Genomic DNA, 72089 nt, shown 5'->3' with positions numbered 1-72089 from the left:
ATGTTTCCTGAGGCACATGAGCAGTCTTCAAGAATTTTATCAATGCATTGGCATGAGATTCAGAAGATAACAGCAAGGATAACATCGAGATCTTAGACGGGGTATGCCCCAACTGTTCTACCACATTGAAATCACTCTTGCGGATGATTTTCAGCACTTCTTCCATTTCCTGTTTGGCAATATCTTCGGGATTAACTTCGACCGGTGTCTCTGACTGAGAAGGATTGACTGGTTCCTTTCCTCGAGTTTCAAGGACAGGAGGTGAGATTTCTGGAGAGAAGATCCTTCCACTTCGAGTAATTTTACTAGTCCCAACGATGCCATTAGGATTAGTAGAATTGTCAATTTGCTTTACGCCATGGACGTAAACATCACCGCCATAATTCCACGGAATATCTTTGCTTGAGGAATACGGGATCGGGCCAGGTGCAGTAATGATTAGGGGAGCTACCCTGGGCTCAACAGTAATCTTCACAGGCGCCCTAGTAGCGGTAATCTTCACTGGAACTTTGGACCTAGCAATCACAGATATTTCTTCAATAGGGTTTTCCGCCTTAGGAATCTTTTCGAAGAGAACTGTACGATCATCCATCAGCCGTTGAATACCATTCTTCAATTCCCAACAATCATCTGGTTGGAATATACAGAGATTGCAATCTTCAGCACAACCTAGAAATAAACCAGCTTGCAATAAATTCCTCTTTATGATCGGGAGAGGAGATGTTAAGTCCGCCACATTGGAAACGTGATCGTCATCATCCACGGCATTAACCGTCTTGTCATGATTAGGCATAAGAGCAGTGATGACATTAGGGGTCTCCGGAGGCTCAAACTCAATTTCTCCAGCTTCGATCATATCCTGAATCTTATTCTTCAATGACCAGCAATCGTTTGTATCATGCCCGGGGCTATCGGAGTGATATGCACACCTGGCATTAGGGTTATAACGAGAAGAAGTAGTGTTGGGATTCGTAGGAGGATCTCTGAGGGTGATCAAATTTTCCTTTAGCATTCCCTGCAGTGCCTGTGCCAAGGTCATATTGATCCTGGTAAACTGCCTTCTTGGCCTGTCTTGTTTGGGCTGGAAGTTTTGAGATGGTGGTGCTGCAATCGTAACTGCTCCGATGTCATGGTCACGGTTTTTCTTGTTACGACCCTTTTGACCGTACACAGCATTTGATTCATTCCTCCCCTGATAGGACCTTTTGGTGCTTGCAGAGGCAGCCGCCTGTATCTTTCCACTTCGGATGCCGCTTTCAACACGTTCACCTGTCAATATAAGTTCAGTGAAACCTGATGAAGAACTTCCCAGTAGATGGCTGTAGAATGGGTCGGTCAGTGTGCCCATGAACATATCCACCAATTCTCTGTCAGTCATAGGGGGTTTGACTCTGCCAGCCAAATCTCTCCACTTTTGAGCATATTCTTTAAAGCTTTCTTTAGATCCCATAGTCATATTCTGCAGCTGTAGCCGGGTAGGCGCTAGTTCAGAGTTATACTGGTACTGTTTATAGAAAGTTGTTGCTAAATCAGTCCAGGTGCGGATGTCAGAGCTCTCGAGCTGATAATACCATTCCAACTGTGTGCCAGACAGGCTCTCTTGGAAGAAATGGATCCATAGCTTCCTGTCAGTGGTATGCGGCTGAATCTTTCTCACATAAGCTCTCAGATGCATCTGAGGACAGGACGCACCATCGTACTTAGTGAAAGTGGGGATTTTGAATTTGCGAGGAATGGTCACATCGGAGACCAGACCCAAACTTTCGAAATCCAGACCGGGCGCCTTCTGACCCTCCATAGCTAGCATACGTTCTTCCAGCAACTTGTACTTATCATCTCTTGGAGAGTACTGTTCATTTTCATAATCTTCATCGTCGTCCTCAGGGTTGAAGAGATCGACATTCTCCTCTTCTGAATCATTCTCTGTCTCCTCTTCTGGACCATTCGGGATCCCAAACTTGACTCCTGCGGCCTGTCCTTTACGCCTTCTTCCCGGGTTAATGAAACTCACAGCTTTCTTGTCTTTCTTCTTTTCGAGCAAAAGAGCCTTCAGTTCCTCCTGCCCCTTGGATAAGCTTAGCATCATCTCCTTGAATTGAGCATTCTGAGTCTGGAGATCTTTGACAGTTTGTTCGAGATCCATTTTTCTGTTTAGAAGGAAGACCGTGAGAACATTGAACTTGTAGAATACCTGTTATGCAGTGTTACGTTATGCTATGCAATGTATGAAATGTTTTCAAGGACTTTTGAAATTTAACTTTGCGTAAATCACCAACAAGAGAGAAATGTTTATTGCTAATTTCTTTGACCAATGTTCATTACAAAAGGAATAATAATAAAAATACAATGAAAGCTCAAGTCTCCCAGGGGCGGCTTCTTTTTGGGCGAAGATACGCATTGAGTCTTCGTTCCTCATTAAGCTGACTGGTAAGTTCTAACACTTTCTTCCTTTCTGCGACGAACTGAGTCTCGAAAGTATCCCTTTCTTCTCTCAACTGGATCCAGGATCTCTTTAGTTCCTCAAAATTGGTAGGCATATCTGGATAAGGAATGATCTGAGGAGCACCTCCTTCAGCTTCAGGTTCGACAATCTGAGGTCCGATTGCAAGATATGGCATGACAAGTTCACGAGCTCTGGCGCGTACCCATCTGAGATAAGGTTCCATAGGAATAGAATTTTTTTGTCCTAACGTACCTCTCTTCACCATGCCCCAAGCTCGTACAAATCTTTGACGGAGGCCTTGGGAATCGTTGTCATAGTCGAACACAATGCCTTCGATGATCATTTCATGTGGACCATCTCTTCGAGCACAACCAAACTGTCGCAGAGCTAAAGCAGGATTATAAGTAATACCTCCTCTTATTCCTAGGAGTGGTACATTAGGGAACTCGCCACAACGGTCAATGATGGTAACATTTTCCTTGAACTGAGGACACCAACAGATGTCTGGGTGGGAGAGCGACATTATCCTTTGAGACCATTTCAAATTCTGCTCGTTCTTCAAGACCGATTGAGGAAGGTGCGAAATAAACCACCTAGACAACAAAGATATGCAGCACATGAGAGTCCCTTGCTTCTTCATGGTACGAGTGTGGAGGGAATGCAAAATGTCTCCCAGCAAGGTAGGTACAGGGTTATGAGTGAGAAATATCTTAATAGCATTCATGTCTATGAATTGGTCTGGATTAGGGAATAACACCAAGCCATAGATTAGCAATGCCAGGATGTCTTCGAAAGCACGGACATTCATAACTTTTAAGAATTCTCGGGCCTTATTTGTCAGGAATTTGGCAAGTAAACCCTTAACTCCACTCCTTGTTACCCAATTAGCTTCAATGTCGGACTTCGTCATGTGTAAAGCTGCGGCAACTTCTTCAGACTTCGGAACCTTTTCTAAACCACTGAACGGTAGTTGATCAAGGATAGGTATCCCAAGCAGTCTGGAGAATTCTTCCAATGTGGGTACCAACTGATAATCTGGGAATGTGAAGCAATGATGTTTAGGGTCGAAGAACTGGAATAAAACTCTCATCATATCTTCTTTGAACCCAATGGTAACTAAATTGAGAAGAGAACCATGTCTCTTGATGAACTGCGCATGATCGGAAAGTTCTGACACTAAGTTCTTGAGTTGAGGAGAGATTGCTACAAGATTAATCCGGATGGTCTTCCTGGGAGCCATAGCTTTACAAAACAGAGCAAAGTTAAATCCCTAAGTCCTTGAAATGGTTATAATGTCATGATGTTATGATGTTATTATGTTATGATGTTATGTAAACAAACACAAGCAAGTCACACAATAATCACTCCTAAGTTTTAAGGCTTGCATGAGTTCCATAGGTAAGTACCCTTCCCACTGAAGTTTGGTTGGTTCAACCTGTCCTAGAATAGTAACCGGGTTCTAGAAGGATCTCAAATCATTGACCTTCCTTTAAGTCCACTTCAGTGCAACACCAAGTGGTTGACCGAAGCTTCCCTAAAGTCCAATCTCAAAGAGTGTAGTATCGAGTCTCAACCAACCCCAGTCGGAACCGAAGTCAGTTATCTCACTACTTTCTAATGGTCAGGATGAGTCAATTAGGGTTCTAAAGGTCTGGTTAATGCTTTAATGACACCACGCAGATGCCAAATTTTTCCTCAAGTAAACATGAGGAACATCAGGACATCCAAAGTGCCACATTAACCGTAGCCATCATTTTAACCATTCCAGTATACGCCGGATAGTCGCGATGATCTATTGCTACTTACCTAAGGTACACTAGATCCGGGTGTAGGATCTTTCACTCAAGAATACCCAAGCAATCCCTTAAAAGTAAATCAGACAATTTGGATAAGTAATCTTGTTTTTAAGGTAACCTCTCTTTAAGTACTTCCCCAGCAGAGTCGCCAGTTCTGTCATACGGTGAACTGACTTGGGGTATTTTGCTTTTTATCGCAATGTCGCGGATAGCAAGAGTCGCCACCGACTTTTCTTTTATCCAATAAGGAAAGGTGGAAAAGAACAGGAAAGACCTCAATAGATTTTGGGTTCGGGAGGTACATTATACAAAGGAAAGGTATTAGCACCCTTTGTATCCATGGTTATCCATGGGCTCTTAATTGCTGGATCACTTATATTTTTGTCTGAAAAGTGTTCGTGAATTGTTTAAAAAAATGTTTCGAAAAGAGAGTTTAACTTTGTAATGATTCTCGTATGAATGTATACAAAGTGTTTATCTCGTTTGATTTTGAAAACGGTTTAGGAAAATGTAACTTGGTAATGATTCTAGTATGAATGTATACCAAGTGGTGATTTTCTAGGATTTGCAAAGTGTGAGGGGTGGGAAATGTTTTAGGTTATGATCCAGCAATTGAGAGTTATACCTGCCTAAGGTCGTTATGAACGTTTCCTATCCTTATGAGGGTAAAACTGTCCTTACTATTGAGAAGTAAGTAATTTTACCCTTTGGATGTAAAAGGGTCATTGTAGGGTCATCGATAGGTCATTGAAGGCAACAGTTGTAAGGATACCTTAGCATTCGAAGGGACGATCATCATTTAACCGTAGGCTACACCGAAGGGTCATCGAGGGACAAAATCGTATTTTCGAAGGCAACATCCGAGGGACCATGATTTATTTTATGATGATTTAACCGAAGGGTCTTTGCTAAGTGTATCTCTACATTCGCGGGACACGACCGTTATACCGTAATACCGTAGGGAAGCAAAGAGAGGTCCAAGATCACATATTTAAAGGCCGTATTTTACAATCAATTAGGCAATTAGGATGAATCTCCACATTAAAATCAATACATTAAAATCAGCTAAGTAATTGAGGGTGGATCTCCGCATTAAAATTAATACATTAAAATTAATTAGGTAATTAGGAGGCATATTCATATTAATTAGTCCATTGGGATGCATCTCCACACTAAAGTTAATTAAGCAATTCTGAATACATCTCCATGAGGGTATCCCACAAATAAAGTGGAATACCTAGCCGGCCGTTTCTTCGGGAATATGCAAGCTTTATACAATTCAAACACACGGGTGAGAATACCGAGATAAAGTGCAATTGAAAATTGCACTACAAAATGAACACTACAGTCATAAGGCCAAATAATGCATGATTATAATAAGACAAACATAAGACCAAACACAAAAACAGCTACTGGTACGTTCGCCCCTGCCTCGCCTAGCGAAGGCTTAGCGAAGACTCGCTACGGGCTCGCTTAGCGATGTGCTAGCGAGCGTCTACGGGTTTTGAATTTGACAACAACACTATCTCCGGAACCTGGAACTTTATTGCATATAGTTGCATGAATAGCATGGACAAACATTCAGGATATTCAGGCATACTTAGACTCACATGTGAAATCAAATTACATGTCAAAACTTTAATCATAACTCATTATGCATATAAAGAATACCGATTGGAAGCATAAAACAGTGGTGATGCGCAAACCTGTTTGCAATTGCGATGTTGACAGGGACTGATCACTCTGGATACCGGATTGAGTTGGGCAGCGGTAGCTCCGGTGCGGATAAGCTGCCTTCAGGGTTTCCTCCTTCTGAATTCTCTGGATTAGCAGGGTTTCTATGCCAGGGTTTCTATACGTCCTTCTCTGTCCGTCTTGGTCTCCCCATTCCGTGGCTGAAGTACCAGTATTTATAGTGATCGTGGTGACCTAATGGGCTCAGAATGAAGCCCAGAATTTTCTGTTATCTGCCAGCTTCGCTAGGCGAGCGTGTAGCGAACGTTCGCTAGGCGAAGGATTTGCTCGCCTAGCGAGCAGGCCAGTTTGGGCCATTTTCTGGATTGGGCCACTCGTGAGCTGGGCCTTTGTTCCTTTAAGATCAGTGTCATAAAAATGAGTCAGAGTGCCCTGAAAAATGTCTTGAAATATTAATGGACAAATTTTGGGGTATGACACACAGGTTTGCCGGTTTGAACCACATTGCCTTCCTTTTTTTTTGCATTTCTTTTTATTTGTTGTTTTTATTGAAAAAGGTTTAAAAGCCAAATGTTGGATTTATGGGTATTTTAATATTATTTTTCATTTTTTTAGTAGGTATTTTTTGAATAATTTTTTTTTATTGTTTTATGCATTTTTAGTCCAAAAAAAGGTCAAAAACTCATGAAAAGTATAAAATGTTTTCCATTTTTGTCACATTTGTTTTCTATTGATTGTGATGTGTCACACTAGCTTCTGATTGGTCAACTTGCTGACCAAGAAAGAATCAAATATTATCTGATATGATTCAAGTAATCAGATATGGGTCAATGTTAATTTTATTTCTTAATTTGTTAACCTATTTTTCATTATAAGTAGTCCTAATTTCTAACACTCACACACCTTCTCACTCATAATTTCACCATTAAAAAAGTTTTACATTAATTCTTCCATCAAAAACATTTTCTCTCCAAAATCTTTTTTTAAGCCTTATTCATGTACATAAAATTTCACTCTTTCTTACACCACAAAAATCTCATCCAAAAATTCACACACAGTTGTACATATAATTACACCAAAAATATTCATCATTTCAATTTTCTCAACCATTTTCATTATTTAGTATTTTTAGTATTATTATTCTATTATCATTGTTTCTTTATATTATTCTTAATTACTAATTATTATTGTTTATTTTATTATTACTATCAATATTACTACTATTATCTTATTATATTCATCTCCACCTTTTTTTTTTTTATCACTCAATTACTTAATTATTTTTATTACTGTTGGTATTATTGTCTCATCATTTTCATTATTATTATTCTCATCATTTATTATTCTTATTTTTTACTAGGGGTGTACACGGGTTGAGTTCAGTAGCGGAGTCAGATAAAAAAATTTGGGATGACCGCTAACGTAAAATAAAGATTATAAATAAAATGTAAATAGTATTTTAAATAAAACATTAAAGTTAAAATAAATACAAAGTTAATTACTAAAAATTTAAATTACATGATTTAAAACTACCTTAAAGTAATGCTTTACGCATTCCGAGTGACTTGAAATCGTCAATAATTGACTCTGAACTAATGTTTGCACTAATCTCCCTTTCAATATATAATGCCATGCTATCTCCAAGAAACCCATCATCCATCTTGTTTCTCAACTTAGTCTTAATAATTTTCATTGCTGAAAAAGACCTCTCAGTTGTGGCCGTAGAAACGGGAAAAGTCATGATAAGACGAAGTAGTCTATCAATCAAGAAGTAAGTTTCAGCCTGTCCAGATGCAACCAAACATGAACATAGTTCTTGAATAGTTGATAAATTATTCAAGTTTGATGCTTGATGAGCAACAAATAGAAAATGTTGGAGTTGAAATTGCAAATTATTCTTCTCTTGATCACTAAAATCCATAGGATAATATTTTTCAACTAAAGAACAAATAGTATCAATGCTAAAAGCTTTATATCCATCCTTAGGAGATAAAGAACAAGAAAGAGTTAACAAATCCATTACCTGCTCACTGAATCTGCTATTCAACTCTTATAATTGGTTGTCAATGGTAGTGAAAAAGATTTCAACTTTAAAGTAATGTTGAATTGTGACTTGATTCTCTTCAAGACGGGAGCGTCCAAATCTTGTTGTTGAATGAACATCATTAAGATCAGGAATCTCAATACCATGTTTTTCACAAAAAAGATACCACTTTAGTAAACAATATATCCCAACCATTTTCTCTCAAACCTTGAATAAGATGTTTTGTTGAACGAACCAAGTTTATAGCATTAACTACATCTTGATTTTTTTGTAAGGCTTGACAAAGCATATCTGTTATTCCCATGATTTCTTTCATCAAGTGCAAAATAAATATAAAATCAAATGCCTTCAAGTAATTGTAACAACTATCTGCATCCCCACGTGTAGCATAACTCCCTCTATCTTTTGCAAAAAAAATTAAAACTAAACAAGTTGCTTCATACATGTTTATCAAGCTAGAAATTGAATCGTAATGTGATCCCCAACGAGTATCTCCAGCTCCTTTCAATGTACCAACTTGATATGCACCTTTACCAGTTACAATCTCATCAATCTCTAACAAATAAGCAATTTCTTCTAATTGGGCAGCTTGTAACTCATCATGACGCTTTGTAGAAGAACAAACAACATTCACAACAAAGATCAGCTTCTCAAAAAATTTATGAACATGTTTGACTTCTCTTGATGATGTAACTAATGCAAGTTGCAATCGATGAGCAAAACAATGAATATAGTATGCATAAGGACAATCCTTCATAAAGAGAGCTTGTAAATCATTTCATTCTCCTCTCATATTGCTAGCACCATCATACCCTTGGCCACGAATGTTAGAAACATCAAGGTTATGTCGAGAAAGTATATCACATATTGCTTCCTTAAGAGTTAAAGATGTGGTGTCTTTAACATGTGTCACATCAAAAAATCTCTCTTGTATTAAACCAACTTTATCAACAAATCTTAATACAAGAGCCATTTGTTCCTTTTTTTACTCATCACGAGCTTCATCAACAATGATACAAAATTTGGAATCACCAATTTCCTCACGAATACTCTTTTTCACCCTACTAGAAAGAATTTGCAAGAGCTCTTTTTGAATTTGATGTGAAGTATACTTGCAATTTTGTGGAGCATTTTCCAACACAACTTTTGCAACTTCATCATTGTAGGATGCTAAAAGTTTCAATAACTCAAGAAAGTTACCTTGATTTCTTGATTTGCTACTTTCGTCGTGACCCCTAAAAGCACAAGCTTGTAGTGTTAACCAACGAACAGTGTCAATTGAAGTCTTGAGTCGTAACCGATTATTCATTCTTTGACTTGAACTTTGCATTTGAATAACATTTCTAATATGACCATCTTGATTCAACAAGTCTTGACAAGCTTTCATTGCATTGTTGTGTGGTGAGCAAGGATCCTTCCCTATGTGTTTAAGAAAGGAACAATGTTTTCCATTCCTAACTTTCTTCCAATTTCTAAAACCCATAGAAATAAAGACAAGTGATCCGGGACGCCCACTTGGTTTTTTGCTAAAAAGGTAACATGGTAAGCAATATGCGGCATCTTCAGATGGTGAATATTCTAACCATGAAGGAAATATGCTAAACCAAGCATGTTGAAACCTTCTCGGATGATCCTCGTTACCGGACAAAGGATAGTTTTCTAAATGAATTTGATATGGACCCCATTTTAGATAAGCTCTTCGTATTGCATCCACTTGATTTTGTGGATATTGCCAAATCGGAGGACGCTTTCCAGGATCGCGTTCCAAAGAATTTTCAAAACCATGATGCTCTTCAATTGTTGGATTCTCAAGAACTGTTTTAGATTCGGATGTCGGGATTATAATTTCTTTATCTCTCTCTTCTCTTTCAATTTCACATGCTTTCCTTTTGAAAAAAGAATCAATTTTCCTATTATTCATCTTTACTCTTCCTATAATATCATATCAGATCCAAAAATTAATTTAGAGAACATAAAAATTAAAAGAGAAAAAATTAATAAACTTAATTAATCAACTTTAATCCATTTTCAAATACCGGTAACTTCACTATTAGAAATTAGCAACAACAATGATTAAATAAACCTTATTACAGTGTATAACTATATTTGTAAATTACAGTGTTATGAATTGGCTTAATAAACCTCATATAGATTATTTTAACACATCAAGAAAGAAGAACCCTAAAAATCTCAAAAACACAAATCAAGCAATCACTTTAATTTGTTACTTTTTATAAAAGAAGAATGAATAAAGTTTTTTACCTGTTAGATGCCGATCACTTTAATCTGCTCCGATTCCGGTGCCGGTAGCAAACCCATATGAGAAAGAAAAGAAAGGTAGGAATTTTTTACCTTATCTGTATTTTAACCTAACTTTGAATGAAAAAGAAAAAATAAAAATTAATTTTAACTTAAAATAAGGATGTTTTAGTAATTTAATATATATGAATTAAAAAAAATAAAAAGTTGAGGGGTGGCCGTGGCCTTCCCACGTCCCCCTCAGTTCCGCCACTGGTTGGGTTGGATCGGATTTGACTTAATCCATTACCCAACCCGTTCAAATTTCAATGGGTTGGATCCGTCGTCTAACCCGCAATTTCATTGTCAAAACCGACCCAAACCGACAAGTTCATTAATGGGTTGGGTTGGATTGATTTTGCGGGTTGTGTTTCAAATTAAAAAAAAAGTTTTTTATGATTCTTTTTATCGATTTTAAAAAAATGCAACACAACTCAATATAATCATACTCATTTATAACACTCAAGTTTAATAGAAACACATCATATAATATCTAATAAAATGCATCTGCACGACATAACACTTTATAATAGTATACAATTCAACAAGGCACGTTATTTTCATAAAATATATAAGTTGGAAATTATACAAAATAAAATAAGAGACAACATTTAATATTAGAATTACGTAAACTCATTGGTCTATTAGTATTATTGGTGGAAAAAAATTGGAAAAATTATGGTTATTAGTGAGGATTAATTTTATATTTTTATTTAAAATAATAATAAAAATAATAATAAATTACTAAAGTCACTTCAATGGGTTGGATCAACGGGTCTGCGGGTTGCAAAACTCAAATCTGATACCCAAACAAAAACTATACGGGTTGTTATGGGTTGAGTTGGGTATACCCGTAAATGAATGACTTCGGGTAATTTATGGGTTGGTTTGGATCAGCGGGTTCATGGATCGATTCACATCCATGAACACCCCAATTTTTTAGGCTATTGTATTTTTAAAATCATGAATCAACTTTCAGAATAGTCAAATATGTGCAAAGATCAAACAAAACTCTTGACCAAAAAACCTACACCCCTAACCATCTTCCTTCCACGTTTTTCTTACCTCAACCTCACTTTCTTCATACATCAAACCATCACAATATCAAACTATATCACCATATCTTTTTTTCACAAATTCAAAAATCTCATTAAACTCTCTACATACCATACATAAACAACCTTCCACAAAAACATAAACAAATTTCTAAAATCAACAACTCAAACCTTCAAATTTAAATTCAAACTCCAACTTATCTCCACCATTTTATTATCAATTTTCCTCCATCTTCAACCTTGAAATCACTAAAACCCTAAAACCTTCTTCAACTTCAACCAAACTCTCCTCCGTATTTTTATCGTCCCCCTCCCCCATGTATTGACTTGTTCTATTTTATTTGTTTTCTTTATTATTTTAATTTTTTTGTTTTTAAATTATAAATTAAATTAGGGTGTAATTTTTAGGGTTTTGGTTGGTATGACTTTGGGCCTCTTGAGCCCTCTTTCTCTTGACACCCCCTACTTATTTTATTGCACCCCTTTTCTATTTTATTTTTTTTAATTTACTTAATTTGATTAGTGTAAATTTAGTTATTTATTTTATTTAATTTAGCTAATTTATCAGAGTTTATTTAGTGAATTCATGTAATTTTGGTTATTTCTCTTCAATTCATTTTCAAAAAATACATAAAACCCAACAAAAAAAATCAAAAATAACAAAAGACAAAAAAAATAAAAACTTTGTTTTCATAATTAAAATCTTCATTCATCAAACTATTTTTTCCTTCTGCATCCAAAAACCAAAATCTTTTTTCACAAAATAATAGTCTAATCCTTTTAACACGAATACAAAAAAACACCTAAACCTTCATCATGCGAGCATACAGGCATACGTTTAACTGTTAAAAGGCGACCTAACACTATTCTCTGAAATCAACCAACCCATAAGCATTTTCTACCACGAACTACGAGGCTTTAAATCTCTCATTTCACCATCCTTTTCTTTTTCTTCCTTCTTAGCATGTCCTTCAATCTCCTTATGTGTAATAACCCCTTTTGTTATGCTAACAAGAGGAACGTCATCATCCTCAATGTTGATCATTTCTTTATTTGATGTCTTCTCATTAGTTTGATCAGCTACCACACTCTTCTTTCTTCGAACTTTTGTCCTTTTTATTTTAGGTTCTTCATCACTTGAAGAAACATATGTAACATCATTTCCATCCAGGATGTCATTCATACTTTTATCAAGAACAAGCACATTCACATTGATAGGAAGGGGTTTATTGAGTAGCACACACGGTTTTCCAGAAGTTCCAACATTGGATTCACATGCTGGTCAGACTCAATATCATCATTAGCAGTATATGCATCAATATCTATCATGACAGAGTCCAGATCATGCTCATATTGCTTATAGATAGAAGAACTTACCTTCTTAGAATTTCTTCCCTTCCTGATATCAGTGTCGTAGAGGGAAAAATCACAGAGTCGCCACCATATTTTATCATTCCTAAGGAATATGGAAAATAATGATAAAACCCTAAAGGAAAATGATAAGACGGTCATCACAACCAAATATGGGTTTGGAAGTCAGTTAAGTAATGGGAAGGTGTTAGGCACCATTCACCTTTATTGTACTCAATGGAAACCTCATATAGTTCTAAGAGTTTAGTGTGTTTGTTTGCTAAAGTTTGTATGTTAATTTCTACATGCTTTTATTTACTTGATATTTACAAAAAGAATTAAAGAGGGAAAATGTTACTTTTAGGTTAGGGGACTCGTCAGGATTTTGCGACCTTGTGCATATGTATTCTCACCAAATGGTAAGAAAGTCAGAGTCTACGTAGTTCGACTTTATGTTGGTTGGTATATTTTAATTTGTGAAAAAGAATTTTATCGCACAAGACAAAAGAAGTTAAATTTTTGCACGGGGCGAAAAAAAAGAAATTGATTTGATGGGTGACGTGGATTTTAGTGTGAAAGAAAATTATTTTTTATTTTTGTTTGATATTTTAGTTAGATTTATGTACAAGTATGTCATATTTTTTATGATAAAAATGTTTGATTACTTTTTGCATCTTATTAATTCAAATAAATTTAACCAAACATGTTTTTTTTTATATTCTTCTGACCTAAATGTAAAAAGAAACTGCATTTGTTATGTTTCTAATGAAATTAAAACCTGAAATTTTCATGAACAATACAACTTGGTGATTTTACTTATCAATTTAAAAATTAGATTAGATTAATAAACAAATTAACTTATTAACATGAGTGTAAAATTTTGTATGAGGGATGCAATAGTGATCAAACCAAGTCTAAGGCCCATCAACTTTTACCCTAATTTTAGTTATATAAGACAAATTATATATATATAGAGAGAGAGAGAATAATAATAAAATAAAAAATACACATTAATAGGGGAAGAGACGGGCAACTCATGTGATTATTCAATCAACCAAAAAATTTCAACGCCAATTAACTTTTTTTTTTGCAATGACTTAGAATATTAGTGTAAAAGTTGTAAAAGAAATAATTTTCATTTTTTTATGTTTTATAATTAAATAAATAAACTTAAATTACATAAAAAGGTAAGAAAACCTAATAACTAACCTATTAATTAATTAAAATAATACATTTTTTATGTTTTTGATATTTTGAAATTAAATAATCTAATAAAAGTAAAAGAAATCATTACTACAAAATAGATTTTTTGTAACATTCATTTTACAACGAGTTCTTGTTAACTGTGGTAATAATTTTTTTTTGGCATTTTATTTATTTATTTACTAAAAGACATTTCACAACGATCATAGGTACTAGGGGTGTAAGGGGATCTGAAAAAACCAATTAAATCGATAATTCAAACCAAACCAAATCGAAGTAAAACCGATTGTTTTTAGTTCGGTTCTAAAACCAAACTGAACCAATGAAATCTGTTGTGGTTTGGTTCGATTTTCGATTTTAATTTTTAACAACCGATGAACCAAACCAATGGATATAATTACGCTCTAAATCTTTTATTTCGCCTATCATTAAGCTCAAATTTCGTATCAGTCCAATAATTCTCCATCTTTATTTACACTTCTTTCCTTTCAGCAAAATACACATCTAGAATCAAACTCAAAAACATATAAAGTAGAAATCATAAGTCAAATTTGCTTTCACTGAATTGCTGCTTTCGCTGCTGGCCACAAGTCTTTCTCTCTCTATCTTCGTTCTAATATATTATGGTCGTCTTCTTTGTATTTAAGTTCTCTTGGTTAACTTTCATTTTTTTAACCTTTTTTGTTTCTTCTTCTTCAACAAAATTCCTTCTAGTCTTGCTACAAAATAGTTTTGATGTGTGTTTGAGGTGTGAAACATATTAATTGATGTGTGTTTTATTGTGTTCTATTTGTTAAACTTTCAAATCCCTTCTCAACCTTCTGATGTCAAGTGTCAACTGTGAACTTATTTCATGATGCAATGAAAATCTTATCACTATTTACATGTGGATTAAGAGAAACTTATAAATTGTTTGAAAAAATAGAGCATAAAATAAATTATATGAAATATATTATTTTAGAAAATAATAGCATAAAATACGCCGAAAAACACGATAGTGGAGAATACACTAATGAAAGACATTGAAAACCTATCAACCGAACCGAACCGAACCAAACCGGATAGTTCGATTCGGATCCATTTTTTAAAAATATTAAAAACCAAACCAAATCGATGAAGATATTCTCGGTTTGGACCTTTTATTGATCAAAAATCGGTCCAAACCGAACCGATTACACCCCTATTAGGTACCAACCATGGTAAAAAGTGACGTTTGATCATGCGTTTGAATCCTAACACCTACAGTTTTGTTTTTTTTTATTTTTAAGTCATTTTTCATCACTGTTAGAACTTCCAACTGCGGTGGAAAAGTGGCGTCTGATCATGAGTTTGAATCCTAGAACCCACAATTTTGTTTTTATTTATTTATTAAAAGACATACAACAACGGTTGTTTAAAGTATATGTTGTGATAGGTTGAGGCATACAATAACGGTTGTTTAAAGTACCTGTTGTGATAGGTTGAAACTTACAGTTTTGTTTATTTATTTATTTTTAAGCCACTTTGTATGTGTTTATTGAGTTTTTTCATCGTTCTTAAACAAATCTTTGATGTCCATTTAGTGAGTATCAACACTCAAGACACTACCATTAGTGATCCACGTGAAACCTAAAACTTAGATGAACTTCTAAGTTAGACGAATTTCATCTTCTACCTCCAAACATCTTCTTCCGTTTACAACACTCTATTTCTCCACTAAAGCAAACTCGAAAACATCATTTCTTCCTTAAACAAAACTCAAAAACATCATTTATATCATTAACAAATTTTAGAACTCCATCACATTTTCTCCAACTTGAATGAGACAAGGAGAACATGGATTCAAGTTAGCGATGTTAGTTGTTTTGTTTTTGTTATTGTTGTTGTTCTTGTTGTTCTTCTTATTTTGTTGTTGTTCTTATTGTTGTTCTTGTTGTTATTATTGTTGTTGTTCTTCTTCTTATTATTATTGTTTTTGTTTTTGTTGTTGTTCTTGTTGTAGTTCTTGTTCTTGTTGTTGTTGTTGTTGTTGTTGTTTTTATTGTTGTTTTTCTACTGCTGTATTATTTTTTATTTTATTAAAAGACATACAACAATCATTGTTTAAAGTAGCTGTTATGATAGGTTGAGATATACAACAACGGTTGTTTAAAGTAATTGTTGTGGTAGGTAGCGCGCTACTTGACTTATAATTACAGTCGCACGACTGTGGTGGAAAGCATCATACATATAATCACACTTTATCTCACAATGGTTGGTCCAAGATAGTGGTATCCATTTTCCAACCGTTGTAATAAGTGTTTTCTATAGTTATAATTTTTTTTTAAAATTTTAGTTTATAATAATCAAAACAAAATAACCTAGGCTGAATAAATAAAAATGAGGAAAAAATCTAACAACAATAAACTAATTAAATGAGGCAATCAAACCTGATTTTTTTGTATTTTTGCAATTGATTAAATATTAGTGAAAAAATATGAAAGAAATAAATTTGTATTTTTTTTTTCAATAATTAAAACTAACCTAAATCAATTTAATGGAAAAAGAAAAACTTAACAATAAAAAAACAACTAAATATAAAATTGATTTTTCTAAAAAATAAATAAATAAAATAGACGTAAATAAAATAAAAATAGATAGAAAAGAAATTAAAGTTGGGGATGCAGGTTGATTTGTGCGGATAATTGTTGTATGTTATTCTTTGAAGGTTATGAAGATGGTGATGATAGTGAGGTTGAGAAAGAAGATGGGGGATAAACTTTTTATTTTTCACGTGAGTGTGGGAGGAATTATATGCATTTTGTGTGTATGTGTGTGTGTGAGTGGATACTGCTAATTGCTTGTGAAGGTTTCGATATGCTCGTTGATAGAGGTTTGTGATCTTACTAAAAAAAATTGCAAAAATTTGACAAGAGACGGGTGAGAGGTATTTGGCTTTTTGACATAGACAAATAAGGGTTGTCTAAATGGTAAAAATTATGTAAAATATGTGTTAGAATTTGAATAAATTTTCTATAACAAAAAAATATTATAAATAAAATTGCAGAAAGAACCATCAGAAATTCATCATATGATTGGGAAAAAAATTAAAGTAGAAGAAAAAACGTAAAAAAATATTTAAAAAGAAAATTGGGACTCTAAAAAATTAGGACACGTGATGTATGAATGGGTTATTCTAATGTGTGCATTATATACAATGTTCATGAAAAAATGTAAGAAACTGACATGTTTTTATACTAAAAAATTGGTCAATAAAAAATGTAATAATTAAATTAGAATCAGAAAATAAATCGGATATTACTTGCATGATGCCACAAATAGGACAAGATTCGCTCCTTTATCATCAAGACAATATCAAATCAAACTAAAATATATTTTTAATAACAACCCAAGAAAATCAAATTAGTTAAAACCAAAATTAAAATAAAATCCAACTAACTAGAATGGAATTAACTTAATTAAATCTAATGAAGAAAAATAAAAATGCATTTAAAAAATATTTTTTAACTATTTTATGAATAAAATCATGATTTTAATGAAAAATAATATTTTTAAAAAATGCTTAATAATAAAAAAACGAAAAATTAATAATAAAACATAAAAAAAATACAATTTTGTTTTATTTTTGTAATTTTGAAAACAATGCAAATAAAAAAAATAGAAATAAATTTAAAAATAAATAAAAAGGGAAAATGTAAAAAGGTGGGATTTGAACTTGAAACCTTATGTTTATATAAGTTTGAATTCTCAATTCACTACCAAATGGGATATCTCATTCATTTGAAATAGAATATGATTAAAACTCATATAATAGTCAAATGTCCGGACAAAATTAGGGTATGACACTTGTCCCTATTTAATTATCCTTCGACTTGAGAGTGTGAAGGACAAAGTCTTCGCACGTTCGTAGTGGAGGATAATTAAATACAGGAAGGCCCCAATTTTGTATCTTAAGAGGAACATGGTGGTGAAATGATTTGCATGAAAGACTAACTTCGTTGAGGATATATGATCAGACACTCATCCACAGGTTAATGTTGTACCTTCGAATCTTGATTTTGTCCTAATGATCGTTGGGTAAGACTTGGAATGAACTAGGTCCTCTGCTTGGATGTAGCGTGGACTCCAAAGAGAATGGGATGGCAAGTGTCACAGAGAACATGAAAAGATCTGGACGAGGTCAGAGAAGATCAAAGTGTTCCAAACGGACCAGAGACCAGAGATGCTTTGATGGACCAGAGATAATGAAAAGTTCTGAACATACCAGAGATGATTGAAATGTTCCAGATGGACCAGAGATGATTTAAACCCCAATCAAAACCTAATTAGAACCCACCTCAAATAAAATAAAAATCTGATTTAATGAAGAAAGGCATGAGAAATGATGATCAAGGGCTTTGAGAATGGTGTTCCTTCAAGAATCCTTCTATCTTACTCACATGCAAGCCAAGGACAAGAAATTTGACGAACTTTCCTTTCTCTTCCTCTCAAATTCGTGTCTCTCTCAGGCCCTCTCTCTTGCATCACAATTCATATTTTAGAGAGTAAAAAAGTGAGATGGAATTAGGGTTTTGCAAAAGTATAATTTTGCCCTTCATTATTTTAATCCAACTATCACTTTGCCATTCTTAGTTAAGGCTTTAGGCTTACTAACTTGTGAAATAATCATACTAATACATTATTAGAAGGATAATTGGATAGTGATAGAAGGTTAAGGTGTTACAATAGGGTTGACATAGAAAGTGTGAAACTTAGGGTTTTCCCTTTTGCTAGTACTTGGCTAGTTGACATAGAAACTGATAGAAAGCAATTCGAAATGATGGTGGTGTTTGAGAAAAGGATTGTGCAACACTCTAGTCATTTTCAAAGTCCTAAAAGCATCTTCGATTATGTAACATATCTTTGAGCTTTATGTGGGATCCATTAAGACACGCCACCTTAAAGCAACTCATTTAATTTTAACTCCAATAATGCAATTCTAAAGTATTTATATTAGGTCTGACAACTTTATCTCATATATTAATATTTTATTTAAATTATATTATATTTTAATTTAAAATATTAGTATATGTTATTTAAATCAATATTAATTTAAAGTAAAAATTGAAAATTAGAAATAAAGAGAAAAAATTGTGAGAGAAATTAAAATTTAAAATATTAACACATTGAATCATTTATAATTAATTGAAAATAAATACTAAGAAATAAAAAGTAACTTACTTTTGAAGCATCTCATATATTTATTGTTTAATCATGAGAATGTTGCAAATATACTTGATTCAGATTTGAATCTAACATATGTGACGTATATACTAATGTTCAATTGGCATTTATCGTAAATTATCATCATCCACATTGTACAAGAAAATTTGTTTTAAACGAATCACAAACATAATAAATAAATTAATTATAACATTGTTGAAATTTCATGTAACTTATGGCACCTCGATTAAATTGGCAATACCATGACATCTAAGCAATGTACTACAACATGGTTCATCCTAACTTATTCCTTTTCTAAAATCTCCTGATGAGTTAGTCTTGAATGATCTTTCTCGGACGCTAACGTCATATATAGAGTGCTTAACTTCGTAATATTATTGGATGTAATCATATGCATTGTATGGCACACTTTCTACATTCTATGGTGTCAAATGCTTACAATAGTCATCAAATATCGCATCAACGTCTCTAAGATATGTTGTAAAAGGCACAAATATTGTAGGATCCCTAGGGATACCCTAAAAATACCTTAATTGACTCAATATACACTCTAGTAGATTAGGATATATAAGTTGAGACACGCATACTAGCTATCTAGAGTGTCGTTATTTGTGTTGCGTAGGTAAATGTCTTCTAATGATTTTCATCATGACAACTGAACAATAAAGAATATATCACAACTTATCGTCACTCATGAAGCAATCATAAGACAAAAGTTCAAGTTCCAATTGAAAGAGCTAAAGAAGGTTAAATCAAGAGGAATTGAATTTGTGAAAACTTTCCTAATTATACGCTTATTGTTTTATCTTATTTTTTATCAATTAAATATAATTAAAGGAAGAGTAGATCTTGAAGTACTAAGGTACTACACACACATCAAAAGTATTTCAAATTAAAATTTCTTAAAACTAATATGGACAAGTACTTAAACGATTAAAAAATTTCCTGATCAATTAAGAAAGAAAAACTAACGGGCTAATTGATTAGAAGCAAGAGTAACACCTTATAATCGATTAGGAGGCCTTGTAATCGATTAAGTAATGTTTCATGTTAGGATTTTCTTTTCTGGATTATTCCAATGAATTAGGTTATGATTTTACTCAATTAGGAGGCAAAAAAAAATTCCATGGATCAATGATTTTTTTAAACGATATTTTTACCTATATAAAGGAGTGTTATCCTCACTTCTTAAGTTTTCTAATAGTTTTCTCTTCTCTCATTCATTTTCATTCTTTTTATAAGTTTATATTCAATTGAGTTGCTTTAGTGTTGAAAGAGTGAAAAACTTCATTTGAGAGTTGTGTTGTATCGATATTATATTGAATTTATTTATTCAAGAGTTTAGTTCTCTTTTGACCTTTAAGATTGCAATTTAAAACTTTAAAAAACTTGATATAAGGTTGTTGGACTCAACCTATGTAAAAGTTCAAGGTGTTTGTATGGTTATTGAGTTGAACTTGTGTAAAACTTCAAGTTATTTTTATAGTTGTTAGGTTGAACCTGTATAAAAATCAAATTGTTGTTTAGAGAAAAATTCAAGAGAAAACCTAGAGTAGACCGCATGATTTAGATTAGAACATGATGATCTCTACCGTATCTCCCTAAACCTTTCTCTATGATTGTCTTTTAGCTATTTTGTTGTTTTATCTCTATATTTTCATCTTTTTTTAATATGAACATGAACAATTTTAAAATCAAAATATTTTTATAAAATATTTCATGAATAAACAAAAAAAATTATGTAAGATCAACATATTTTTTAAATAAAATAATTGATAATAAGTGCAGTAAGCTCTAGGGAGTACAATTATATTTCTAATTATAGTACTGCTTAAAAAGAATGGAACACGCTTGAAATTATCGATGAAGATTTTATTGAGATCAAAAAGAAAAGTGTGAACACATTAGACCAAAAATTAGACATACTAAATGAAAATGAAGAAAATCTAAAAAGATGGGTCTCATACATAAATTTCTTGAGAATATTTTCAAAAATTACATCTCAAATATCTAAGATTTAAGAACTACTATTAAAAAAATTTGACCCACTACTAAAATCTGAAGATACAAATATTGTTAATGATTTACACAATAAACCTAATGAGCTAAAGATTGTCAAGAAACTCGGAAGGATGATCAAATCAAACAATCCAAAATGAGAAAGATATTTTACAAGAAAAATCATATGCATTTGAAAAATTAGATGAAGAGGTAAACCTGTCTTGTAACTACTTATAAATATGTCATATACTTCTATAAACAAATGTATGAATTAAGTGTAAAGGTTAGCAAAGAAAACAATAAGCTAGAAAATATGATTTTGATTTGACATCACTTGAAGATGAAAATAAAAGAATTGTAAATGAAATAATTTGCTTACAAAACAAATTTTGATTTTTTAAGAACTGAAATCAAGGATTACATGAAATGTAACCTTAAGTAAGTTCACTGCTAATATGATTTTACCTATTGCGCTGCTTTTTCTTTGCTTTTCGGACAGTAAAATTGGAGTTTAATTTTATAAATATTATGTGTAAAATTTTGATATACGCACATTCAATTAAATCACAATAATGTTTTGCTATATTCATAAATTAACCTCACAAAGATCTGCATGAAAATATATAATATTTATAATTTATTTTCAATATTCAATGAGATTTCTTAAGTACAACAAAATGTATAAAAAGCCATCCAGAGTTGCAGAATAAATCTGTGTGGAAAAACATAACCTGCAATGATAGAATAACAGTTGCAAAACTAGGCCTCGTGATTGACTAATGAACAAAATACATCACAGAAAAACTACATATTACCACCAAAATCTAATTGGTACTAAAAACAAGAGTATATTGCTACAGAAATTCGCCACAAAATTTACAATTATATCGACAATCAAATACCCAGCTGGAAAAAAATTGGGTAAAAAAGCCTCACATTGTGTATACCTATCTATATCTTTGACTCTAATATGCCGCCACTACAGATTTGGTTTTCCATGAATATTCTGTATCCAAAGACAATGGTTTGTGTTTATATGGACCTCCCTCCTTGACAAGCTTCTTAGCTAGTTGACATATCTCCGTCACTTTCCCCGCTGTCATCACTGCATTTCATTGAAATGCAACCATAACTTCAGACATAATAATAACAGGTAACTAATTTTGTTATAGAGTTTATTCAAAACTCAACAAATTAGATTTCTCTCCTAAATTGATCATTTATGAAAATAAACAGTTGATAATATAAGTACCTATATTCAGGACACTTCGATAGACGTCTAGCATCCAAGCCAGTGATATACTTCTGTACTGCTTGAACATTTTCAGAACCTGGAGAAGTCAAAACCAAATAAGAGTAGGAAGCAATATATATGCATTTCAATTATTGGCCGCTAAGGTAAAGATCTCTTTATAAAAGGTAGAGATATATCGGTGGATATAAGCCTTTTTTGGAGGCAAACGTACCTTTTGTTAGTTGGAAGGCATGTAGAGCGCATCGTTCTGCAGCAAGTCTAACTGGAGTATTTGCATCTTTTAAACACTCTGCTAACGCAGGGCCAATAACCGTCCCATGTGACATAATGGCAGAAGGGTTTGCCTGCAGAGTTTTATTAATGAGAAATATATATTTTTAACAAAATAACATTTACACGAGGCAAGATTGTTTGAGTGCATACTTTGGCCACAGCCTTTATAGCAGATAATGCCCTTCTTCTAACTTCACTGGACTCGTCACGTGTGGATGTAACTAGCAATGAAAGAACATCTTTGTAAAGCGCTGTGTCAGAAGGATCAACTTGAGCTTTATAAAGAAGAAGCCTTCCCAATGCCTTGGTCGAACTTTCACGAAGAGGGAACTGTAATACAGAAAATTGTAAGTCAGAAAATAGTAATAATATAATATAACAAGATAGTAGTTCTAGATTAACACACCTTCTCATCCTTCAATGTGTCTCTAAGGCAATCGACAATAGTTGGGAACAAGGAAGATGAAAAAATGGATGCTGGATTGTGATAGAGCAAGGAAGAGATTGTAAGGATGGAGCCATGCCTAGGGGGCCAATTTGGTGAATTAGCTAGAGTTGACAGTTCCTGAATCAACTCTGTGATTTGAACAGCTTCGAGGTACTGCAGTTATATTACAGGGATTAAGTCAAAAATAATTAAGACATAATCCAACAATGAGGCAGAATTAAGAAACTATGACGAATACATAAAACGATACTGATGGTAGTGACATAATAAAATGTTAGTAATGGTAATCTCATAATAAAATGATAATGATGGTAATGACAAAATCAAGAAACAATCATCAACGCATCTCAATAAATTTGTATCTATCAAAACAGAGTTAAAGAGTAACAAATGGTCCTTTAAATACATAAATAGATCTGAGGCATGTTTATTGCTTTGCTGTTCTAAAATCTTCTTCAATTTCTAAGAATGTTATAATAGATTTTTTATGGTTACCAGTCATTTATAATAGCTAAAGGTTTCTGTTATGAGAACATCTTGCAAGGAAAACTTGGGATTGTACCTATCTGACTATGGCTTGATATTTGCATGCTTAATTAGTTCAGTATAATTAAGTCCATCACAAACTTAATTTTTTCCTCTCAAGTTTTAAAAATTTGTAAATGCAATTTTCTTCAACCATCTACAAACCTGTGTTAAGATGCCCAAGACGCTCGCAGCATACATTCGAACTCGATCGTCCTCATGATGAATTAAATCTTTCAGAACACTGTATATACGACTTATAACAGCAGAGCCCACATTCTTCCCAGCATGCTTCAATACACCTTTCAATGCACTCAAAATAGCTTCACGAACACCACCATCTGATCCCTAAAACATTTCAAAATCCAACAGTTCAGCATTGTTACATGTTTAAGATTTGCAATATTGCATTAGCTTAAGTCAGAAGAATAGCAAACAAGTAGAAAACTAGAATAACAGTAATAAAATTACCTGCAGACCGGAGAGCAAATCACTAACTAAAGGGTCAACCCTGGCATTGAGTCCACTGAGCATCCCAAGGGCCAGGGCAGCACTAGAACGAATAGTTCTGCAGTAATATAATACCTAATAAGCAACAATAAAAGTACAAACAATACAAGATGTTGCTACACCGTCAATAACTGTATGGGCAAAGCATACAAGTTAAGCCAAATTAAATTAAATTTGTAGATGAATAACAGCTCATATGAGACTCATTTGCACAGCATATCCCCCCAACTACAGAAAATAAACTCTAAACTTTGACCCAAAAAACTAAGTAATTGAATAAGAGCTACAAAATAGTGATGCAGTTACATATTATACACCTAAGCCAGTAAGAATTCACTTAAATCTGCTTTCTTCTCCTTTATGATGTTATTAATGTGTGATTTCACATATTATTTTTCTTTTAATGCCTCATACAAGGGTCATTTCCCCGTGTGTGAGATCAGTTACTACTTGTCTCCCCGTTTGCAAGTTTCTCTTGCCTCTCTATTTTCCTCAAACTCTACCTTACCAGTATCCTCACCCAATTCTGTCTCCCCAATCATCCCCCTACTTTACCCAGTATCCTCTACCCCTTCATCTTCAACCCCTGCATATGTGTCCTTACTCAACCTCGCCATCGCACTACTCTCTTGCTCACCAATTTTAACCTTTAACATGTGAATCTTGCATTACAGGATCCTAACTGGGACACTGCCAATCATGCTTGAACTTGCCTCCCTGCAGAAAAAAGACACATGCACACTTGTTCCTTTACCTCCCAAACTTGTTGTCATTGGTTGCAACCTCAAGGTTTTGAAGTCTATATATTATGCAAGCTCAATAATGTCATCTATGGCCTCAAACAAGCACCTCGTGCTTAATTTGAGAGAGCTCCAGGCAGCCCTTGTGCAGCTGAGGCTATTCATTGTAATCGATACATAATATTACCACTCAATACAAAAATGAATTCATGTTCTCTCTCTCATTCACACACTCCTTAACAAACCGAGGTCAAGTCGACATAAATCAAAATTTAAGGGTATTGCTGGGTTGTTTTAAATATTAGTGAAAAACAAATGCTAGACTGAGAACAGATGAAGGGGAAATCAATCATCATCTCATACTAACCTTGTATTATCCTGCAGACACTTGACAAAAGTGGTTTGCAGTTGAGGAAGAAAAGGTTTCAGAGAGATGCCACCCCTTCTAATCATGATAATCAGAGTAGACAAAATTGCACTCTTCACTTGCCATGGGAAACGGTCACCTATAATACGAATAAGAGGCCTGTGACAAACGAGATAGGCAAAGTCAGAATGTATAAGAGATCAAACATCCCAGAAATAGTAAACAATAACTTCTTGCATCTCATTTGGTCGTGAACACAATGGAAGGCCTGCTATGAATGATGATTTAAGGAATTAAACACAATGATAAGAATGGAAGAGCAAGTTCAAGCTCTTTTGTCAAAGTTGCATTTACCATATAAAAACTAAAACAATCAAACAGCTTAAGTTGTTACAAAAAGAACAAAATTAATTTGACATTAGGCCTCTTCCAAAAAAAATCTAGATATCAAAAATATCATAATCAAATTATTTTTCATGTCATCGCATGAAAAATAAAGTGTAAAACAGTCAAACCAACCACTGATGATATGTATACGGACAGTTTATTTAAAGATTTAAAGAAAGTTATCTTTAAAACATAAAAAAAAACTCATGTAAAGCCCAAGGTAATTTACATCTGTTTACAATCATAAAAGCCACTTTTAAATTTTTCTTTAATCTATCACACTCATTACCATCAAATTATTTCTATTTTAGGTTCTCATTATAATCAGAGCTTGATTATTTTTAAGAACTTAAAACAAGTTAACCTAAAAAATGATTATTTTCTTAAAGAAAAGGTTTTCCATAAAATAATCTTGAAACAAATTGACTCATAATAAGTACATTCAGAAAAGAGAGAAACATAACATTATTACAAATATTAATGATAAAATGACATCATTTGAAACTTTAGTTAAAATATAGAGATTTAGACATGAACAATTTTATACCACCACATACCCTGTTATTGGGATGACAACCTCCTTGAGTGATTTTTCTCCGGCCACCTCTATCAGTTCACCAAGTCCCAATGCAGCCTGCTCTCTCAATTCGGCGGACCCATTTATGAGACCCTGAGAGCATAAAGTTTAACAAAATGATTTTATGTATAAATCTTCCAACAATAAGTATATCACACAATGGAACATTGAGAACGCAATGCTTATATGATAGATATCAAAGCAATTTTTCATTGAAAGCCTTTTTGAGCACAAATGACATCAAACCAATGCAAAAACAATTTATTTAAATTGATGAGAAATCCATGAAAAGGTCTTCCATATGAAGGTTAGATAATGGCTTGGAGCTGAACAATTTAAATTTGGAGCATGGTGTTCAGGAGATACGAACATCAAGTCAATCGCAGCTAAATGAGATCACTCAGCTCAGACAACTGTCACAGAGGACACAAAAAACTCACTCCAGAGCATGTTCTCTTCCGCAACAGAGAGGAGAGAAGAGTCGACACCGGTGGAGAAGGAATCAGCTAGAAAGGAGGTTTAACGAACCGTCACACGCGGAGGAGGCTGTGATTGTAAACCAGCGCACATGGAAAAAGTGTGACTCCAGATATTAGGAGAACATTTAGGGACATGATATGTTGGCGCACAGTGACTCCAATGTTGGTGTTTTCATTGTGTAACTCACTCGGAAAAGTTAAAACCATGACGGGACAGAGAATAACATGACAGCAGAAACAGGTTGAAGCAAAGGGGTGGAGGGAAAGGAATATTGATGAAAGGACATATTGGCAGAGTCAGAATTCAAGTGAACTATTGGCTGGGTATACAATTGGAGACCCAAAAAGTGCCACTCATGTGAGCATCTTAAAAGCTGTGTTGCACCAGATAAAAATTAGGAGAGGGAGAGAGCATGTCTTAACCAATTCCTAGCTGCCTGTAGTGGTTGGGAAGGGCGGGAATCTGTGTAAGAGAAGAGACTGGTAGTATAAATATGAAAAATACGATAAGTTTTGGCTGGAATTTAAATAGTTGGGGAGGACAGACAAGTCACTCTTAAAACTGCATTGGTTCCTTTAATATGATGTTGAAAATTTTATTCATTGTGTTCACTACACAAAGGATCTGTTGTAATTCAGATACAGAACTTCTTTTCCATTAATATACTGAATAAAGTTATATTCTCCATATTTTCTTGTCGGTGCATACCACTAAGTAACTAAAGTAGAACACATGAAAAGCTAATACAAAACAAAATGCAGAAATTTCAATGTAAAGAAAAAAGTACTTGGAGAAAAATTGGCAATATGGGCTGCAGTGCTTTAGGAAGACAAAATCCAGGTATGAGAATTGGTCCTCCCTGCAAAGCAATCACACAAAACACAAGCATTAGCAACATTCAAAGTAGCCATTAGGAACTTAAAAAAACAATATCCAAATGCCACAATAAGGAATCATTTCCAAAAATTACAGCGCTACCTTCTTCTTCCTTCGTTCCTTATCTCGGGATGAGGACACAGCATCACGAACTAGTTTTATATATGAAGGGAGTACCTCCTTAGGTACCGAAATAATGACCCTTGACAAAGCTTCCAAAGCAGCCTTAAGAAAATTAAGTTATAAATAATATACTCAATCTCAACAGGGTATATAAATATATTATTAACAACTAATTCAGCTTACAGTAACAGTAGATGAATCGGGATCACTCAATAAGACGATTAGGGTAGATATCATATTTGGAGCTTCATCAACCAGATATAACTTGCTACTTTTGAAAAAGTATCCTATCAGATATGAACTCGATCTTCTTACAGCAGCCTGTTGACATAAATTGTCAAAAATAAAGAAAAACGATGGGGAACTAAGGACTGAGGAGCATTAAATTTCAATGGTAGGTACCTGGCTATCACTAACACCTTTCACAAGCTCTGATATGAGTGGGTCAACACCTTCTTCATCAATAACCAAGACTATTGTTTCAGCAGCCTTCTTAGCAGAAGTTTGAACCTCCTAGAATTTCAATAATCAACAAAATTTATTAAAAATAATTAATACTCTTCTACTTTCTATTGGACAAAAGTTCATGAAGCAGACATATAAATTGCAAATAGGATGTATAAAGATGTATTATCTTCAAATTATGTGTATTTTCTACCTGGTCAACATTACTCATTGCTGATAGCAAAGGAGGAAGCACAGTACCAAGATGAGAGTCAAGACCAGGCCCAGCAACCTCTGCTAAAGCCCCAAGAGCATGTGCATTGAAGGCCCTGACCATGTACCAGCAAATTTTTAATTAAGATGCAAATGATAAAGCATTCAGAACAAATGAATCCAAACATAGAGACACATACGACAATGGAGGATGAACAAGCTTGGGTAGAATGTGAGGCAAAACTGCACTTGTTCTTACACTATAAAAAGAAAATATAATAGATTAGTCAATTTATAAGAAGTTGGTAGAAACAATAAATCCACTATTCATGGGCCTATGATAATAACAGCATCACACATGTTACCTCAGAATTTGTTTAAGGCCATCAAGTGCAGTGTCAGACGTTTTATCATCCTCCAATGCATGTAGAAGAGTTGGAACGATCTCATCAATAGCTTGCAGACCAGCACTCTGAATTGCAATTTTTTCAGGGATAAGGTATGGTAAAACGGTTAGGTTTTATCTCAGATGCCACAAGCAAAAACTTGAACACAGAAAATCACGCAAAGAGGGTAAAAGATGACAACCTTGTACAGAGTGCTGAAGGCTAGGCCCGCTGACTCACGAACTGCAGGCTCACTGTAAAAATATCCATCTAAATATAGCATAATGCAGACTAAAAAACTCTAAAAACAGGAGAACTCTTTAAAATACACAAACCTATCACAAAGAGCAGTCCGAATAGTGGGGATGAGATCAGTCATGAAGATCATCAACTGACTCTTACCAGCGCTTGCCATCACTTCACTCAGACCAACACAAACACCCTTGCAAGCAATGCAAATTATAATTGTATCAAATAACATGAGCCATTGGCTTTTTCACATGTCCATTGTATATTTTTTTATTAATTTGAACACCATAAACTATTCTAACCTGTCTTCTGCTGCTGTCAGGGTCACTCAAACCCTGGGATAAAATTGGGATTATCAAGGGAAGCACACGTTCACCAAGCTTTCTGACAAGCTCACCAAGTGATCGTCCAGCAACCTTGATGAAAATCAGCATTAGGGATGTATAATTTCTGAAACCTATGACCAGACATAAGTTGAAACAGATATAAGTGCATACCTGCCGTCTTTCAGATGACGCTGATGCAAGGGATGCAATTAAAGTATCCATCAAAACTGGCATAATTTCCCTAAGAGTCTTTGGAGTATTTGCCACAATAGTTTTCCACACGTGTAATGCAGCCTAAGAAAAGAAGCATTCCGTTTTGACAGCTGAGATATATATTCCCAATTGGTAATCAGCCTTGTCAAGAAAAAAGTGATGAGTAGATAAATTGTTACCTGGCGTACTGACAAACTAACATCTGCTCTAACCATATACAATGCAGCAAGTACTTCATTGCGCTTATCACGCCCTAGAATCTCAATGATGGCACGTCCATGAGCCTCAGTACTAGAACCTTCATCGTCACTTCCCCCCTCAAGTAAAGCTTTACCAGAAGTCCCAGCAACCTGGAAGGAATAAATAGGCTCATAAATCAAATCAGGTTTGGTGATTGAGTTGCTGTAATAGGACCACTACATACTTTGAATAATAGGTCGCCCAATAGCTCCACAGAGCTCTGTCGAATACGCCAACTATCATTAAATATTCCATCCTCAACAGCTGGTAGGAGAAGAGGTAGAGACCTGTGAAAATTTAAAAGAAAAAATTAATGGAAGGCATCCTACTCTGTGGCATTCATCATGAATATAATCCGAGAAATAGAAAAAAGAGCAATAGTTCTAGCATGAATAATTCAATAAGAATCATAGAGAAAGTGATGCATAAAACAAAGATAGAACATACGTTGTTGCATAATGTTCAACCAAGACATGGCCAGCCCCTAGTGCAGCCTCCCGGACAGATTCATTCTCATCAGCAAGACCTAAAAATATTTAAAAAATAAAGAATGTGGTAAATTTAAAGATAACAGATCATGAACAAAAATGAAAGACATTACCAGGTCGGAAATAGGAAGTAACATACCATCTAAGATAGAAGGTAGCACCTGGGGAAGATAGTTTTGGAACTGGAATCCTAATGACCGCGGCAAATACTAAAATAGTTTGAAAAACGGGTTAAACAAACTTCTGAAAAAACTCTTCATAAGTTATAAATAAGAACAAAAATCCACTTCAATTGCTTCACCTTAAACAGTGTCAAGTATCCATCTCGAACAGATGCTTTTTGATGGGAGCAATTTCGAATAATGTCTGGCAATACATGCTCAAAGTACGCAATACCAAGTGCAGCTAAGACCTGAAGTTTGTTCAGGTGATGGAGGAGTACATAAAATCAAATAGGTTAAATTAAACAAGGTGGTAAAATTATATCCTCAAAGAGTGATGATAAATTAAATTTTGATTACAACTAATACGTGAAAAATAGTCAAGTCTGGTTCTACTCAAGTATCCATCTCATAACAACACAGTTCTGTTTCATTAATCAAAATACATATAATTTTAGATGCTAGTAGTTGATAGTAAACTCTCTACCACCATCTGCTTAACGGATAATGCTTATGAAGCTAGGTTTGAATATATGATGAGGAGTGAAATGAGACAGCGGAATGCAATGAAGCTTCCAATATATTGTTTGTATAGTTTTATGATTGTTTGAATAGTTTATGATCGAATAGGGAAAGATCAGTTCCATCCAACATCACCCAAGTGGAGGTAAAGAAAAAAACTTATTGGACAGAATGAAATGAAACACATATGATCAGGTTTCATTCCAATTCATCTTATTTTCAATAATCAAAATAATTGAACCTAGCACCAATCCATCCATTTCCACCAATTTGAACATGGCCTCAAACCCAAGTCAACTTCAAATTTTTGTTCAGCCATAAAAATATTTGCAACTTCTTTATACAAATTTTGTTTACCTATTTCAAGCTTCTTGGCGTGTATTTATTCAATTTTATCCAATGTACCTAGATACAAGGTTTCTCACCAACCAATCAACTAAACCACGACTTGTCATACCAAATCAGAAGCTGTCAGAAATGTATATTAAAAAGTAACTCATGTATTTACCCAACAGCTAAAACTTATGGAATACATCATTCATGACATGGTACTGAAGCAACTTTGTCCATGTGTTCTAGACTCAAGAGTTTAATCACTGTCGCCCCATTCATTCATCAAAAAGTTACTTATTAGCATAAGGGCTTGTGCACTGTCCATTTTTCAAGCCAAAAGAGCTCTTATATGAAGGGGCAAGTTAAAAATGTGACAATAAAATTTAAGTACTTTTAATTAACAGATTAATTCTTTGGAAGAATTGGTTTATGATAGAAGCCAAGGGTAACTATATAAATTTTCAAGTTAAAAATATAACAAAAGATGGTGGGGGGACTGACCTCACTCAGGCCTTGAGCCGCTCCAGAGCGTTCAACATTACTATTATCAGACTTCAGAGTTTCAAACAACCATGGGACAAGATCAGGGAAATTATCTTCACCCATTCCTCCTATAAGGGATCCAATGGCTCTAGCAGCAACTGACCGAACTTCTGGGATAGGATCCACAAGAACCTGATCTCATGATATAAAAATGAAATTAACAAAGGGTCAAGACTAATACAGCTATTGTAAAAGCTATCATGAGAAAGTACCTTTTTGACTTCTGGGAGCAACAATCCTATATACGGAATCATATCCTTCGGCTCTGTCACCAAGGAACACATGTTTCCAACTATTTGTGATGCTCTCTTCTTAGTGTCAGCACTCCGTACCCTCAGTCCTCTGTGTACTATTGGTACCAACAATGCAAGTGATGGGGCATCAATTGAATTGACAAAGGTCGTCTGCAACCAACGGATCAGATTAAAGGCAGCAAAATATAAAACTTAAATCACCAAAGTACATGCCATAAACCCTACTTGGAGAAGAATATCAAGAGAATATTTTGTATGTTCATTAGGATCACTGAGTCCCTTAAGTAGTGTAGGGACAAGGGCGGATATTTCTGGATTCTTTATCACACTTCCAACCTGAAAAAAGAAAATATAAAAATATAAATACAACACAACAATAATCTAAGCAGCAGGTAATACCCAAAGCTAACCTGTTGAAGGGCTGTTTGCCCAGCTGACTGAACTTTAGGATGGGAATCAGTCAGAACCTTCAAATAAAGAGAAAGATTTAGGTAATGCAACCAATAAAGTACAAGAAATATACTTGTGATAATTTGATTGTTTAATCAAATACCTCAGTCAATTTTGGTACAATCTTAGGCAGGCACTGAGACAACTGTTGAGGAGCACAGTAAGCCATAGCGCCAAGTAACTGTACACTACTTTGTTTTGTCCTCCACGCTTTATCTTCAAGACCCTGAGCAAATATATTAACTATTGAATAGCTCTTTGCTAGAGAAGCACAGTAAATGACACAAAACATAGTAGAACCTCTATAACTTCATAATGTTGGGAGAAGATGGAACTTTGTAAATTTAGAGGTATTGCTGAATAAATAAATTATTAATTTAAACAGAATTTTCTCAATATAAAGAAATTATATTTTATTTATGTAAAAAAAATTATAACTAATATACAATGTGTAGTGTGTGGGCGTGTGCGTATAGTGAATTTTTATTAAAAAAATTACTGTACATATATTTACAAAAGCACATAATGACAGCTATTTTTTCAAAATTTGTTGTTGCAGTTTGAGCATGTTAGAATCAATTTTGTCAATCCTGGAGAGTGGCGCAGCGCAGCTGGCCACAAAACTGGGATACCGGGATGGCGTATGTTGGGACTGTGCCACACCGGCACTAAATGCACTATTGATAACCTTGATCTGCACACAATGATTTGTCATTATAATGATAAGCAATGTCAATCACCTTCAAAAGAGATGGAAGGACAAGCTTCACTCCTTGAGCACTAAGTTGAGACATCATTGCACGGGCCGCACATTCGGCTGCTTCCCGAACTGCAGCTACTTGATCAGAGAAAGAAACCAAAAGAAGTGGTAGCATCTCGATCACATACCTGAATACAATCATGGTGAGAAGAATATAAAACCATCAAAATAACAACATTAAGAATCAATAACTTAAGGGTCAACATACGGTTCAAATAGTTTTCCAAGTGTTTCACAAAGGCACTCAAATCCAAGTAAAGCTCCTTCACGAGATTTTGCAGAGTTCCTGTAGTTTGAAAATAACAGAATATAAGGAAGATACATTCCCTTTTCTTATACATCAATGGCCACATGTCTGGTAAAAAAACATAAACTGCACTTTTTCTCAAAACTCCATGCACCGCTGGGAATTTTGAAAATACAAAAAGAAAATGTATAATAAAGAATACTCCAACCTCTCAGCAAGACACTCTTGAAGAATAATCGCAATCTTATACTTTTTCAAGCAAGAAATGCTAAATCCCTTAACCACCCCTGCAAGTCCAAAAGCAGCCCCACGGCGTTCTCCATATTTCTCACTTTTCATCATCTGATCCAACAATCGAGTAACAAGAGCTGATCCTTCATCCTAATGGTATCAAATCAAATAACAAAACAAAACATTTCAATTCAGCAAACAACCAGAAAAAGTTTATTGTGTAAAGAATGTAAACATGTTGATGAAGGTGTGCACTGAATAACTAGCAAACTTGAACCCTTGAAAAAAGAATTGCTGTCAAACAGGGACTTGGAAACTGTAAGAATTTGCCAACTGGTTCAAGTATAACTTACAGAAAACTACTAGGGCACAAGTATATAAATGTATCAAAAGACCAAACATAGTCACCTATTTATATTGAACCTTTTGCTGGTGTAAGTATAGCATATGATCCGCCTAATCAACTAAAGGGGTAAGGATAATTATGCATTAGGATTTTTATCCCCGGTTTTATATAATGCCAAAAAAGAGGAACTCTTGTTGAGTTCCATCTAATAATTCTCCATGGAAACAGAACTAAATGCATTGAATAATAACAATAAGACTACTTTTGTGCATACCTGTTTTGACTGCATTAAGGGAGATAGACACGCAGAGACGGCCCGCTGAACAGATTCTGAAGGAGTGTTCAAAACATCCAACAACTTGTCCACAACAGCATGTACCTTGGGATCATCCTGCTCAAACAGAAGTATAAATATTACAAGAAAGTTAAAATTCAACTTGCTATTAAAACCAAAAACAATCAATAAAAATGAGATGTTAGTAATAAGCAATAACAGAATAAAACTTCAGAAATAACCTTTGCCAAGTGTTTTGCCAGAGCTCCAGTGAAGATAACCACACCCTCACGAACCAAGTCATATTGTTCTTCATCTGGTGCCTAAGAAATTGGAGGAGAGGAGAATCTATTAACAAAAGATCCCCTAGAACTCTGATTACAAAGAGAGGGAAAAAAACACGAGAGTATTCATAAATGTATCTTCAATATGACATGGAACTCACCGTTTTGTTCAAGTAGTTCTCAAATATGGGAAATAACAAAGAGACATTGTCTTTTCCATTTTTATCAATGATCAATATACCAGAATTAATCATTCTGTCTCTAACATCAGAATTTAGATCAGCCTGCAAATCACATCAACCCCGTAGTCAAAAGTTAATTGCCATTTAATGTTACAAAAATTACCCTGTAGAACATGATAAAAGGTCACTAGCTTAATAGATACATACACTACCATCAACAAATCATAATAACCGTGAAGATAAGAGAGCCTCAACATTTTATTTAAAATTTAGGCTGATTCTTTTATTATGACAATAAACTTCTTTTCATAAGTAAATATATTTTCATTATAGAAAGTAACAAGTATTAGAATATTTTTAATAATTAAATTTCCTTATCAGAAATTAGTATATTGGATAATTATGTTCCGTCCTAAATTCTATTATTTCTACACTGTTTCAACATTTTGTTTAAAATTTAGGCTGATTCTTTTATTATGACAATAAACTTCTTTTCATACATTAATATATTTTCATTATAGAAAGTAACAAGTATTAGAATATTTTTAATAATTAAATTTCCTTATCAGAAATCAGTATATTGGATAATTATGTTCCATCCTAAATTCTATTATTTCTACACTGTTTCAGTAACACTATCAACATGCAGGATTAGATTTCTTCAACCGACATCATGGAAGATTGAGAAAGGCATTGATTTCATCTGAATATAATAATATAATGATGAACCTTGAAAAGCAAAAATTAAAAGCCCAATCCAAAAATACTGCTATTCATTTGACATAAGCTCAAACATGCACAATGTACAGAAATGGATTCAATAAGCTATATCAGATATTAAGAGGTTAACTAATCTTAATCACCCTCATCAAGGTACCGACTCTGTTTGAATATATTGAAATTTTCTCTTAAAATATTGGCTGTATCCTAATTAATTTAAAGTGACCAAGACTATCTTATATTTTGGATTTTAAAACCATCTTTATGCAGCATTACGGGCTTCTGTGATTAGGAGGATTACTAGAATAGTTTCAGTATAAGTAAGAATTAGAGTTGTGTCATGTATGATAATATCCAACATGTCATTCGCATTTATATTAACATAATTGTACTTTCAAGTTTCATGAGTATTCCATTTTTCCCCTATACTTAAAAGACTAACTATAGAACTTCAACAGGCCCCAAATGTGAGCAATTCAGTGTGAAAATAGGTTTCAGTTTGAAAATTGTAATGAAAATTTTCAAAAATGCCAGTGAAAGTTACCAGTGCTCTCGATATTAGAAATGTCATTACAACAGGAAGGTCTTTTGTTCTCAACACATCAGCAGCAGAATGTAGTGCTAATGCTACACCTTGCCTACCCAGCCAACCAGCATCAACATTGCCATCTCCAGTTCCCGTGTCACGAATATACAGTGAAAATAAAGTGGAAAGTGTCTCCTGAAAAATATTAGTAGTTATGAGATAAAATACCGAATGACAGGTTAAAAGTTTTGAGCAAGCATACTTGTATAAAATCTGGATGCTCATCCAAGGCAGCAGCTAGAGCTTCAGCAGCGGCCAGGCGAACATTGTAGTTAACATGAGAAAGTGCTTTGTAAATTCCCGAAAAGTCTGTTCCAAAGTCAAACCCATAATGATCCCATATGTCTTCTGCCACTTCAGCGACAGACTGCAAATAGTAAATTAGTCGTCATATATATAATTGGAGTTAAAGAAATTGTATAAAAAATATACAGAAGTAGAAATCTAAACTTTCTAAGTGCAATATATAAGAGTTTTTGTAAAGATACAAAGTGAATGAGAACCTCCCCAAACCATTATGAAAATAAATCATAACTAGAGGATAACTTAAGCATATAAGAACTATAAATACGAGCAATAATAATTACCATAACATATTTGATGCCAATATAATGTCTTTTTTTTTAAGCAAAAATGTTAAAGTGAAGCAAAAGATGAAGGCACAAAGTTCCCAACTAGGTTGGCACCCTCCTGCACCCACACCCAATTTAATTTGTCATTATTCAAGACTATTGGATGATTTAGCTTCTCAAGAATCATTGTTCAATGTATTTGATAAGTTAATTTTATCAGAAAAATCCAATCTCATAATTAAGGATCTAAGTACTATTCTTTTCAAATTATCAATATTATTAATTTATGTTTTTAAACAACGGATAAGAAAGACACTAAAAACATTAATTAATAAAAATTCACTGTAACTGCATTAGAGTAAATTAGCCTCTCAGTTCATTAATGTTATCTCTCACTCAACTAAGTAGGCAAGTCAATGATAAAGTTAAAAAATTTATTAATGCATTTTTTATATGTTTAAGTGACCCATAAAATGAAACCAAATTTCTTACTAAATGAAGAGAGCAACTAAATAAAGTCCAAATGAAGTGATGCAAGGCACCAGTTAGTTCAAGACACAATGAATCCATAAACTTTGATTCTACACGTAATTTTCCAGATAATTCAAACTCTAGTTATGCATTTTCTGAAAATATATAATTGTGTTTCTTTTAAACCTAGAATCACTAATTGGATTATGTAGAGTTTGAATTTGGTAAGAAAGAGTGTTGATAATGACTATTGAAGCCATGGAAAGTTTAGCCAATAATGCCCGATTGAATAGGCTGGAATAGCACTTCCAGCATCATTCTGATTCGGAAAGAAATTATCATGGAATCATTGGGCTGACGACAAATCTATGAAGGTTAGATGGTGGCCTTTGAGAAAAGGTTTCAAATAAAATTAAAAATAACCATGGGCTTCTCTAATGCTATAAGAAAACAAAGACCGAGGGGAAGCTGGAAAATCTTTAGAGGATAATCAAGTAGCCGGAACTTCTGTTGAAAATCCAGAAGAGGTTGTCGGTGGTGGAAATGAACCGGCTCGTTAAGCTCGCACTGGCAAAGAAGGCTTCTCCAGCCACAGCCATAGTGGCTAAGATAGATCTCTGATTGTAATGCCATGTGATTACCATTACCATACTAGGATGCTGACATTTCCCACACAAACTCCCTTTATCGAACATAGATAGCCAGCCTACACCTCAATTTTCCATCTCCATATCGGGTTGCATATTAGAGTATAGAGTCAAGTCGACTAACAGTATATTGATTATTGACCAAAATGCAAGTGAAGCTTTTGGAAAAGAGAGCCATCACAGTGTTTGTTCGCAAGCTGGGTTAAGGTTTTTTCTAACGCAAAAAAGTAAGTCAAACTAGCTCAACTCGCTTTTGCAGCAGCATGTGAGCTAGGCTGGCTCGTTTTGAGTGCTCTAAATATATCAGCATTTATTTAGTTAGGGACAAGAAAAACTGCAAACTGCGAAGACAATAGCAAAGCTATTAATCAATGCACTACAACAGAGAAAATTCCATGCGACAAGGAAGAAACAACTTTGAATAATGGAATCAAAACAACCTCGAACTGCCTATGCAACCCTATCATGCAGAGATTCATGATAGTAGCTTGTTCTTACCCTAAAGAGAAATGGAATTAAAAAATAAGCCATATCATCACATCACACTCTTTGCAAGGCCACGATATTCCCCGTGGACAAGATAAATTGAAAGGGCAAGAAAAGACCTTGTAAATTACGAGAGGACAAGGGGGCAAACCTTCTCAGGATCATGTAATGCTATCCATATACTTGTTGCAACCTCAGTATTCTGGGTTAGAGAACGATTAGAAACAGCAGGGATGCACTTGACAGCATTTAAGCAGGCCATTCTCACGCGAACATCTTTTGCATAAACCCCATAAAGTGCCTTTAAAATTACAAATTGAGAGCTAATATAAGCATTGTTACAGAGAAACATAACTCAAACAAGAGAGAGAACAATACATACAGAAGCAACTTCGTCAGGCTGGAAACCAAGACTCAGCTCATTTAGAGCAGGTCCTATTGATGCTTGAAAAGCTGGAACAACGCCAAGGACATGGTAAAGAACCTACAAAAAATAGTTTTAATAAGATGGAAAGCATTGGTGAAACAAAATAGATGACTAAATAATATATGAAATGTAGAAAATATTACCGACAGCATTCGAACCCTAGGAAGAGGTAAATGAGCATCCATGTGTAAGTAAATTAACCGAAGCACTGCTTCGTGAAACTTTGTTTTCTTTGAGCACAGAAGAATTCTCTCCATTATCTATTCAGAAACAGAATTAGAAACATAGAAGCCTTGCTAAATTGATTAAATTGTGTGTAAAAGTATAATTGCTTACAGGGAATACAAAAGAAAAAGAATCAACTGGAAGTGCTCCTGATTTACACGAAGTGGATAAGCCATCTATAATTCGCTCAAAAAGGCCAAGGGGTGGCCTTTTGTTGACTTCCTCTTCAACAACTGGTGGAGCAAGATCCAACAGATGATGAACTTCATCAGTCACAACTAGACGTAAGGCAGTGGAAATGTCAAAGGCCCAATCACAGAGAGGAGGAGCAGTGCATCTTGATAACATCACCAGGGTTTCAAAGGCCTCGTCACTTACAATAGGTGATCGCAGTAAAGGTTCAACAAATTTGACCTGACAAACATTTAAACTCATAATTGCAGAAGCATATTATTGCCTTCATATAAAAAAGGAACAGAGTATGAAACAAATAAATGCACTGTAAATTTAACAAACAAAAAAAACACAACAAAAATTTTGAATCTCAGAATGATAGTAGTTAATTCAGAAGCATCAAATATATATGGCAACAAATAACCAAATATTAGTAGGAATCATTCCAATACCATGGAAGGCAGTCTACTATGTGCAAAAATTGAGTTAGCAATGGCCATATTTCCAAGAGTTCTTAGCATCAAAGACAGATTTTTCTGTATTTCACGGACTCTATCACGTACAGAGGCCTCCTCCTTAAGAAGCAATTCTCTTGCCTCTTCTTTTGCTGTCTTCCCTTTGTCTAAATGAATCACAGTACAACAACAATCAAAACCATGTTAAGCAAACTTCGAATTCAAAAAATATAAACATCAGGCCAATAGAAGTGAAACACTTGCCGGCCTTCTTTGTTGTCTTCCCAGTATCCTTTTTCCCTGCACCGGCAGCTTCTCTACTAGGTTGATCTCTCTTCGTTGAATGGTTAGATTGGGCATGATCCTGTTCAAAGGAACAGAACACAACTAAGCAAAATTTGCATGGAATGGAGTAAAGAAATTAGAAAAAAAAACTAATATGTACCAAGCCATCTTCATCATCATACATCCGGAAACGGCCCTTTGCTTGTTTTGTGTTCTTAAAAGCAACAGATTCAGCAACATAAATGCCTTGCTCTGCGGAAAGCATCCCTTCAGGTGTATGAAAGATCTGAAACCAAGTGACCCAAAAAAAAAGGAAACTAATAGTTATTCACATTATATAGTCAACACAAACAGAATCAGATAGTTACTATTGTTGTTAAGAGTTTGTTACAACAACAGACTGACAACTACTCTGCAATTCAGTTTCTCAATTGACTGTATAAATATGAAAACTCCGTCCTGACTTCATTTCAGAAATAGAACTACAGAGAATAAAGAAACTCCCTGTTTACTTACTCTAAATTTCTTTTACTAAATAACAGCAAACTGATATCACTATGCCCACTGTACAGTCTACATAATCAGATAACTATTTTTGTTAAGGGTTTGTTACAACAGACTGACAAGTGACAACTACCCTGCAATTCAGTTTCAAGATTGACTGTATAATGAAAACTTCATCCTTAGTTCATGTTAGAAATAGAATTACAAAAACTATAGAAAATCCCCAGTTTACTTTTTCTAAATTTCTATTACTCTGCTTCACTTTCTCACTCAAAACACAAATATTACTTGCAGAGTAAATGAAATTGAGAGTCATGATCAGAAGTATTCAAAAAACTTAAGTTCCACCTTCCACGTTATATAGAAATAAGGCCTAAATAGAGCTTATGAAGCTTAGCCACACCTCACCTTGCAAGCTGGTTTGGAGAGATTTAGCCACCCCAAACCCTAAGATGGCATTAACGTCTTTCTTAAATCTGTTTAAGAGGCACCCATATTATCCATGCATCAAGTCCTATAGTGTTCGGCATGAGGGGTATACTGAGAAAAACCTAAGTCTTACATTGGCTACAGAGAAGGCCTAAATACAGAGTTATAAAGCATATGTAATCATCATATTACAAGCTGGTTTTCAGAGTTGAATGAGGCCCAAAACCTAATACGAAGTGTGGAAAGACGTCACAGTGATAATATAAGTTGACTATGCTACTGGAACCATGTGAGTGTGAATTACCTGGATGTCATTCTCTGAAAGTGTATCATGAGAAAACCGCTCGGGAAGATTTAGCAAATGCTGGCATCAGGAATATGAAGCACAGTAGTCAGCGAAAGAATTTAAATCGACAGATCAATAACAAGTTTCAATGTTTAGTCTCGAAATGAAAAACAATACACAAACTGAAAATATAGAATAACATGTCAACCTTCTCAAACTCTGTATATGTATCTCCGGGGATTATAGTCATCAAGTTAGACAGTGATGATATTGCTGCTTCTTGTTCTAGAGGATTAGCACTTCTCAAACCCATTTGTCCCAGTAAGACCTGCAATACAACGTACCATCTGACCAGTTAGCAATACAAAATTAACCTTTCTCAAAGAGATGCAGTTCGTACGTGAAACTGTGATCGAACCAATAGGATTAAAGTAGACAATATACATAGCAAAACAAATAAATACAGAAAATGATGTTTCCAAAAATTAGAATGTTGGTTTATCAAATGCAGATAACTAACAACAGAGTATATAGCAAATTCTATGGTGCAACCACTGTACCATCCCAAACAATAAATGAAAATTTTTTGATGATGCAATTGAATATTAGAACAATCTAGCGAGCCAAAAATAATCACATGAGTAGCAATACTGGTGCAAGCATGCAACCAACTGTAGCAGGTGACTAGATTTTGCCAGAGTATAAGGGAAAATAAAGTTTAGTTATTCGATATATTAATGCCATCAGAAAATTCAAATGCAGCAGAGATTTGCAGTTCATTACCTGTACAAAGTTTACCACATTACCAGAAACAATATCAATTACATCAAAGCCATGTGCTTGCAGACACTTAGAGACCCTCTGGAAAAAGAACAAAAACAAGTCAACCAACCAACCAAAAACAAACTCTGAATTATAGCACACTAAAGACAGTGACTAGAGATCTACTCACTGTATATTATTTGACATGCACAAAATTGCAATTTACACTTCCAAATGGTAAAACAATGATGAACATCTCATAACAAAAGCTGGAGTATTTTACTCATTCAAAGACGCATAAAAAATGTCTGGTTTTATATTTTATTAAAAAAGATACACACATATTAAGTATGGACATGGTACACCCTCCGGAGTGAGTTACAAGAAAAATTAACTTATATTTCTTGGAATGAAATACAAGCAAATATCAATTATTTGTCTCCTATTTAATGATAGTATCTCTAAAATACACCTCATTTAAATTTAACTTTTTGTATTTCCAATTAACCAATTACTAATCTTGAGGAGTAACTTAGGCAATTGACTCAATATTTTTATTGAAATTGCACATATTAAATGTGACCAACTACATTTCTAAATATTTCGCATAATTTAGTCTATTTTTGCTTATATTTCATTGCGGGAAGATTATTTATGTCTGGGCTAAAGAGTAAAGATATACTTAGCCATCTCTTCTAATGTGTTTTGGACAACTTTAACTAAGAAGCAGCTGCTTATTTGCTTTTAAATATTCCTACAACTACCTCCATCCGGAGTGAACGTGTAATGCTTTTAGTTAAAATAAAAATACAATATGTTTCCTCCCATTAAGGTACAAACTCCTTGCATAAGACGTATAGGGCTTTGGTAGAATAGGGGCTAACTTATTAATGACAATGTGCTGCCTATGAAGACCCTTGTTTTAATTGGCTTCCAAAAGATGCACATACCCTGTCTTCCTCTGTAATACTACTTTCTTTGATCTGTTTACTTATACGCTTTATTTTTGTATCAAAAACAGTGTACTCGAGACATGCAAAATTTCAATCTATACCATTACAATGGTTAAATATTAGTAATATCTTGATTAGAAGAGCATGGTATGTGGGTGCCATATATTATATATACTCCAGTCTCATAAATAATGAGCAAAATAACTCCTTTCACACTCATTAAGAAAAAAAGTTAACTCATTTAATCTTCAAAAAGTAATAAAAAAAAGTAAATGTAATTTCCAAATTACCCTTCATGTGAAATTCCTTCATGGAATCAAAGGACGGTTAAAAATTAAAACATTAAATTAAATAGGATAAATAAAAGTAGTTAACTTTTGCTTATATCTAAGACCAACAAACACAACTATTTTGTTGCTTATATTTGAGAATGCGGGGAGTATATAACAACCAATGTAGCCTCTTAATTAATGCCTAAACGTCCTTCAGAGGGATAGAAGAGACTTAGAAACCAATACACATACAATTGTCCATATTATAATTCAAACTGGTGATGCCATAGTCGAGATATTATCAATAATACAAGCATATTTTAACACTACTGCAACCCATTCCTAAGATTATATGCTGATCACAACTCAATTAGAAAGAAAACATAACAATAATAAGTAAAAAAAAAGTATCATGAAGCAATATAAGATAATACATTGGTACCTTCCACACAGCATCTCTTTTTGCACTACCAACTACACATGGGTGATGTGCGCAAAGGATTATTCTGACAAATGAATCAGGAGCAACTTTCATGGCTGAAGATGACATAATCAGTAGTGCCTTTACCAAAACCTCAACAGATGGAACGAATGGAACTTGAGGGTCCAAAGAAATATCGGTGTCACTGCAAATTTAAACATGAGAGCTTAAATTAAACAGCAAAAATAGACTAAAGTTATCAATGTCACTGCAATGGCATAAAACTTTTAATATCATTGAAAATAAGCCATAAGAAACTAAAATTACAGAAAATTGAATTGCAAAACAAGAGGGTTGGTTTGGCTTCCGTTCCCGTTGAATAAGATTTTCAAGAAAGGTACAACCATTGTTTCCTATATTTGTGAAAATAATAGTTTCCTATTTGTGGGAAGCATGTTGTTATAACCAAGTTAAACAAGGGTTCTGAGAAAGCAGTCTAGGGTTCTGGGGAAAGCAGCCTAGCCCTGCTATTATATAATCTCCTTGTTCATTTTCTTCACTTAAGGGAATAAAGCTATGTAAATTTTATCTTCAGGCAGAGTTAGATAATGTGAAAAATGTCTTATATTGATTTTATCTTTGATTATCTCTTAAATGCAGTTTCATATCTGAGTAGTGAGTATCTTGAATTATATCTTAGGATTAATTCCTGTATTTCTTAGTTATTCATGTTCGATAAAATAGAATTAGGAGTAGTATTAATATAATAAAGAGTCGGTATTTTCTATAGTCAATTTATCATTCTCTTCCCTCACTTATCTAAAACCCTAGACTTTCATCAAGCCTACAATGATTCAAATGATAAATATGAAGATATATGTACAATAAGCTATTTACCTTATTCTTAAAGCTGAAAGTTTCTCTTCAATCAAATAAAGATACTTTGAAAATTCAGAGAAAAGATCTTCAGATAATTGTGGGACAGAAGTTATAATCCTCTTAGCAACATTGTAAGCTATTCTTCGAACATCCCACCTCGGATGGCATATAAAAAATATGATTAACTGCATCAAGTTGACAATAACTGAGTTAATATAAACACCAACACAGGATCTGATAAAATGCAAATTATTTTACCTGCAACAGCGATCTGACTGAGAAACTGGATAATGTACTGTAGCACAAAGTCACAGAACAAAACATAATTAAGCATACAACTCATAAGACATAAACTATGATCTGGTCTTTTGGCACTATATATGCAATTTTACCGCTGTAAATGTTCGAGAAGAAGCACTTCAAGAAGATCAATACAAGCAATGCTATCTTCAACTGCTAGCTTTGATGCCTGTAGAGCACATTTTTAGATATGAAGATGTAGAATATAGCTTGGATAATGCTAATAAAAAAATTGCTAGAGTAATTACCGTGGAAATGGGCACGAGGGAAGGTTCATTTTGTGATATAGTAGCCCATACTTTTTCCTTTACCAATATTTCCTCTAGGGAGATAAAACACAAATGAACAAATGAAAAATCTTCGCAAAAAAAAATCAAAAAAGACTAAGATATAGCTCTAAGTTCAACTACATTGAATGCACTAATACTAACCAGCTTTAATATCAACGGCAGCTATCTTCCCAACTAATAACAATGCATATATGCCATCTAAACGTTGCACCGCTTTAGTAAAGCCAGTTTTTACAAGTTGGACAAGAGGGCCAAGCAATGATGATATCTGAAAATATTTAGCTAAAACGTAAGGGGATGAAGTTTACATACCATACATGCAATAAATTGACAGCAAAGGATAATTGATTAACATGACAAGTTACCTTTAAGACAGCATCGTCATTTTTGCATAAAGCGTGTAGACTGCGCAGAAAACCCCTTCTTAAAATTTCTTTCTCTTTGAGACCAGATGCAAAAAAGGAAACTAAACTCTCTTGAATAATATTTGAAGATTTAACAGCCCAGGAAGCTATAGCTGACAAAGTAGCCATTTTAACCTCCTCGTTTCCTGCCAATCCAGAGTGGAACATGAAACAACAGCATATGATCCATATGAGGACAAGTTTGTTTTGGATTTATTTCAAATATAAAATCCTTCTAAATTTAAAAATGCATCTAGAAATTTTGAAGATTGAAGATAATCAAATAAGCTTTTGATGAAAAGAATACAAGAACAAAATAGAAAAAAAAATATATTTTTTGTTTTCTCAGGTTAAAAGGTGTGGTTTACAAATAACAAAATAAAAAGGTATATCACTAAGATGCAGTTTTTCCAAAACATATTCAAATGCACCCTAAATACCAACCACAAGTGCATATAGACACATGTGACGCTTGAGGCTTCGGGTAGGGAATCACCCGTGCACAAGGCATGTTCAAAGAGAGGCTCCTGGGATGCTTCTTGGCAAAGGGACACATGAATGAACTGAATTCACTTCGGAACAACTAATGTCATGCAGGTAAGGGGACGGGACTATATGGTTGAAGGTTGGCTTATAAGAATTGATCGGTACGACCTATGACAACAAGATGCATCTTATTTTTGGTAGCTGATATCATAAGAATTCCATAGTTAAGCGGTACGACCTATGACAACAAGATGCATCTTTTTGGTAGCTGATATCATAAGAATTCCATAGTTAAGCAAGCTTGACTCGAAGAAATTTTGGAATTGGTGAATTTAAGGAAAGTTCCCAAGTGTGTGAGTGAGGAAAAAACACTCTAAAGAGACTTGTGTTGGTTTGTGGGGATAATTATACACTAATATTTAAAATCGTACCATAGAAAATAAAACCAATGATGTTGTCCCTATGTAATTTTGTACATTGATTCTCGTTAAGAACAATGATAAATACCAACTGATAATCATTCTAGGGTCAAGCCTTGAGTCCAGACAGAGGCATTTGAATTTAACCGTGTTTCAAATGCATGCCGCATAACAACATACCTTAAGCAACTATTTGTGCTACATTTGTATGATACGTACAAATCTAAAAAGAAAGTATTCAACTTTGTATTGTCATGATTCATGTGAGTATTTGTTTGAGTCTCCTAGGGAATATTGAATGTGGTCTTGTCATCTAAGAAAAGTTATTAATTCTTGATATATTTTAAAGGTTTTCAATGTCAAGATTAAGTGGGAGTTAGTGGCTTTTGCAGATTTTTGTGAGCATGTTTGACGTTTCAAGGGTATCCCAAGGCACACAAAAAAAAAGAACAATTAAGATGAATATTAGTGTGTGGCGGTATTTACCATCATCCTTGTAACATGATAAAAGAAAATCACATATTGTTTGAGACAAAATGATGAGGTATTTCCCATCAGGTGCATTAGATAATTCTTGAATCGCATTCACCATTCCAACTCTCTGGTATGGAAAAGCGAGTCTTCCTTCTGAACCTATTAAGAATAAAAACACAGATCAAAACATATTAAAAGGCACCATCAAAACAGTAAAACAAGAACAACGATAATACCATAACAAGTTAAAAACACGAGCATATGATTACTTTATACCTTTAATAACAGATTTGATAGCATTGAACATTGTGTCCAGCGCATCTGGATTGCTTGATTTTTGGCTCAAACTTCTGACTATAGCTAATGCGACGCCCCTTCTCCCTTCATCGGCATGTCGAGCCTGCACTAGTACTACCGAAAGAATCTCCGCAGCATACTTACTCAAATCAAGGTTAACCAACTTCAAAAGAATTCCAACAGACTCCAACACAATCTCCGGGTTGCGCTTAAGCATTTTAACAGCGGCCGGCAAAACAATAATTCCAAAATCTTCATGTGATATTTGCAAATACAGTGGATGAAATGCTTCAGTGAGACTCTTTCCAGGCTTTTCTTTTGCACTCAATATTGCATTAACATAAATATCAAGAAATGTGGGCTGTTAAGTGCAGGGAATTGCGTTAGAATTGAAAATCAATCTCGTGTAAACATAAATACGTAAAATTAATGAATCCTACTAACTAACCTTGAATTCTCCAAATAAAGGCGGTGATCTAGTTGAGAACTCCAACAACAACAACAATAATTCCGGACTATCCTTATAAGGAATTAGGCCATTTTTCACTTCTTGTACATAGACTTTATAAATATCCGGTGACTGAAAGCAAAACAAGCATAAACATCTAAATTATAATAATCTCTTTCAACATAGACCAAAACGACCAAAGCAACATTAGCATTCGAAGGTTGAACAAAACCTTAGAAAATAAATGAAAAATCTTTTTCTTGCAAGCCCTTCTTTCCCGAAAAGATCTTCGCCAAACAATATTAAGCAAAGAAGCTTGCCCTGCAGCTACTCTACACAAAGCATTCTTCGAAACGGTCGAAAACTTGCTCTTGCTCAACAGTAAACACGACCAACTGATAAGTCTGAAGCAGCCAACATGAGATTGAGATTTCATCTGCTTTTCCATGCTCTGAACAAGTACTGCTGCAAAAGTCTTCATAAAAACCGTTCCACTCAAAGCCTTAACAATTACGTCATCAACCGCTTTTCTCGATCCACGATCATCGTAAATCGCAACAGTTCTAAATATAATATCAGTTAACAACGAAGCAAGCTCTGGAGCCACATCATCTACAAAAACCACAACATATATGCATTCAGATATTGCACTTTTCATCTAATCAACAATCAAATAGAATAACAAATCACAATCTGTACTAAACTGAGAACTAGATCAATAATTAAGCACTAAATGAAGTGAAACGTTAGTGTGATCGATTCAGTGGTGACCTGATATGGATGAATTCAAAAACGCAGGGACTTCACGCTGGAAAATTCGAAGTCGTTGGTTAGTGGATGAAGTAGAAACCAATTCGGAAAGAGAAACAAGGGACTGCAGTGATTCCGCCATTGTAGAAATGACAGATCTGAAGGAAGCTGTGGAGCTGAGAATCAGATTGATATGGATAAATATTGATACAAACAGCTTCGTCTTCTTCTGCGAATACACAGAGACGCAGTGGTTTAGCTTCAGTGGCGATACTGGCTAGGGTTTTGGTTTCTGCAATATCTTGTCCTAATCAATTTCGGAATTTAGTCGTAGTGAAAATGAAAACAAAGCACGGGCATTTCTTTTTCTTTTTCAGTTTCTTAGTAATAAATAATTATAATTATAAGCGTTAAAAAACATACTGAAATTTTTCTTTTTGTTTATTTATATAATTTTTAATTGGAATTTTACCATCTCTTATTAGGATTTATGAAGTGACTTATTTGTTTATCTAATTTCATGTTTACTCGTATTTCTTCAATATTAATACAAATTAAATATTTTTGATTTATTTTAATAATTTTAATTGTGATTAGTTGGATTGGTGTTTTCTTGTTTTGGTTGGTGTTTTAAAAATCGAACCAAATTAATTGGTTGAATCGGTTGAATTAGAAATCGGAGGGATCATCGATTTGGTCTCGATGTTGGATCAGGTAAGCTATTGAATCAGCGAGAATAGATAAGAACCAATCAAAATCGATAAAAATTGACGAGCCGACAGTTTTAAAAATCGACGAGTTAAATGTTTATTTTTTTCCTACGACAAAACAACTTCATTTTGATAGTTTTTTAAAAACTAAAATTAAAATATAAATAGATTTTGTTTAAAAATTTATTTGAAACAATTCTCCCTCCTTATAATTAAATTGATTAGGCATTATAATTATTTTGTTATTTTACAATTAAACTTTGTTTAAAATTTATTTAGATTTGCATTTTATACTATGTTGTTGTGTGTGATGACTACGTTTAGAATTTCAATTTTAAAAAATAAATTTGTAAAATTATGATATTTTGAAGTATTGAAATTTTGTAAGTGTTGTAATTTTTTTTTAGAGATCAAGTTATTTGGTTTGATCGGTTTAATAAATATATAATTTTGTTATAAAAGTTGGTTTATTCAATCGAATCATCTTATTTAATTTTATTTAGTCATACAGTTCGACCAATGACTCAGTAGTTCGACCAATGAACCAATGATTCAATACTCTCACCAATTTAATGATCGGTTCAATTTTTAAAATATTGATTTTGGCGTAAATGACTAAACAAGATCAAAATGTTAATAAGAGATAAAAAGAATATCAATTTCACATAAATTGTATATATTTTATAAAATAAACTTTGTAAGAAAAGTTTAGCCAAAAACTTTATTGGTTAATGTATCAAAACACGTTGTATTTAAGGGGGGTTGCGATTTGGTTTGAGTCAATTTTTAAATAAATAATCATCTCACTTAAAGATAAAATTACTCTAATTTGGATCGATTTTAGATGACTAAATAAAAAATTCAATATGATGCAATCTAATTCTTGCGCTTAATTTGAATCGATTTTAAATATTTGAATTACAAATTATAAATATTTTTATTATTATTAGTTTTATAAAGATATTGTAGATAATACAAATTGTAAATATTTTTATACAAAATTTAATATATAACATATATATATATATATATTAAAATTAAAACACTATCAAATATGTTATTTCAAAAAGATGATTTGAAGATGTTTCAAGAAGATGTTATAGATTTTCTCAAGGAGATTCTATAAGGGTTATTTTCTCAAAATGAGTAATTTAGTGTTGTTTTCTTTGAACTTAGGCCTCACTGTAATAAAAAAAAAATACTCCACGGAATATCAAAAATAGATTATGTTTCAAACAATAAAATAGTAAAAATAAATAGGTTTAACAAATAAATAGATTATGTCTGAAAAAATAAAATAGTATTAAAAATTAAATATGAATGATACATTAATACAAGGTTTAATACATATTTTAGTATTTTAACTTAATTTAATATTCCATTTTAGTTTATTAATTAAAAAAACATTAGAAGTTAGTATCTTAACTTTATTTCGGTTACCCATTTTGTCATTTTCGTCAATTTTTGGCAAAAAAAAATATTAAATTCTGGTGATGTGGCGTGACGGGAAGGTCATTGGTACAAATCTGTGTCAAAATATATAGTTAAAAATGGATACACTATTTAAATTGTGAGGATTTTTTTTCGCAATTTAAATAGTGTATCAGTTCTTAAATATATATGTTAACTCGGATTTGTACCAATGTCCTTTTTGTCACGCCACGTCACCAGAACTTAATGTTTTTTGCCAAAATTTGACAGAAGGGACTAAATAGAATAATCGAAGTAAAGTTAAAGGACTAACTTGTAACGTTTTTTAGTCAAGGGACTAAAGCGAATATTAAATTAAGTTAAGGGACTTGGTAACTAATTATGCCTTAATACAATATATCATACTGATAAAAAAATAGGCTAAATATCTTTTTTTGTCTCTTATCTTTGATTCGGGGTCCAATTTGGTCTCTTAACTTATAAAAAGACCATTTTGTTTTCCACAACTTTTCAAAACGTATCACGTTAGACATTTATGTCTAATTTATTAGTAAAGTCAACGAGATAAACTATGTGACGTTGATGTGGATACCAACATAGATGCCAACTGAAATGTCACCTTTTAGTATCATATTTGTTGTGTATATTGGTGTTGTCTATCAAAAAGAGACGAAGAAAGTTGGTTTCTGAAAAATTTTATTTTAATAAATGATCAATTAATTATCCAAGTATGTTCCTACATTCGTTGTGTGTGTGTTTATCTTATTTGATCAAGCTTCACCCAACAACCTTTTGTTCATGTTTCATTCATGTTGGTTTTGGTTCTTGATTCCATGGATTTCCTGCCCCCTACATGTGCATCTTGTGCTTGTCTATGTCCATTGGTTTGAGGTCAAGTCCATGGTCCCATCACTTTCATCTACTTTCTTACCTATCATAACCTTTCATTTAGGTAATCTTCATGCCTAACCATAGTCCTTGTCTTACTTGGGCCTATGTTCATCTGGTCAATATTGTTCAAGTTAATTTCATGCCATGTTCATTGTTTGGTATTTGGTCCATGAATCTTAGGTCAATTCATGTCATTGTTCATTCTTGGGCTAAGATGTTCATTCAAGATTTGTCATAGGTCACTCTTTCAGGTTTCATTCATGGATCTTTGCTTTGGTTCTATTCAAATTACAAGTCTCTATTCAAGTCATGTTCAAGTCATTTCCATCAACTTCATTAGTCATTACAAGATTTAAATTCCATACAAATTCAAGTATTATGTTCATTACAAGTCATGGTCAATTTCAAGATTCCATACTAACAGCATATTCAAATACAAGATTCATTCAATGTCAATTTTCATTCATATAAACCAAGTTCCATTCATACAAATCATAAGAATGTCCAAAACATCAAAAAAATACAAAATTGGAATTGTTGACCAAATGTTGACTTTGGTCAACTTTGACCAAAGTCAACCTAATCCTAAAAAACCCTAAAATCCCAAATCCCTAGCCTAATCTTAACCTTAATCTCCCATATCCCATTTTTTTATCTTGGATTGGCTAATTAGGCATGATGTTTCATGATCCATTTTTCTTGTCATGAAATCTTGTTTGTCCACTACATGAAAAACCATGACTTGCATGAGCTGCAAAAGAAAACAATGAAACAACCCAAAACATGAAGTAAGTCAATATGGATACAGAGGCACATCAAAGCCAAGGCAATGCATAATATTAAGTTACACCTAAGTTAGAATGAAATACATAACCATGAACCATATGAAGCAATGTTATATGAATCCAAGCCTAAAACTACAAGTTACCATCAAAGTTCGCAATGAATGAAGGCATGATGAAATAAGGTCGGAATTGAGCAGTCAACAACTATGCAATGACACACAATAGGTAACCATGTTACATATTTCCATAACAGGTTGCAATGAAGTTTATAATGCAACAAGTCATTCACAACACACAAGCGACTAAGCAAGACAGTCATGGCAATGCAAACCATACCTAGCATAGCAACCATGAAAACTCACCAATTCCACAGGGCATCGAAGCAACCAGCCCTGCAACATGACCAATAGATTAACTCATGGCAAGGCAATACATTCATTAACACAATTCAGCAACAATACAAGGCAATTTAAAGCATATTACAACCTTGTCATCAAACAGTTCAAACATCAGCAAAACACAAGCATGGACCATGTAATTTTGCAGCACACACATTCCTACAATATCAATTCAGAAAGTACACCCATCCATTCACAAACTCGATTTCATACCAGAATTCCATAACATTCATCATGCAATGCAATCACTTTACAACAAAACAGTTAACAATACAATGCAAACAACAATTAATGCAAGTCATTCACTAAGTTGTCAAGTGTATAACAAGCACACCATACATAACAAATCAACAATGGGAACTTTCATCACAAAGTAGTTCACATAGCTTACCACAAACAAATATAACCTGCAGTAAAATACTAGCTTATAATGGAACTTAGAACCACCCTGCCAAAAAACATCTGCAGCAATTTAAAATCATGAACTAAGCAAACTTCACTCTGACCAAATACCAAATAACCATCACAATCCAATGCAAACTAACCAACCACTAGTTTAATCTTAACCAATCAGGAATTCCAACTAACTAACTAACTACCTAGGGAAGAGTCAGAACCAGTTACCGAATAACTATCTACTTGCCTCGAATTCCAAAAATTCTACAACAAACTCTAACTAACATTTGCCAATCCCAATACTCACAACCACCAATAAATATCCCAATCATTAATCATTGCAAGGATCCATCATTATCCATTCTACAGAACTCTTCAAACTCTCAATCATTCATTCTCTCTCTCAACTCAACTGAACCTCAATCATTTCATCCAAAAATCACACAAGCTTTCCCCCATCATCATTGAGCTAGAAATTCTCTCACGCTCATCAACATTCGAACCTTCAACCTCTCTGAATATTCAGTCTCTCTATCCTTCACCATATTGATAACCTTGAAGCTCTCAACTTCCACCACTCAAATTCATGCAAGAACTTTTCAGAAGAAGAATTAAGAAGAGGAAGAACCCATAGCAAGAAGGAGAGTAAGAAACGTTTATGAAGCTTCGTTATCATCACCATCGTCACCTTCGGCAAGGTGCATCTCAAAAATTCTTATTTTCTTCATTTTCTTGTTACTGGGATGTAGAGCAGCAAGAATGGATTCAAAGCCCCGATTGGAAGATCTTTGAATCTAGAGGTAAAGCGTTTAATTTATGGTATTGAAGTTAGGGTTCTTGAGGTTTGCAGATTCGGTTAGTGGTTTAGGCTCGTATTTTCGAGGAATTGGTTGGAGATTCATAATTAGGAGATGGAGACGAGTGTTTTGAAGGGTTCAGTTTGCATTTATGGTAGCCACCACCGCCGAGAGCGATTTTTGGCGCGGTAGCCCACGGTGGCTTTATCTTGACTATGCCGAAGGTGGCGCGTTTTTATTTCAGTTCAAATTTGGGTTGTTTTGTTAATTTGCACGGGCATAATTGACTGGATGAGTCCACATGTGCAATTCAACATTTTTGGTTCTGAATGGGCTCTATATGATTAGGCCCAAGCTTCACATTCATCGTCAGCATCCCATGTTTGCTTTTGAACCCCCTTTAGCCATGAGACTGAATTGTAATGGGCCTAACACCCAGGGCCCATGCGCCTTTGCTTTCCAGCACCCATTTTCATATATACACCTCTCTGGCCCAAGTTATTTATTTTATTGTTTTTTTTTTGCAATTTTCTTATTTTCTTCATGTTTTTATGCTTGTTTTTACCTTGATAATAGCTTTTGATTTTACTTGTTACCATGTTTATAAATAAAAATACATTTTATGGTAGGATTTATTAGATTAGATTTAGGAATTTTAATATGTTTAGATCTTAATCCATTTGTTAACCATGAAAACCCCCATAAAAATAATTGATTACAATGTTACATTTTTTATTTGATCAATCATGTTAGTTCTCGAGGTTTTGATTCATTAATATCTAGATTTTTCAATTCTTTTATTATGTATGCTTAGGTAGAATAAAATTCATAAATGTCATGTTCATGTTCATGTCTTGATTTTAATTCCATTTTAATTGTTCGTGTTAGATTGTGGTTAATTGACCAAATTGAAAAGAGCATTTCAATTTGATAAGATGTGTTAACATGTTTACCATTTTCACCATGATCCTATTATCATTTCATCATCATTTTAACATTTCATCCATTTGTTTAGCATTTTAATATCCATTTTAATTCTATTTTGTTAATGCATACTAACCCCATTTATTGTTTTGTTTTTACGTGTGACTTTGAGATTCAAGCTTACTCCTAACTAGCCATGCCACTAACCTATTCACTTGATTTGTATTGTATGGAGTGCCATATCACTTGTATGTTTTAGACGTGGTACATGGCTTTTATTTTGTTTTATTCATCTTCATTTCCATTCATGTTGTAATAGTTTCATTCCCCCATTGTGGGTCACATGTTCCCCCATCCCATGAAAATGTAATAGTCTAGGTATATTTCTTTTATTAGTTCATCATGCATGCTAACTAAAATGATAAAAACAAACGATAAAAACAAATCATTTCAAAAGAAACAAAAGGTACTTGATCCATGTTAAATTATTTTCCAAATAAAACTCACACCATCACAACGTGAGTACTTGATCCAACATCAAGTATCTCTTATCCATTCCATGATTCATGATCCATCTCTTCTCTATTCTCTTCCCAACCTCATTCTATCTCTCACCTTCATTCTTCACATATTTTTTCATAATAAACTCAAACACTTGATCCAACGTCAAGTGCCATTTTTAAAACAATTTCATAACAAACTGGAATGCAAAAATGGGGTGTATGTGCTTGTACACAACATTCAAGTACTTGGGTTATCGACCTTACTTAGTCTACCAAATTAGATCTATGTGCTATGAGAGAGAAAAAGGGTAGTTAGGAGATCATTATCCTCTCGACTCCTAAGTATTCTAATTGTTGGTCGTATTTAGTCAATGGTCAAATACTTGTCTCCCTCTAAGTTCTAATGACTAAACTTGCCAAACTCTTTTCACAATTCAAATCTCTTTTGGACGAAAGAGATTGGTTAGGATAACATTGTCCTCTAAACTCCCGAGTTTTTAGATTGTTGATTGTATCTAGCCAAGGGTCTGATGCTTGTCTTTGTACATAAAATCAACCATAAAAAACCAGACCATCTTTTTCCTTAGTGCACTTTTCAAAACCTTTCAAAAAGGACGAGTTACTTCCGTTCTACCGTGAACGAAGCTTAAGCCTCCATGTGTGAGCAAATGATGTTTAACTGCTAAAGTATGATCCAGGCGCATCCACTTTACCGCAAACAAGCAAGTACTTCCTGCTCCCATGACAGAGTATACAAGTAAGTGAACAGTAGAACACAAATTTGAGCACTGTTCATTAAAAACAACCAAACACACACTCCGTTTGTGAGCAAAACTATGAATCTCTGACTTCCTTATTTCATGTATGAGGATACATAGGCACAAGGGCCCAAGTCCTTGACGAGCACACTAAATTAAAACTTATTCTTTCCCCACCTTATTCTTTCATCTCATTCCCGATAGCAACCAACATATAGATAAATAACATCCATACCCATTGATACAAGCAAGTGTTTCCCATGGAGTATCATGGATGTGAGGGGTGTCAATACCTTCCCCTTGCAAAACCTAATTTCGAATCCGCTCTTAGTTACGAGACCATTCTCTTTTGGGGTTTTATCTTTATTTTCCCTTTCCTTTGGAATAAATAAAATCTGGTGGTGACTCTATATTTTTCACGGCGCGACAGTTGGCAACTCTGCTGGGGACGTATGAAGTTTCCTAAAGCGAATCAAGCATAGCTTACACGTATCCTTTTCCTTGGGTGTTTATTTTTGTTTTTTATTGCTTTATTTATCCATTCATGTTATATATTTCTATTATATGTATCTTGTTGGGATATTCTGGGGTGGATACTTTGGAGTGAAAACTTCAACACACAGGCTTAGAGATTTTATACAAGATAGGAGGGCTTTTCGTGTTGACCTGTCGGACGTAGTTATCTTGAGGGGGAGATACGAAGATCCCGCTTGGAATAGATTCTTTTTGGAGTTTCGATGGCACGTGAGTCACGTTCGCACTGACAACCATTATTCCAAAGAGGGTCCATGACTTCAAGGACCTTTAGACAACCCTTGACTCTTTAAAGTTGAAGGCAACTTCACTTAGAGAAGGTCATCTCAAAAGTATTGTTGACTCACAAGTTATCTTGTGGCGATAACGATACTTTCGCCTCATGATCTGTGAATCTAAGCGTCTTCAGAAGTATTATTGCTCATCTTGTGAGGATATATGGGTTTCTTGTAGGGAAACTTAACTTATAACACACCTTGAATTCAGTGATCATATCCTCTTGTAACATATGCATTCATAACATATTGCATTGCATACATACTTAGGCCTTATTCTCGGAGAATCCTAAGGGTTTGTAATTTTGCAGTGAACATTCCGAGATGGGATTAGATAAGAAGAATACCCTTTCGCTCAAGTTCAAGCTTCCAAGAGTGGATACTCTATTAGATCTCAACAACAAAATTACTCCTTAGAAAAAGAATAACTTCATATGTAGATGTGGACAGATCCTGGATCTTCTTACTACCTCGGTAGACGTCTCAACCTTGGTGGCCTTATCTCAGTATTATGATCACCACTCTTACGTTTTACCTTCAAAGACATTAAGTTGGTTCCGACAATTAAAGAGTACGAAAGGCTTCTATGTTGGTATGTGAAAGATCACCATCCCTTCACTAAGTTGGGTGAACTGTTGATGCCTGAATTAGTTGCTGAAGCATTGCACTTATCTGTTGAAGAGGTAGCCCCTGGTTTGGGGCCTATGGGATTTTCTAGGAAGTTCTTAGAAGAGAAAGCGTGGGCCTTGGAGAAAGAAGGTAAATGGTTATCATTCAGTGCTACTCTTGCCCTTTTGATTTATAGAGTCGTCGTGTTTCTAAATGATGATGACTATATAAACCTTTATATCATCAGCGTGTTCGTATCTGAGAACCATGTCCCTGCATTGGTGTCTGATGTGTATTATTGCTTGCACACTAGGCACGAAAAGAGGAAGGGTAATGTATTAAGTTGTGCTTCAGTGTTGTACACTTAGCTCTTATCTCACACGCCTCAAAAGGGGCCTTGGGTAGACTTCGTGAAGGACTTGAGGTAGTCTTAGAAGTTTGCTTCCCTTACTATTGAAGTTGTGGTTTGGTATCTTCTTACTTCTAAGATAAAGTAAGTTATCATGAGTTATGGAGACTTATCGAGTGTGCCACTCATGGGTCCTTGAGGTTGCATAAATTACAACCCCTCGTTGGCCATTAGACAGTTGGGATACTTGATGGAGAGTGAACCCAAGGCTGAATTACTGCAGGATTTCTTGTTACCCGATTTGGGAGTTTAGAACCCAAATCTGTTACAAAAAATTAAACAAGCTTGGACACAAATTCATCGTAAAGGCAAAGAGCTAGGTAAACGTGATTGCCGAGCTAAAGAGCCGTATCGCCATTGGGTGGTGTAAGACCCCAATTTTGACCCTAAGATCCCTCATGTTATACCATCATATGCATTGGCATTGGGATTACACCTTAGCATCCTCCTTCCCCCTCATTCATTGGGTTTGCATTGGGAGAGATCACCAAGCACCATTTGATTGTATCATACTTTGTATTTTATCACCTTTACTAACAAAAATACCAAAAATATGTCTTTGCATTTGTCTAACTCTTTTGTAGGTAGGGCACATGATCACCTGTGATCTATCAAGTTCGTATCTAGGGTTCAAGACCCTCAGTGCAAGGAGTTCAATAAATAATTGGTTTACTATGGCTCTAGGCATCATATATGGATCCCCATGAGCATCACATGTTATTTTGGTCAAAAATTCATCAAAAGTTTGGAATTGGTTTGCCTTGGAAACCCTAGTTCATTTGGGTATCTTGTGTAACTTCTTCATTAACCTTCTTCAACAATTAATCAAAGATTTCAAGGGATACTTCAAATTTCATCATCTTATGCATATATGATCTCCCATGAGTCCCCAAAGTCAAGAGAATTGCAAGCTAGCAATTTGGTTGATGGGAGTTGACTAGAGGAATTCATCTGATCAAATCTGGGGTCCCCTAGACCCTATCTCCTACAATTTTTGTCATATGAAAATGATTACAAAAGAAACATTACTCTAAATGACATTCCAAACAACTTTAATGTTGAGGTCTAGACCTAGTTTTCCTTGGAAAGTCATTTTATATGGTGAACGATTATAAGTCATTTTGCATAAACCCTAATTTGGAGGTCAACTTCCCAAGGTCATAACTTGCTCAATTTTTATAAGCTGAAATACTTCCAAGTTGCACAATCAAATTCAAGGTGTCTAGTTCAACTTTTATGCTTTTAGTAAGAGCTAATTCAAATTTTATGAGCATGTGATATGAGGATACATTATAGGTCATTTTGGACCAATACCATTGAACAAGTGATTTTCCTCAACTTAAAAAATGCATAACTCCTTCATATCAAATCCAAATGAGGTCAAATTTATGATCATTTTGAATGAATGTAAAATAGATACAACTTTTATGAAAGAAAGTTTCTCATTTGAAGCTCACACAAAAAGTTAGCCAAGGTGGAATAAGTGAACATATGGCTTGACACTTAGAAAAAGTTTTGATATTTTAAACTTTTCAAACTTCCAACTCAAAATTCATCATGATACAAGCTTCAAATGGAAAAGTGTTCAACATGAAAGTTGTCCATATTGATCTAAACTTCCCCAAAAGTCTAATTTCATCCATTTTGGATAAGATTTGAATGGGCTCTGCATGGCTTGAACATTGCATCATCATTTGGCAAAAATCGAACTTCAAACTTCCATATACATTTGCCTTGCATTCCAAGTTGATTTCAAACTTGCTCACACTCAATTATGGATCAAATGGAATAATCTCATGGGCCTGTACACGCTCATGAACACATGCATCACTCATTTCCAATTTTGGAAACTCAATTGTAAGGTGCAAATATCATATGATCAGCTATAAATAGAGGCCCATATGCTCAGAATTAAGGACTCCTTGGCGCCAACTTTGATCTCAAACACCAAACCCTTCAATTTGAGAGGATAATCCTGAGAATTTCCTTTGGAAATTGAGTTTGAATCTCACTGTTTTGAGATTCAAAACTCCAGGGATCCAAGACCCTTTATGCATTCTAATCTACTTCTGCAAGCATCTTAAGCAAGATCAAGCATGAGCCAAAGCAACAACAAGTGAATCTATACATGCATTGAAGGTATTTTCTAGAAAATTTCATCTCTTCGATTCTCACTCAATTCTCCATAATTCTCTTGGATCCTTGGTTGTCTGAAGTCCTACCAATGTAGACAACAAGATTGAGTTGCTTTGAGGTCAAATCGAAGCAACTGAGATCATGCACCTCAAATTTCAACTCCTTGTATCTCTCAATATACTTGGAGTTAGGATAAATTGAGGCTGGATTCGTGATCAGTGCCATTTTTACTTTAAAATCATGTCCTCCTTTTTTTATTTTAGTGATGGTTATGATTGGACCAGTCCGACGAGGCTCGCCTGAGAAGGAGACCGAAGATTTGCTCTGGTGGTGAGTTAGCAAGGTCCAACGCCACATGATCTGTGTGATTTATTTTAATCACGAGCGTTGGTTTGAATTACCAAGTTTGTGGCGCGCTGACTATAGTCCATAATGGATTGCGCGCTTGTGGCTACTTGATCTGCCACCTCAATTAATGAGGGAGATCAAGTGGTCCACGTTTTTTCTGATTATTTGATTTTCATTTTATTTGTGTTATTTTCATTAATTCATATTAATTTTAATATTGATCCAAAAAATATGAGAATTTCACCAAAAAAATTTAAACAAATTCCTCTTTCATTTTCTAAATTAAAATTATTTTTTGGATCATTATTAATATTTTTCATGATTTAATTGATTTTTTTGAATATTTTTAATAGTTTAAAAATAGTTTTCAGTTTCCAAAAATTATGAAATTTTTTCTCCAAGGTCCTTTGACCTTGTTTGACCTATGATAAATCTCATGGCCATTTCTTTGGTGTTTTGATGAGGTTTTAGGAAATTGACCAACCATAATTAAATTTAATGCATATTTTAGTTGATTTTAATTGATTAAATGCCAAATAAATTGTGTTGAGTTTCTATTATTGACTTGTTGAGTTTGACTTGTGTTGTTGAGCCTTGGTCAAGATTGATTTGACTTTGTTAAGTTAAGATAATTGGATTTAGGGGATTGATGAAATGTACATTTCATCTCCCTAAATGAATTAATGATCTTAATTTGGTAAAAGTCCTCCTTTGACCAATTTGTGTTGATTTCATTCCCCCTCCCTCTTCATCTAATTCCCCGTCTTTATTCATTCATGTCATGGACCTATGATATCTCTATATCCCAAGGCTAGTTGATTTCAAAATCAACATGAGTATGGATGAGATTAGGTCCACCAGACTTTTGCATATTCTTTTTGTGTGTGGTATGTTTCATGAGCATAGTCCATTATACTATGTGTCTAACATACATTAACACCAAAATTCTATTGCCCGACCTCAAATAGTTATGACTTCTACATAAATCCAATTACGATTGCTTAACATAGCGCTAAATTTGTGACACAAAAGGCATAACATTCTAGTAAGTGAGATTGTAAGTCTCCCCTCTTTCATGGTATTGTGTGGAAACATGGCCTTTTTTCCTTCCTTTGGAAGATGTCTTGGTTCAAGGATCCATGCTTGTGAATAGTGGGTTGAGTGTTCTCCAAAGAATGACTTAAATAATACAAAGCAAAAGCAATACTAACTTTTAACCAACTAACAACTAAAATTTAATTTCAAGTCATTTACTTTTATATACTTTAATTTCAAGCTCTATTCATTTACCATTATTCATACCATTCAATTAGTTTACTTTAATACCATTTTCACTTTGCCCACTTTGACCATAATTTGTGATATATTGTGTTTGTATATACTTGTTTGTTTTTGTGATCTCTTGGCCTTAATGTACATAATAAGAACAAAAAACCTAAAAAATATTTTGTGTGGACTGTTGGATTTGATCTGAGACAATGGACTTAGAATTAGGTAACACTCCATATGCAAAAGGACTTGGCCAATGCCAACTTTCATGAAACCAAGTGCTTGTGAATTAAACATTCATTTGATACAGTGTTGAATATCCATTTGAGTTCATCTGCAACATGATCATATTGAAGTTGTTATTTTAAACCTGTGTCTAATGCCTACTTTTGGAAGTCATCTGATGCATGGGAAATTTTGAAGAAGATCATGGAGTTGCTAAGCTTGGATGTGGCTATCTTTATTTGATGCCTTGCTTTCATCTTGCTATTTGTGTATTGATATTGCTTGATTCTAAAGTCCAAGGGAAATTTGGGTTTCTATATGACATTCTTGTCTATTGGATTGCAGCCCATTAGTCAGATCTTTTTAACTCTTAACTTTTAAATTTGTACTTATGATTAGTCTCTTCATCTCTCCCCTATTTCTTTAATTTCAAATCTCTCCCTCCTTTCAAAAATCTTTTTCGCTTGTGTTTGTTTTCTAAACTTAGACTTTACTGCAAATTAGAAACTCTAGCCTTATGCCATCGTATTTTTAAACTCTTTTCTTAATCAAACTTGTAAATGAACTTAACTATACTTGACTTAAAATTTCAAAAGCCAAAGAGAACTAACACTCATTCAAACCATTTTTAGGCCTCTTGTGCCTTTGTTAAACTTAAACTTTTGTTAAAAGCAATCCACTCACTTTGAAATTGATACCACGAGCTACGAGATTTTGATCCCTCATTTTTATGTTGGTATGTAGGCACAAGTCCGAAGGTCTTGTCAAACACAAAAATATAATTAATGAATTCTTTTCTCATCCCCCCACTCTATTTATTGCAAACATCATTTTATACAAAAACACATATGCACACAAGAAAGGGCTCCCTAGGAGTACCTATGACACTTTGGGTGCTAACACCTTCCCTCTATGTAACCAACCCCTTACCTGTAATCTCTGGAATTTTATTAGTTTTGATTTAAAAACTTCTTATTTTTGGGTTTTGTTCGTACTGTTACCTTTTCCCTTGGAAACAATAAAAGCGCGGTGGCGACTCTGGTTTTATTGACGTCTATCTTATCCATAGCTTGATGGTCATGAATTTATCGCTACAAAAATTAAGTGGCGACTCTGCTGGGGAGTAGTCTCAAGTGGGTTTAGCCTACTTTTTGTGTGTATATAATTGTATATCTGGATGTATGTATATTTGCTTGTATGATATAATCTGCTTGTTTTGCTTGGTGATCTCTGAGTGGTGAGATAAGTTATAACCCGAACTTGAGTGCAATTAAGATAGGAGGATGGTATAGTCCTGTTCGACTTGTGTGGAGTAGTCCTTAACAAGTTGGCTTGGACCGAAGATTGCCAGAAAGCTTTTGACAATATCAAAGAGTATTTGCTTGAGCCTCTGATATTATCTCCGCATGTTAAAGGAAAACCATTGATCATGTATTTGATTGTGCTTGAAGAGGGTATGAGTTGTGTTCTTGGTCAGCAAGATGAGACTGGAAAGAAAGAATATGCAATCTACTACCTCAGTAAGAAATTCACTGACTGTGAGACTCAGTATTCAATGCTTGAGAAGACTTATTGCACATTGGCTTGGGCTGCTAAGCGTCTGCGTCAATATATGTTGAATCATACCACTTGGTTGATATCAAAAATGGATCCAATCAAGTATATTTTTGAGAAGTCTGCTTTAACTGGGAGGATTTCCCGTTGACAGATGTTGTTATCAGAGTATGATATTGAATACCGATATTAGAAAGCGATCAAAGGTAGTGTCTTGGCTGACCATTTGGCTCACCAACCGATTGAAGATTACCAATCAGTACAATATGAGTTTCCTGATGAAGAGATCTTGTACTTAAAAATGAAAGATTGTGATGAACCATTGCTTGAAGAAGGGCCAAAACCTGGTTCCTGTTGGGGCATGGTATTTGATGGAGTTGTTAATCAATATGGTAATGGCATTGGGGCTGTGATTATTACTCCTCAAGGCACTCATTTTCCGTTTATATCTAGATTGACTTTCAAATGTACAAATAATATGGCTGAATATGAAGCTTGCATTATGTGGCTCGAAGAGGCCATTGATCTCAGAATCAAATATTTAGACGTCTATGGAGATTTAGTTTTGGTTATGAATCAAATCAAAGGTGAATGGGAGACGAATCAACCCGTTTGATACCATATAGAGATTATGCGATGAGGATTTCAACTTTCTTTACAAAGGTTGAGTTTCATCATATCCCTCGAGATGAAAATCGGATGGCAGATGCTCTTGCAACGTTGGCTTCAATGATTATGGTGAAGTATTGGAATGAAGTTCCTAATTTGACTGTGATGCGTCTTGATAGGCCAGCTCATATGTTTGCTGTCGAAGAAGCCAAAGATGAAAAAACGTGGTACTTTGATATCAAATGTTTCCTTCAAAGTCAGATTTACCCGCCTGGGGCATCTTTGAAAGATAAGAAGACTTTGAGAAGATTAGTCGACAATTTCTACCTGAATGGTGATGTGTTTTACAAGAGGAACTTCGATATAGTTCTGCTTAGATGCGTGGATAGATACAAAGCAGACTTATTGATGACTGAAGTCCATGAAGGTTCCTTTGGTACTCATTCCAATGGACATGCGATGGCAAAGAAGATGTTGCGAGCAGGTTACTATTGGCTGGCAATGGAATCTGACTGTTTCAAGTTTATGAAGAAATGCCATAAGTGTCAAATCTATGCAGATAAGATTAATGTTCCTCCAATACTATTGAACTTCATTTCCTCTCCATGGCCCTTCTCCATGTGGGGAATCAATATGATTGGCATGACTGAGCCCAAAGCGTCGAATGTATATCGTTTCATTTTGGTGGCAATTGACCACTTCACAAAGTGGGTTGAAGTGGCGTCATATGCAAATGTAACCAAGCAAGTTGTTGTAAGGTTTATCAAAAATCAGATTATATGTTGTTATGGTGTGCCAAGTAAGATCATTACTGATAATGGATCGAACTTGAATGGGGTTGTTGAAGCTGCAAATAAGAACATTAAGAAGATCATTCAAAAGATGGTTATGACGTATAATGATTGGCATGAGATGCTCCCATTTGCCTTGTGTCGCACCTCGAAAAAATGGGGATACGACTTCAAAGCGAAGCGCAATCGCACGCTCGCAATGATTGACTGAACAGAGTCGCCACCGAACTTTATTTATTCCTAAGAAGGAAAGGGGAAATATCGATAAAACCCAAGACAAAGAAAGGATAAGATATGGTCATCGCAACCAATATCAGGGTTCGGGAGTCGATTACGTGAGGGGAAGGTATTAGCACCCCTCACGTCCGTTGTACTCAACGGGAACCATTAGGTCAGTTGTGTGCGTTAGTGTTAGATTGAAATGTTAGGCTTTTCAGTTATTAGGTGGGAAAGAAAGAATAGAAGAGAGAAGAAATGTTTTTGGATTTTTTGACGAAGGACTAAACCTAAGTTTTTTATTAATGGGCCTGACAAGATTTACAAATCCTGCTCCTACGTATCTCAAAAGAGAAATCAAGGCTTACGTAGTTCTGGGTAGAAAAATGTTTGTTTGTTGGTCGATTTTAGCGAAAGCTATACTGTATTAACCGACATAAACATTGTTTTACCCAAAACAGATGAGGAGTGGACGCATACCACACATCGAACGGATTTATAAATCTACATTCGGAAAAGCATCATTTATCTCTACTCAACAATTGTGGCCGAAACATTGTTTTGTATCACTTAAGACAAGATACCTTTCGTTTATGAAAAAGGTTTTTGATTAATCGCACGGAGGCGAGAAAAAAGTTTGATTGGTTGGGTGTATTTTGAGTGATGGCGAGAACTTGGATGAGCGAGATATACATCTCGAATCCTAGCCTCAGGAGTGCATGGTATACACCATGTTCCATTTCCATCTTTATTGAAAAAGGTTAAGATAGGAATTAAGTATTTTGGAATTTGATTGAGAAAGGGTTTGACGAAACCGCATTGACAATTTTAGACGATGGCGAGAGTTAAGATTGGCGAGGCCTACGTCTCGAATCTTAACCTCAGGAGTGCATGGTATACACCATGTTCCATTTCCACCTTTATTGAAAAAGTGTTAAATAAGATTTAGGTATCTTAGATTTGATTGAGAAAGGGTTTGACGAAACCACATTGACAATTTTAGACGATGGCGAGAATTAAGATTGGCGAGGCATACGTCTCGAATCTTAACCTCAGGAGTGCATGGTATACACCATGTTCCATTTCCACCTTTATTGAGAAAGTATTAAATAATAATTAGGTATTTTGGTTTTTATTGTGAAAATGACTTGACCTAGATCAAGTATTGATGGGCGTTTGAGAAAGATTTGACTGAGTGTTTGAAGAAACAAAGTGGGTAAGTTGGATGATGGCGAGAGCTAGGATTGGCGAGATATACATCTCGAATCTTAGTCTCAGGAGTGCGCGGTATACACCACGTTCCATTTCCATCTTTATTGAAAAAAAAGTCTTGGATATGAATTAATATTTTTTTTGAGTTTTATTATAAAACATGGCTTGACGTTGGATCAAGCATTTGATGAAATTTTGAAAGAAATGGGATGGAATAGGAGAGAGAAATGAGTTGATTTGTTTATTGAGAAAATGCTCGACGTTGAATCGAGTCATATTTTTGTATTTTTTTTTTGAAATTGTTGATTTTATTCTTGTGTTAGTAGCTAACTATACAGCCAAACAAGTAAAGAAATAAAATAGTACAGGATTATTACACATTGGGGGAGTGGGGTACATTTGTCAAATGGGGATTAAAACAATCATGAAATGATTAAATCAGACCCAAATAAATAATGCATGAGTGTAAGTGCAAGAGGACCGGCTCATTGTAAGAAAGCCCAAGAGTAAGCTATGTGAGGTTGACGGCGATGCTTAAAAAGCAATCGACTTACAAGGGTGTGAAAAAAGGGGCTCGATATTAAATCGAGAAAATATGATTTTTATAAGTTAAAAAAATGGTTTCGAATGCATGATGCAATTAAAAAACAAATCATATTATTAAACAACAATAAATAAATAAAAAGAAATAAATATGAATAATAAAGCCTAAATATAATAAAAGAAAGAAAAACTACACCTAGGAGTATTGAACACCATGTTCCATTTCCACCTTTATTGAGAAAGTATTAAATAATAATTAGGTATTTTGGTTTTTATTGTGAAAATGACTTGACCTAGATCAAGTATTGATGGGCGTTTGAGAAAGATTTGACTGAGTGTTTGAAGAAACAAAGTGGGTAAGTTGGATGATGGCGAGAGCTAGGATTGGCGAGATATACATCTCGAATCTTAGTCTCAGGAGTGCGCGGTATACACCACGTTCCATTTCCATCTTTATTGAAAAAAAAGTCTTGGATATGAATTAATATTTTTTTTGAGTTTTATTATAAAACATGGCTTGACGTTGGATCAAGCATTTGATGAAATTTTGAAAGAAATGGGATGGAATAGGAGAGAGAAATGAGTTGATTTGTTTATTGAGAAAATGCTCGACGTTGAATCGAGTCATATTTTTGTATTTTTTTTTTGAAATTGTTGATTTTATTCTTGTGTTAGTAGCTAACTATACAGCCAAACAAGTAAAGAAATAAAATAGTACAGGATTATTACACATTGGGGGAGTGGGGTACATTTGTCAAATGGGGATTAAAACAATCATGAAATGATTAAATCAGACCCAAATAAATAATGCATGAGTGTAAGTGCAAGAGGACCGGCTCATTGTAAGAAAGCCCAAGAGTAAGCTATGTGAGGTTGACGGCGATGCTTAAAAAGCAATCGACTTACAAGGGTGTGAAAAAAGGGGCTCGATATTAAATCGAGAAAATATGATTTTTATAAGTTAAAAAAATGGTTTCGAATGCATGATGCAATTAAAAAACAAATCATATTATTAAACAACAATAAATAAATAAAAAGAAATAAATATGAATAATAAAGCCTAAATATAATAAAAGAAAGAAAAACTACACCTAGGAGTATTGAACACCATGTTCCATTTCCACCTTTATTGAGAAAGTATTAAATAATAATTAGGTATTTTGGTTTTTATTGTGAAAATGACTTGACCTAGATCAAGTATTGATGGGCGTTTGAGAAAGATTTGACTGAGTGTTTGAAGAAACAAAGTGGGTAAGTTGGATGATGGCGAGAGCTAGGATTGGCGAGATATACATCTCGAATCTTAGTCTCAGGAGTGCGCGGTATACACCACGTTCCATTTCCATCTTTATTGAAAAAAAAGTCTTGGATATGAATTAATATTTTTTTTGAGTTTTATTATAAAACATGGCTTGACGTTGGATCAAGCATTTGATGAAATTTTGAAAGAAATGGGATGGAATAGGAGAGAGAAATGAGTTGATTTGTTTATTGAGAAAATGCTCGACGTTGAATCGAGTCATATTTTTGTATTTTTTTTTTGAAATTGTTGATTTTATTCTTGTGTTAGTAGCTAACTATACAGCCAAACAAGTAAAGAAATAAAATAGTACAGGATTATTACACATTGGGGGAGTGGGGTACATTTGTCAAATGGGGATTAAAACAATCATGAAATGATTAAATCAGACCCAAATAAATAATGCATGAGTGTAAGTGCAAGAGGACCGACTCATTGTAAGAAAGCCCAAGAGTAAGCTATGTGAGGTTGACGGCGATGCTTAAAAAGCAATCGACTTACAAGGGTGTGAAAAAAGGGGCTCGATATTAAATCGAGAAAATATGATTTTTATAAGTTAAAAAAATGGTTTCGAATGCATGATGCAATTAAAAAACAAATCATATTATTAAACAACAATAAATAAATAAAAAGAAATAAATATGAATAATAAAGCCTAAATATAATAAAAGAAAGAAAAACTACACCTAGGAGTATTGAACCCACTACCCTAAAGATCTAGAAGTCACTCCTCTCCACCAGGCCACTTACCAACTAATTGTTATTTTAATACTAATTTAAATATATAAACTAAAATAAATTAAAAAGGATTAAAATAAAAAACTAAATAGAAAGAGGACTGTTAGTCTACTAGTAATCAAACCCAGCCGCATGGCTGTTGGGTTTACCAAGAGGAATAGATTGGAAACCTAAAACATTTATTAACTAACTAATTAAAAGAATCTTTTTTCATAATGTTTTTCTCTTTAAAACTAATTATTCTATTTAATAAAAAAATGAAAAAAGAAAATAAAGAAAGAAAAACAAAAACGGATCTGTCTCTCTCACAAAGCTCGCTCTTCTCTCTCTCGCGATGCTCTCCACCTCAAACTCCCGTCTTCCTCACGAAATCTCTCGCGCCCCCAATCATCTCAAACCTTCGCACTCACCTCTCTCCCAATCGCTTCCAATCGCGTCTCTCTCAGACTCTCAAAATCTCATCATTTTTCTCCCTCGCCCAAACAACGTGAAAAATTGGAAGAAAAGCTCACCTTTGGCGAAACGACGGAGACGATGGCTCAAACTCGCTCCTTCCCTCTCCCAAGCAGGTTTTTGATTTTTTAGATTTAGGTTTTTTTAAGTTTTCGCTGCTTTTCCTCCTTTCCGCCTCCGATTGATTACTTTCTGCTCTCACTCCTTTCTTTTTTTTATCCTTGCAAATTAGGGTTTCGGTTGGTGTATAAAGGCTCAAAAGAGAAAGCCTTCAGAAGTGCTTTTCATGCTCAGAAGCACGTTTGTCCTCTTCGATGCTATTCTTGGAACGGTAATCTGAGCCTGTATACTTTCGTCTTTGTTTTTGTCTTAATGCCCAAATTGGGAATTTTTGAAATTTGACTCTTTGCTGATGGTTATGTTTTCACTGCAGTGAATATTTGGAGTAAAAGCTTCTTCGATCAATCTCCTCTGCTGATAGCTCTTTCTTTCCAATTAATTGGTAATCCTGAAATTGGGCTTGTTCCAACGGTTTTGCCTTGCCCTTTGTTGTTTGTTGCAGGTTGCGGACATCATACCGTATAGTTCACCCGAGGCTGCGGTTGAGGAATGGAGTGTGAGGACTAATGTTGGATATATGCGACCTTCAAAATGATATCTGGCTCTGTCATTCGTTTCGAGGGCAACACTTCAACTTCACTGCCTTTCGACCTGCAATCAATACTTTGAAAGAAGTGGAGGCATTCTTGACGCAAAATCCAACTGAGCTTGTTACCATCATGGCTATATTCACACGTAAGCTCTACTTCCCGAGACTTAATTAGAATTTCTGTTACATCTTTGGTTGCTTTTGACAGCACAGGCCTAACAGGGACACCAGGAGTAAAATCACACTTCTTTGGAAGTTCCCACACACCATGCGAAAAGACTGAACTCCAGGAGGCTAATAGAGTTTGCTCGGCGTATCCAAATCCGCAATTTCGACTGCAGCCAACGGATTATGCATAGAGGCTCACACTCAAATGCAACAACAAGAAGTGACTTCATGTGATTCTTTTAATTTCTTTTTGCAGGTTATGGTTGGGTAACTTGATGAGTTCATTCAGCTTCTTTGATTGCAATTCTAATCTGTTGAGTGAATATGCATTCCAAGGGATATATATTTAATCAACAAGTTCTGTGTGGCAAATTGCATCCATCATACACAGTTGGAGCTCTCCATATAACAGTGATAACAAAATACTGTGTAGTACGTACAAACCACTGAAAACAATAGGAATTTAAGGGAGGCAGGTAAGTACAGCAGAACCACTTATGAACAACATGATGCAGCACTAGATCCTTCGGCGGGTCTATCAACAAGAACCAACCCTGCTGGATTTTGAGCCAGCTGAGCCCTTAGTAATCTCTTGGCAAATTCATAAAACACTTCATTAACGTGGGCTGCAGATTTGGCGGGAATTCGGCGTTACTGTCCCGAGGAAAGTTCCGTCGGAATAAAAGAGTAATCGCCTTTGACTGCTATGAGTTTGGGTTATGCAGGTCTAATTGTGTACTGTTTTATGTCGTTCATGACCTTCTTTTTTGTGTTGTAACAGGAACAGCATTTTCTTTGTTTCAGGTACATGCTGGACTTCTTATGCGTTTTTGTGGCACCCGGTTGAGCATTACGTGTTGTTTGTAAAAGCTGCATTTCACCCCTTTTAATTTCAACCATTGGTTCCCTCTGTTATGGATGTACATGAATTTGATCTTATGATGGTGTTGGTTTAGGCATTGTGTCGCTGTTTAGGTTTTTTCTTGCAGGCTTCCTGTGTTCAGCCCCAAAATCAAAGGGTGTCGCAAGCTTTCTGCTATCATTGTAAGCCGGATGAGCAGTTGCTATCAGTGCAGAATGACTTGCAATTAGGCTCTGCGGAAGGTTAGATAGCAGCTTATTATTTTGGACTTATCATATGCGGTTCTGTTGCAGCCGACGGTGACTCAACCATTCTGTAACATCCTAGCAGGTTTTGGAGCTAAGTGTACAACCTCCGGCATTATGCACTTTATTGCGAAGAAATTGTTTGCTGTACTTATTGTGGATGAGTGAGCTTGAGAGAAAATCGCCATTTGATGCAACCAACTGCCAGTAGTGCAAAATATTCTCCTAGTGCTCAGAATTGCATCCTTGACAAATTGAGCAGCATCGGTCTCAGATGCCAATGCATTTCACTCTTCTGCCTAAAATTCTTTAGGATATCCTGTGGCTCATAAGGAGACAATTTTGTAGCCTCCTGTGACACAAACTCTTCTTTTTCCTTATGCCCTTATCACACTTTTCTTGCAAAATATTTTTCACACCTTATTGTTATATTGATTACTCCTGTATGAATGAATGGCCCTATAAACGTACTGTCTGAACTTATTAATGGCGGGTCATGTAGGGACGTGAGGTCCATACAACTTTTGCTCTTTATTCAAGCAATGTTTATTCCTGATGTGTCTTTTAAAGGATGAAGCAAGTTTGTGTAAGGATTTCAAAATTCAAATACTGTCATGATCACATGTAACCTATTATACACAACTTTGAATTATGATGACCTCTATTCTTTTGTTTCAAAAAAAACCAACAAAACCAATTAAAATCGAATCAATCTATAATTGGTTAAAATTACTTTGATGTCAACTCTAACATTCATTTGGAAATTAAAGTCAATTAGAGTGCGAATCATTAGTAAAAATAAACAGATAAGATTAAATTGACAATTGGAATTAAACTTAATTTGAAATTAAAATCAAATTAAAAAAGAATAGAGTCAAAATATTAAAATCCATTTTATACTGACGAATGTATGCAAATGAAAAAATGGAAAAATTTCGGGATCAAAATCGGGGTATGACAGTTGCCCCTATTTAAGTATCTTCAACTAGAGAATATGAAGCAGTACACTCTTCATATGATCATAGTGGGAGATGATTAAATACTAAGAAGACCCGGATTTTGATCCTGAATCCCTACGACATGATGTGATATGATATGATATGATATGCATGACATGATATGCGTGGATACATGA

General features: G+C 34.4%; 1 protein-coding gene across 1 annotated transcript; it reads right to left on the bottom strand.

Annotated features, from left to right (window-relative positions):
- Positions 1–21832: 21832 nt before the first annotated feature.
- LOC127132186 (protein ILITYHIA) lies at positions 21833–48580 on the bottom strand. Its single transcript, XM_051061078.1, has 60 exons — positions 48238–48580; positions 47699–48078; positions 47467–47598; positions 46998–47379; positions 46734–46880; positions 45304–45488; positions 45080–45206; positions 44897–44970; positions 44741–44817; positions 44607–44643; positions 44367–44533; positions 43491–43674; positions 41845–41922; positions 41270–41389; positions 41080–41139; positions 40003–40128; positions 39816–39921; positions 39555–39718; positions 39040–39342; positions 38847–38963; positions 38659–38760; positions 38428–38577; positions 36303–36467; positions 36059–36235; positions 34774–34896; positions 34571–34651; positions 34329–34445; positions 33686–33858; positions 33439–33516; positions 33211–33358; positions 32574–32696; positions 32431–32487; positions 32246–32356; positions 31979–32170; positions 31725–31898; positions 30509–30619; positions 30347–30416; positions 30167–30245; positions 29904–30006; positions 29659–29829; positions 29438–29560; positions 29243–29356; positions 29027–29133; positions 28894–28945; positions 28671–28777; positions 28506–28565; positions 28307–28421; positions 28051–28161; positions 27832–27969; positions 27628–27750; positions 27437–27508; positions 26150–26262; positions 25206–25364; positions 24060–24156; positions 23754–23936; positions 23022–23216; positions 22766–22945; positions 22554–22686; positions 22340–22418; positions 21833–22192 (listed from the first exon to the last, which is right to left on the bottom strand). The coding sequence occupies exons 1-60, from the start codon at positions 48356–48358 to the stop codon at positions 22150–22152; spliced, it is 7896 nt and encodes a 2631-aa protein (XP_050917035.1). The 5' UTR covers positions 48359–48580; the 3' UTR covers positions 21833–22149.
- Between the last annotated feature and the right edge of the window lie 23509 nt (positions 48581–72089).

Source organism: Lathyrus oleraceus, chromosome 3 (assembly GCF_024323335.1).
Source record: "Lathyrus oleraceus cultivar Zhongwan6 chromosome 3, CAAS_Psat_ZW6_1.0, whole genome shotgun sequence".
NCBI lineage: Eukaryota > Viridiplantae > Streptophyta > Magnoliopsida > Fabales > Fabaceae > Lathyrus > Lathyrus oleraceus.
This window is presented reverse-complemented; position numbering and strand designations above follow the sequence as displayed.

What these genes read in the sequence shown, in the direction of transcription:
- LOC127132186 (XM_051061078.1), bottom strand. Translation starts at nt 48,358, where the DNA reads ATGGCGGAATCACTGCAGTCCCTTGTTTCTCTTTCCGAATTGGTTTCT. An exon ending in ATGATGATGAAGATGGCTTG is followed by an intron (nt 39,922 to 40,002) that starts GTACATATTAGT and finishes TCCTTTGAACAG; the next exon opens with GATCATGCCCAATCTAACCA. An exon ending in TGGGCGACCTATTATTCAAA is followed by an intron (nt 29,830 to 29,903) that starts GTATGTAGTGGT and finishes TATTCCTTCCAG; the next exon opens with GTTGCTGGGACTTCTGGTAA.